The 72,089-nt window shown below is 37.1% G+C and overlaps 1 protein-coding gene across 1 annotated transcript; it reads left to right on the top strand.

The window, feature by feature from the left end:
• The first annotated feature begins 30,472 nt into the window (after positions 1-30,472).
• Positions 30,473-63,581, top strand: Trim36 (tripartite motif containing 36). The gene is made up of 9 exons (XM_027941098.3): positions 30,473-30,573; positions 37,966-38,291; positions 41,016-41,162; positions 45,756-45,851; positions 48,644-48,897; positions 49,138-49,262; positions 52,151-52,441; positions 60,094-60,391; positions 61,542-63,581. The coding sequence occupies exons 1-9, from the start codon at positions 30,543-30,545 to the stop codon at positions 61,891-61,893; spliced, it is 1,920 nt and encodes a 639-aa protein (XP_027796899.1). The 5' UTR covers positions 30,473-30,542; the 3' UTR covers positions 61,894-63,581.
• Positions 63,582-72,089: the final 8,508 nt, after the last annotated feature.

The following is a 72,089-nucleotide window of genomic DNA, read 5'->3' as shown; positions in this document are numbered from 1 at the left end:
AAATTCCTCAATAGGACACCCATAGCACAACAGTTAATAACTAGAATCAACAAATGGGACTTAATCAAACTAAAAAGTTTTTTCTCAGCAAAAGAAACAATAAGAGAGGTAAATAGGGAGCCTACACCCTGGGAACAAATCTTTACTCCTCACACTTCAGATAGAGCCCTAATATCCAGAGTATACAAAGAACTCAAAAAATTAGACAATAAGAGAACAAACAACCCAATCAACAAATGGGCCAAGGACCTGAACAGACACTTCTCAGAGGAGGACATACAGTCAATCAACAAGTACATGAAAAAATGTTCAACATCTCTAGCTGTCAGAGAAATGCAAATCAAAACTACCCTAAGATACCATCTCACTCCAGTAAGATTGGCAGCCATTAAGAAGTCAAACAACAACAAGTGCTGGCGAGGATGTGGGGAAAAGGGTACACTTGTACATTGCTGGTGGGACTGCAGATCGGTGCAGCCAATTTGGAAAGCAGTATGGAGATTTCTTGGAAAGTTGGGAATGGAGCCACCATTTGACCCAGCTATTCCCCTTCTTGGTCTATTCCCTAAAGACCTAAAAAGGGCATGCTACAGGGACACTGCTACATCGATGTTCATAGCAGCACAGTTCACAATAGCAAGACTGTGGAACCAACCTAGATGCCCTTCAATAGACGAATGGATAAAAAAAATGTGGCATTTATACACAATGGAGTATTACTCTGCATTAAAAAATGACAAAATCATAGAATTTACAGGGAAATGGATGGCATTAGAGCAGATTATGCTAAGTGAAGCTAGCCAATTCCTAAAAAATAAATGCCAAATGTCTTCTTTGATATAAGGAGAGTAACTAAGAACAGAGTAGGGACGAAGAGCAGGAGAAGAAGATTAACATTTAACAGGGATGAGAGGTGGGAGGGAAAGGGAGAGAGAAGGGAAATTGCATGGTAATGGAAGGAGACCCTCAGGGTTATACAGTGGAGGAGGTAGAGAGAGAGGAGGGGAGGGGAGGGGACAGGTGGGGAGGGGGGAGGGTGGAGGACGGGAAAGGCAGCAGAGCACAACAGACACTAGTATGGCAATTTGTAAATCAATGGATGTGTAACTGATGTGATTCTGCAATCTGGGTATGGGGTAAAGGTGGGAGTTCATAACCCACTTGAATCAAAGTGTGGAATATGATATGTCAAGAAATTTGTAATGTTTTGAACAACCCACAATAAAAAATTAAAAAAAAAAAAAAAGTGGTTAGAGGGGCTGGGATTGTAGCTCAGTGGTAGAGCACTGGCCTAGTATGTGTGAGGTACTGGGTTTGATTCTCAGCACCACATAAACTAAAGGTCCATTGACAACAATTTTTTTTTAAGTGGATAGAGGGGGATGCAGGAAAGAATACTTGAAGTGGCCAAAATCTCCTCATACATGATAAAAAGTCCTAAGTCCACAGATCTAAGAATCTCAAGCTCCAAATGCAAGAAACATATTGATTAAAACCAGTGGTAAAGAGAAAAATCTTAAAAACCAGAGGAAAAATACCTTAGGTATATAACAAAAATAAAAGTATGACAGCAGATTTCTTACAAGTGAGAAAATAGGTGTAGCATCTTTAAGAAATAAATTGTCAGCCTAGAGTTCTATACTCAATGAAAATATCTTTTTTAAAAAAGACCATAGAATTAGAAGAAGAGGAAAAGGGAGACTAAGTATGGCAAAATGTGAAAAGTTCTGAGGTCTGGGTTAATGGAAAATCATTATGCTATTATTGTTTGAAAACTTTGATACTACAGAGTTTTAAAAATGCTAATTTGAGTGTCTCAGACTGCAAGCTCATCATTCCCAGTTATACCACTTCCTTGGCTTTTTATTTGTTTTTGAACTCTTAGGGGAATTTTTAAAACTTATTTTAGTATTTATTTTTTAGTTGTAGCTGAACACAACACCTTTATTTTATTTATTTAACTTTATGTGGTGCTGAGGATCGAACCCAGGGCCTCACACGTGCTGGGCAAGCGTTCTACCGCTGAGCCACAACCCCAGCCCCAGGGGAATTTTTTAAAAATTTCTTTCCACATCTTTATTGGTGCATTATAGTTGTACATAATGACGGGATTTCTTGTTACATATTCATACATGCATGCAATGTAACTATATAATTTGGCCAATACCATTCCCTAGTATTTTCCCCTTCCTTCTACCTTCAGGCTTCTTTGGCTTTTATGCGAGGCTATGTCCCAATTCTGTTACCTAGCTGGCTCCAGAAGGTATTTAAATTTGTATGACATTTAATAGAGCTTGAAATGACTATTTCTAAACACTGAAATTTACATTTCATTATAATAACTAGTAGTCCTATAAAACATTTTGATTGCAAGGACTTAACCCTAAAGCTTTTTGTTTTTATTCAGAAGGTTATGGTGGATACAGGCTTGCTTTTTGTTGTTTGCTTGCTTTTTTAAGTTTCCATGGATCATTGTGATGATAAACCAGGTTTAGAAATCACTATATTAAATAACTCATAAAATTCTTTCTAAAATGAAGGGTATAAGTCTTAAGATGACAGATTAATTGTACTGTTAAGCAATGGTTTGGGGAAGTGTATTTAGCTAAATTTTTAGTAAAATATTTTTTGGGGGGGCGGTTCATCAGTAGTAGGAAGAGTGAAGAATAAAAAGAATAAAGACCAAGCAGCTGTTTACCTTGTACTTTAGGCCTAGCCTTAGTAGGTCATGCTCAACACCAAAGGAAGATTTTTTTTTGGAAACAATTATGAAGTAAGTTATTATTTTGAAAATGTATTTTATCTCTGTCTCTCATAGATGAAAGTTTTAAAAGTAAAGATTTCTAAAAGACCTATTAAATGTAAGTAGATAAATGAGTTTCGAGAAGCATTACTTTTTAAGTCTTTATGAACGAGATTGTACTATCCACTTGGAGAGGAAATAGTACAGAAAAATAGAGCCCCACACCAAATCATTCCCTCTCTCATTAGTACAATATGCATATACCAACATAACTTTAGAGTCTAAATGAGTTCAGAGAGCTCAGTCCAATTTATTAAAATGAGGTTTTATGTAAGTCATTAGAGATTGCAGACTAGGTTATAACTGTTGAATGTTTAATACTGATTGTATTTATGGAAGATAATAATGCTTCTATGCTTATAAATATATAATAGCATAATGGAAGCCCTCCATTAAATGTTACTAGTCTCTATAGCATGTACCTGGAATGTGCTTTGTCCCAGAATTCTATGATATGGTGGGAGGAAAGAAAGTGAAGAGGGGCATCAAAGAAGATACTTGAACACCTGGAACAAATGTCTTTTCCTCCACTTCCTTTGTATTTTGTAATGCTGCAACTCATCTCAGTTGTTTCACTATTATCTGAAAAGGGGACAGAAATTATCTACTGAGGAAACTATTGAAAAAATCTAACTTATGGGCAATATTTTATCTCAAAGACTGATTTTCTTATTAACATTCTAGGTAATTAAGCAACTTGGATTTAAACTTCAGGACACCTAAAGTCATTAACCTTTCCCCCTTAAACACACCCTATAAGATCACAAGTTCAAGGCCTGCCTCACCAACTAAGCAAGGCTCTAAAGCAACTTAGGGAGACCCTGTCTTAAAATAAAAAACAGCAGGAGATGTGGCTCAGTGATTAAGCACTCCTAGGTTCAATCCCATGTATCAAAAAAAAAAAAGTGGAAGGGGGTGGAGCTGAGATGTGACTCAGTGGTAAAATGCCTCTGGGTTCAATCGTTATTACCACCCCGCCCACCCCTGCAAGAAAAAAAAAAAAAAAAACACTACCTGCCTCAACCAATTGAGGCCAAGTGAGATACTAGCCCATTTTCAAGTCTTACTTCCACCCTGTTGCTCCCTGACTGTGTACTTATTACAGTACTTATCACATTGTACCATAATTCTCTATTTACTGTCTGCTTTACCAAAAGAATGGAAATGCTTAGAATATATGACAGTATATGGCTTGTTAAACCTCTCGTGGGGAAAGAAAAAAAAAAGTGCCAGGAAGTATCTCCCAGATCTGGTTCACAGAAAAAAATGCCTCAGCCTTACTGTCAAAGGATCTAAGAAAATGCCTTTGAGCTCTATTATCTCAATTCACTAACCAGTCCTAACAATGTATAATCAGTTCTATCAATGTAAACAAAAATTTAGGGCTATCCCCATTCTCCTGGGAGTGCCAACATATTTTACAGTCCAGAAAATCTTGCAAGTTTCCTTTCTCCATTCTCGCCTCAGAGAGACAGGAGTAAGCCAAATTACTTGGACTGTGATTTTGGCTGTCCGTGTGTACCAAAGTCCTTTCATGATCTCACAAAAACTGGGCCACTGAATATAAGATTTATGCCCTAACAAGAAAACTGGCTTTGGAGTTGTACCACTACTGGTACCAAGTAACTCTTCAAAAGAGCCCTTGAGTCTGTAAGAAAACAGACACACCAGAGTCCCTACAGAACTAAGACACATTTTCCCAAGCCAGGATTCACCTGCAAATCAGGCTTAGATTTTTACCTAGAACTAAACAACCATTTCCTGTCTTTGAGCCGCCTTCCTCTGAGCTCCCTCAACGTTGGCACACTTTGCTTCTCTATATTGAAATTGCCTATTGATAATATTTGCCCTGCCAAACTGCACCATGTAGTTCCTGAGCATCAGGGAACTGAATCATTTTCTGTTTTAGATTCCCAATGCTTACATGGTAGGTGCTAGCTAACATCTGTTGCATTGAACAGAACTGAATTCTTCTAAGAGATTTCTCTGCCCAACCTCTCAAGGCACTGGAGAAGTAAACAATCAAGACTCCACACCCAGCAATGACCCTGTTCTGGTGACCTTTATCAAGCCATTCCCTATGCTGGATCTAATTACTATGTATCACAGGAATCATAAAATTTCCACTCAGATCAGCAGAAACAATAAAAAACAATGTGTACCATTCTATAAAGTGTCCAGAGCTCTTCAGAAGAGAGGAAGGAATGTTCAAGCTTTCTATAAAAAGGGGGACAGTATATCAGACAGCTGAGCAGAATCTCACAAATAGGATAGGACTTTACTACATTGCTCATGCTTGCTTTTTTAAAAAAGTAAACTTTTTACATGAGAACAGTTTTAGATTTACAGGAAAAAAAAAATGCAGAGTTCCCAAATACCCTGGGCCCAGTTTCTTCATTATTAACATCTAATATTAGTGTGGGACATTTACTATAAGTAATGAACTCATATTGATACATCATGATTAACTATATTCATATTTCCTCAGGGTTTTTCCTGGTATTCTTTTTCTGTTCCAGGACTGCATCTAGGATACTAGCTGCTTTCAGTCATCATGTTTCCTCTTGGCTAGGAGAGTTTTTGAGATTTTCCTTGTTTGGATGCCTTGGACAGTTTTAAAGAGTACTGGTCAGGTATTTTGTAGAATGCACATCAACTGGGATTTGTCTGCTGTTTTTCTCATGGTTAGATTGCAGTTATGGGTTTGAAGGAAGACAATGACAGAAGTAAAAGGGCATTTTCTTCCTTTCTGCTTACTAAAAGTCCTGTGTCAATCCCACCCCGTGCTCCCCTCCATTGCCCCCAAAGCTCTTATTATGTCAGTAGGGCCTGCTAGGATCCAGGACAGAAGGCGTTATTGCAGTGTATATTATGGAAAGTCATGCTTACCCTGTCGGATATCACTAGCAGCAACGCAATCCTCAGAAAAACTTTCCTGAAGGGCTGACCTTAGACTCTCAGGCCAGAGGTTCTCCGTGGCTTTTGATAGTGAGCTGAGCTGACAGGCACCCCAACCAAAGGCAACAAGCCTCTGGCATGGAAGACCCAGCAATCCTGCTAACTAAAGTGGTAGAAGACAATCCTTTCTAAGTGATGCAAGACTGGAGTGTGGAGTAACAGGGACATTAATATGACCACAGTCAAAAGCACCTGGCAAAGAAATACACTCAGGTGCAGCAGAGTGGCAAAGCCTTGAAAAGTAAAGGCAGAAAATTTAAGGATATACAGGGGAAAACAGGTGGTGTCTAAGAACCTGGACTCTGACTTGGCTCTGCCACTGCTTTATCCAGTTACTGAGTCAGTCACTTCACTGTTTGGGCCTCAGGTGACTAGCTCTGAATAGTGGGTATAATAGTACCTTTGCCTTGTAGAGTTTTATGAGGATCAAAGAGATAATAAGGAAGCACTGACAGGCTGCCTCATGCCAGTGCTCAATACATATTAGTTGTTATCACGATTATATTAAGATTGGAGTAGAGCTAATCTCCAAGGCATGATAGAGTTAAAACCCTAAGATTCAGAAGTTTCTAGATAAACTAGCTGGGGGAAAGAATTCAGATCTCTTGAAAAAATTCAGGAAATTCATTTTATTTTATTTATTTATTTATTTTTTTTTTTAACAAAGCTCAATTTATTTTTATTTATTTTTTTTTTTTCAAAGAGAGAGTGAGAGAGATAGAGGTAGGGAGAATTTTTTAATATTTATTTTTTAGTATTTGGCAGACACAACATCTTTGTTTGTATGTGGTGCTGAGGATCGAACCCGGGCCGCACGCATGCCAGGTGAGCGCGCTACCGCTTGAGCCACATCCCAGCCCCTCAGGAAATTCATTTTAAAAAACAAAACACAATCAAACAAAAAACTTCAATTACAACCCCCCACACACCTGCTGACACACGGACTCAGTCACTGGGAGAAGGCAGATGCTTGGCATTTCTTGGATGGCTGAGTCATACTTCCTCATGTCCCCTCCCACACAATTTCAATTTATAATCATATTTACAGGGCAATTAAACAGGGATAAGTATGCTGCACTGTCGAGGGACATGAAACAGATCCAAGCCAACTTGGCCCTTCTTGAAACAGTGTACTTGGATTCAAACTGTAGAGCCAGCCAGCTAATGATTTGCCACTGCAAACAAGCTTCTACATTTACTTTCATCCTGGAAAGGATTAGACCAATTCAGGTATATTAAAGTGCTTGTAATCTGTGAAGTAATTTTAATTGATAAACACGGTAGGTTCTGTTAAAATCTCTGGCCAGGTCTGGGACTGAAGAAGGTGGTAAGAAATGCAGTGATTTTTTTCCCTCTTCATATATCTTCTGCAAATTTGATAAAAATAGTAAAGAGGACTAACTGAGCCCTCAATTTGTGCTGGTTACAGTTCTATGATCTTTACATGTATTAACTCATTTAATCCTTGTAATGACTCTGAGTCGATACTGTTATTATGCCCCTTGTTAAAAATGTAAATAACTGGGGTGCAAAAAAAGTTAAGTGAATTGTTAAAAATCAAACAGCTAAATGTAGCTATTTCAGCTGGGACTTGGATTTGGTTGTATGTAACATCAAACTCAACATGGCTTAAACAACTTATAGTTTAATTTTCTCTTGAATAAAAGAAGGAGGGAGGTAGGAATCAAGAGTTAGAGTGGCAGCTCCACCAGTTACACTCAGACTCATGTCTTTCTTCTCTCATCTTCTTACTGCATGATGTCCAATTTTAGGTTCTCCTCAGTAGCCCAAGACCCTGTGCCAAATAGCAGAACTGTATGTCAGTTGAAAGAAAAGAAAGAGGGAAAAAGAGGGCCTCTTGGCTTTTCCACAAGTCCCACCTTAGAACTTCCCATAACATCTCATTAACTACCCCTTCTGCAAAGAAGGCTGGAATATACATTTTTAAAAGTTGGGCACATTTGTCAAGGTTCTGTACCAAAGGAGGAGGATCCATGCACCATAAAACACTGCTTCTCAGACTATAACTGTGCTTTTGGTTGGCAGATGAAGAGAAAGCAATATTATTGTCTTTACTTCCCACTTGGAGTAGTCACTTTGAAAATACAAACAAGGTAGGGCACACAATTTAAAAAATTAGAACTTTCCCTTGTCCACAATTTACTCATAATTGATTAAATTCTGTAATTTCATAGAACTTAAATGGTCACTTTAGAGTCTTACAACCAAGATTAAAGGAAAGAAGTAATATAGCCAGATGTAGTGGTGAATTCCTATAATCCCAGCAACGCATGAGGCTGAGGCAAGACGATCTCAAGTTGTAGGCCAACCTCAGCAATTTAGGAAGAACTTATATCTCAAAATAGAAAATAAAAAAGGATTGAGGATGAGCTCAGTGATAAGTGCCCCTGGTTTCAATCCCTATTACTGCAAAATAAATGTATTTGTGTAAAATAATTTTCCCCCATATTTTTATTCTGAAATTTTAATCTGAAGCGTACCACCCCTGCAGACATTAGTCTCAGATTTCTCTTTCAAAGAGTAATTGTCCAGTTTTCATTTGTCTTTCTAAGGGAGAAAAAGGAAAATAATATTTGAATTATATATTTAGAGAATTTCCAAATTGAGTTATACTAAATTATGGCTAAAACCTTTCTTTGACCTCAGTTTCTTCAGTTGTAAAGTACATATATTCATTTGTTCATTCATTAATTGAATAAATACTTATTTGGAACTTTATAGATATCAGATATTTTATATTTGATAGTCATTTTTGTTTTACTGTTAACAACATAATGGGGTAATGTAAATAAAAGTTTGTTACTTCTATAAGTATTTTTATGGTTAAATAGAAAGTATTTCTTTTCATACAAGTAAACCAAACTGGTCTTGATGGTATATTGAAAAAAGAAATTTAAAATTTCTCTTGAAATTATATGACATAAATATTTCAACAAAATATTTTTACCCAGAAAAAGTATATTTTATATTATGAATCTTTACATATTAGAAGATAAATATTAACAATTTTCTTTTTTAAGAGTTAACATACTGTGAAGTGCCTTTCTGAAACACAAAGTTCTCCCCTAGCGAGCTGATGCAACTCTAGAATAAATATATTTGCAGAAAACAGTTTTCTCATTTATACTATTATAGCCATATCGCTTCTCTAAGGAAATATAAATATTGCTACTATGTGCATAAATGTATTAGGAAGAAAATCATAGTAGAAGAGTTGCCTATGATGGAAAATGTAATAAAAATGTTTCCCCTGATAGAATTAAAAACTATGCATGTCACTGTAAATGAAGAGAGAGAACTTCAGAATCAAGAGTTTGGGGCTATGGCTGGGGTGCTGTTGATTATTCTTAGTTTGTTACTAATTCTGATTACCTTCAGGCACTAGGGTAGTCACACAAATAATTGAATGCACCTTTCATTTGCAGAGTTCACAGTTCACAGTGACTGTGGGAAGAACTCAGAGCACCTGGATACTGTAATACCCCAGCCAGAGACCTATGACCTGGTGTCGGCATTGGGGGAATGGGTCCCATAAATGGTTGGTGTTCTTAAAATACAGTATGTTCGCTTCAATTCACAAAAATCAAACCCCCCATTTCAAATGTGGATTCCAAAAAAGAAGCAAATATTGTAAAGCTGAGTTCATGAGGAAAGCTTCAAGAACAAAGTCTTGTAGAAAGGGAATAAATATAGCAGTTATTTTTTAAAAAGCAGACACAGGTTAATACAATTTTCAACATGTCTTTCCTTTGTGTCCTTCATATTATTCAGAAAAGGGTTATTTAAAAAAAAAAAACATACCATAGCTCTTTATCTTGCCTTGGCTGACCCACTTATAGTTTGTAAACAGGTGAAAATGTGCCTGGCCAAAAGCTTGTCCTTCCTGTTCCTCAAAGTCAGTATTATTTTTATGGTATGATGCTTACAGACTCCCTTTCTTAGCACTTTTTCTGCTTTGTGAATTTCTTCCCAAATATTTTCCCTTCCCATAATGAAAGAAAAGTCCCCAAGCCCTACCAAATACTTGGTTTAATCAATGAATCATTAGCCTGTATTGATGGTGTTCTTAATTTTCACTTAATGGCAAGATGAACCATGTGCCCTTTGTTGGGGAGCTCTGCCACAAGAAGAAGGAATTTTTAAAAGTATGTCTCGGAAGTAAAATAGAAAAAATAGTCATGCTTAATAATGTTTGCGCCAGCTAATGAATTCCATATTTAATAAGTAGACAGTAGCCAGTCTTTTACTAATCAATACTTCCTAGTATATCCCATCTCCTTACTTAATGCCCCACTAAAAGTATTACTAGATCTGAATCTGAGATACTGTAAATTATCCCTCTTCCCTCCTCTCCATAGCATCCTTCCACCAACACTTACAAAGCAAACAATATTCTAAAATAAGTAAAGAACAACTGTAAGTGGGTTCCTAAAATCAGCCCATCTGTCTGATTCCCAGCACTTGTAGGTAACTTCCTTTATCTCTGGTTTAGAACTCTCAAAGCAACAATGCCAAAATACTTCAGAATGATTTTTTTAAAAAAATTATGCTTATCTATGAAGCAGCAGAAGTAAGAAGTAGACCAAGTAAGACTGTAGACCTTTGTTCCAGGAAGATGACTGAAGTTCTGCTGGAAGATTCTTCAGTCTTGTGGAGTGAACTTTTGTGGCAGTAACACAACCAGGCCTGATGAGAAAAGCAGATCAAAGAAACTAAAAGTGGAGTCTATGGTTCAATTATTTATGATGATACTGCAGCTGTATTGATCAGAGGCAGTTTTCTCTCTTGCCTTCCAGAAGCTGTCTACCCAGAGAATTGTGCTCCAGTCTGCAAATGCAGGTGGTAGCAGAGAGGTGTGAGTAGCTAACCAGGACCTTAGTTACAAGAAGACGGGTTACCCAATATAGTTCTACCATATCTAATGACAAACAAACTGAAGATCTCTCCACATATCTCATTTCCTAAGAAAGAAATGGTATATCATTTCACCTTGTACCCTGCAGGAAAAAAAGGTTCTGCCCTACCTGCCAAGATCATATTACCTCAGCATCAAAAAGCTCAATACAAAATGGAAGCTTTCAAAACACAGCATGGGGGCTGGGGTTGTGGCTCAGTGGTAGAGTGCTTGCCTGGCATGCATAGGCACTGGGTTTGGTCCTCAGCACTGCGTAAAAATGAAGATATTGTGTCCACCCAAAACTAAAAAAAGAAAAGCCCACAGCTTGATATTAAAAGGACAGTAAGATTTTGCAAATTTTATTTATTGTATTCCCTGCTGAACCTCTACTGCCAGGCACACAGTAGGTGGTCAGCCATGTTTAATTAACTATTTATTTAATGAACTATAAAGAAATGTTGTTGGAATATTGAGACTTTAGGCACTAAAGGCCTAAATCCTTGTCTCACAGCTTGTCTTAGGAGGCCACTGGCTTAGCTACAAGTAAACCAAACTGGTCTTGATGGTACATTGAAAAAAAGAAATTTAAAATTTTTCTTGAAATTATGACATAAATAATTTTTTATCCAGAAAAAAGGCATATTTTCCATTATGAATCTTTACATATTACAAGACAAAGGATAGCTGTCCTAGCCTTCCTACTAGGCAAAGTCCTACTTGCCAGAGGAATAACTTACTCCTGCAGGCTGAGGATGAATATAGGATAAGTGTACACAATTTCCACTTTGCCATTTCAGAAACCTCTAAGGCAAGGATTGATCCTTTGCATTGATACAAACAGTCCCAAGGAATTTGCTATCCTCTTTGAGCCAAAGATTGGGATAAACCTCTGAAGAAAGGGAAGTATTAGAAGATACACTGTCCTTTTCATCTCAAGGGAAGGGGGTTTTGAAAACTTTGTTCTTAATGCTACTGAGGTGATTAGCATTCCATTATTCTATTTGGAAGGTGAGGTTGAGGGGAGTTCCTGTTCTGAAGTAGAAGAAAAAAAAAATGTTGGTAGCTGACCAAACTGATTTATTCCAATAGGGAATTCTAAGAATTTACCCCAAATGATTTTTGGAAAACCACCTAGGGAAAGGCATATTGTGACATATTTCTATTGTAGACAACTTTGGCTAATGTACTGCCTTTCTTCCTAATAAAAAGCACCTTATGGAGTTAAATAAACAACCACATTATAGAAAGAGGAAAACATAGGTGTTCCTGGTGTTCTGATAGAATTTAAATTGAGTTAAGAGTCCAAGAAATAATCAGTTTCCAACAAAAGCCTATAATGGCATAAATTTTGGATCTTGAATCAAGATGACCATCAAAGTTCATGCTAATATCTCTGCCTCTCCCACTAAAATTTCAACAATTGATGGATATTTAATTTTTAAATCCATAGCAGTACTAGAAATGCAAATGGAAACACTGGTTGGGACAGAAATTTTACAAGGAATCCCTAAAATATGTGAGGCAGATGAAATAATATCAACAGATATTAATATATAAAAATAATAGATATAAATTAATATATTTTAGCTGGATATTAATAATACCCACCTAAAAGTGGTGGTGCTGACTCAGAAAGGGTACAGACAGAAAACAGCAAGAGCCCTGGGCTGCCAGAAAGTGGTCTCTAGACATTGAAGCAAAAATGCTCCATCCATCAGATTGAGGAATGTGTTATAGAATTAAAAACCAAGAAGGATATAAACCAGGTGAAATTACCACTGGAAAAATTATCAGTATAACACATTCTGTTTTTAGATTAAAAATGGAAACCATACAATCATGTAAATAGATGTTCCAAAAAGACATTTGATAAAATTCAGTATAATAAAAGTTTCGTTCACATACTAGGCTTACAAAGAAACTTCCTAGCCCCAAAAAATAAATGAATATATATTTAAATATATAATTTTTTTAAATGGTATATAATTTTACCCCATGTTCAGCAAAGAACCATTTCCATTAAAGTCAGAAATAAAACAAAAATGGCTACTATGGCTTCTGCTATCCAACATTATATCAGAAGTTCTAGCAAGTAAAATATGGCAAAACATGTCTGCAAATATTGGCAAAGAGGAGGAAAAAATGGTCTATATGTAAATTCAGATTATATAATTGTCTTTTTTAAGAATTTCCAGCAGAATCAACTAAAAACCACTAGAAATAGTAAGATTCCAACAAGAGGACCACAAACCAGATCAGCAGGCAAAATCCAGAGCTTTTCTAACCACTAGCACTTTCCATAAAGCTACATACTCAAAAAAATATCCTAGTTAAGTTATAAATACTAATACTTAAGACCTTCCTTAAGGGTTATTATTATAACAGATGACCTGAATAAAAAGATATACAATGCTATGTTATTGGATAACAAGACACCACAGAGCAAACATCTATCTTCTTTTGTTTAAATCAATAAGTCTAAGATATTTAATTAATATCTCCCTTTCAGAAAAAAGTTTGCTGATTCCCACACTATACCACAAAAAGTCTCAATGTTTTAAAAAATATTGAAATCATCCAAAAGATGGTCTTTGTTTAAACGACTGGGTTAAAAATCAACACAAAAAATATAAGAAATCTAAAGAATTTGGAAAAATTTGGAAATTAAACAATGGACTTGTAAATAATCCATGTGTAAAGGAAAGATCACAAAGAAAAACTAGAAAATATTTCTAACTGAATAAAAACAAAAGCAAAACCTATAAAAGTTTATGGAATATAGCTTAGCTACATTCATATTACAATATGTAATAATAGAGAATGAATGCTTTTACCCCAAGTTTTGGAATAAGGCAAGGATCTTGCCACATTCACTCAATATTGTACTAAATGTTCTAACCAGAGCAATAAGGCAAGGAAAATAAATTAAAAGCACCCAGATTAGCAAGGAAAAAACTTAATTTTTCTTTAATCACAGATGATATAATAATCTACATATTATTTACTCCCAATAATATTTAAAAGAATAAAATAACTAGCAATACATAAATAAAAGAAGTGTAATATCTGAACACTAAAAGCTATAGGTCATTGCTGAAAGACAGTAAATAAAATCTCAATAAATGGAGATATTCTAATATTTAAAATCAGATTATGAGATTGCATAACTCCACAATTTAATTATAAACACAAAACTATACACTTTCAACTGATTAACTTTATGATAGTAAATTATATACCTCAGTGAAACTGTTAAAGAACAAAGAAATATCTTTTAGCTTTTAAAAATGTTTTTATTAGTGCATTGTAGTTATACATTATAGTAGAGTTCATTTTGGCATAATCATACATGAATGGAATATAGTTTGCTCCATTTCGGTCTCTTGTACTTCCTTGTTCTCTCCTATACTTCCTCCTCCTATTTCCCTTCCTCTACTGGTCTTCTTTCTAGTTATTTATTGTTTTTTTCAATTGGTGCTTTACAGATATAAAGGTGAAATTCATTGTGATATATTAATATATGTACACAGCGTAATTTGGTTGATTTCATTCCAAAACTCCTCCATTTTCTTGTCCCTCCTCCCTTTTCCTCAAGCCGCTTCCTCTTCTTCACAGGTTTTCCCTCTATTTTTGTGGCATCTACCTCCCTCTTTTTCCCTCTTTCTCTATCTTCTGCATTTGAAAGAGAACATTTGACCCTGGACTTTCTGAGTCTGGCTTATTTTACTCAACATGGTAGTTCCACTCATTTACCAGGAAATGCCATTATTTCATTCTTCTTTAAGGCTATATTTACTACATTTTCTTTATATATTCATCTGTTTACAGGCATCTTGGCTAGCTTCATAACTTGGCTATTGTGAATTATGCAGTTATAAACATTAATGTTATTGTATAACTACAGTATGCTGATTTTAGCTCTTTTGAATAGATATCAAGGAATGGGATAGCTGGGTCATATGGTAATTCCATTCCTAGTCTCTTGAGGAGTCTCCTTATTGCTTTCCAAAATGGTTGTACTAATGTTCCTTTCCACCAACAATACATGACTGTATTTTCTCCCCACATCTTCGTCAGCATTTATTATTATTTATATTCTTGGTGATTGCCATTGTATCTAGAGTGAGATAAAATCTTGATGTAGTTTCAACTTGCATTTCTATGATTGACAGGGATAGTGAACATTTTTCATATGTATTTTGGCCATTAAATAATTTTTATAGGTACTAGAATGTATTTATATTTTGAAATAAAAACTGCAGTAAGTGTGAGGGTTTATGAAAACTAAAATGTTTTAAGATTTCTTGTTTTAATCTCTTTAAAAAGTTAAACATTGATCAACATAGATTTTAACTTTAAAATCTTCACAATACAATGTCTTCATTTGATGAAATTTTCTTCATTTGATGGAAATTGTCAAGGAGCAGATTTTCCACAGCAAGGAACCCTTTAATATTTTGGTCTGCTCAGTGTGAAAAATTCACACATCACATAATCCCTCTATTAACTATCTTCCTCTTAAGTGGGAAGTTCCCTATGAAGCAGCATCTGTCATGTTAATTTCATTGTTTTTTGAGGAATATGAATTAACTTTGGGTGAAGTAAAATAATCTATATGATATTAATTTTTGTTCTTAGAAGAAAGTGAAATTAAAAAGCAACTTTTATTGAATAGCTATTGACTGACCCTATGTCTTTGAAATCCATGCAAAGAATTTCAGGATAGATTTCAATGTGGTCTTCATTTTGTATGCCTGTCTTTATTTATTTATTTTTTCGTACCAGGGATTGAACCCAGGGGGGATTAACCACTGAGTCACATCCCCAGTCCTTTTTATATTTTATTCAGAAACAGTGTCTCACTAAATTTCTTAGAGCCTCGCTAAGTTGCTTAGGCTAGCTTTGAACTTGTGATCCTCCTGCCTTAGCCTCCTGATTTTTGCTGGGATTACAGGTATGAGCCACTATGCCCAGCTACCTATCATCTTTGAAAAGTCTCTAATGCTGTATGGTGTTCTTCACACACTGATGACAAGATACCACCTGGTATCTGAGTAAATGCTCAGGACCAAACCTGTATTGTAACTTCTGGACACTGGCATGGACAATTTTACTGGCAATTTTCTGACATTGCAGCAGTTGATTCTAAAACATTTTTGGCCTGGTGGAAGAATTTAGGCAACTGAAAAGGATATTTTGCTGGAGTATTTCCTAGAAGCAAGTGATTAGGTAGATAGCCCTTTTATAGCATCTTCTTCAGAGAGGAGAGTGGCAGCTAGTGCTGCCAGGTGGCAAAGGGAACTTCAAATCAGATATCTTAGCATTAAGAGCAGGAAGTGGTTAGGACTAGTCAAAACCAGTCATTTTACAGAAGAGAACACTGAAACTCACAAAATTGAATGGACTTCACCCAAGGTGCAGCAGAAACTAAGTTTCCTATCCAATGTCTGTCTCCCCTTCTTCCTCACTAACCTAACTATTGATGTTGTTTCAGAGTGACAATATTCCCAGAGTACAATAATTACCCTCCCAGCCTTCCTTACAGCCAGGGGTAGACATATGACCCAGTTCTTATATTGAGGAGATGTAAGATAAGGTTGGATGTGGTTTGGGGGGAGTTTTTTAAGGGGAAACACTTGTTCTGTGTGACCTTGTGTCTCTCCCTTCCTCCTGCACGTAATATAAACATAAGAATAGCTGCTCAGATCTAACACAGTGTCTTTAATGATTCATTCTGGTTGTGAAAAACCTTTGCTTTTGAGCAATACCTCTTTCTGATAACCCATCAAGTATTGCTAATATTGGAAAGAAATCCATTTCATGGATGCTACAGATTGTTTATGAATTCTGCTGTTTTCCTTATGGAAGCAAGAGCACAAAAATTGAGAAGGACAAGAAAGATCTAAGCTCTAGTCCAAGAAACACTGCAATTGTGTCTTACCTTCCACAGGGCCCTAACTGTGAACATCCAGCACACTAACTCTTGTTGCTTGCTCTAAGAGGCTGTCAGCTCACAGAAGGGAGTAGCACTCTGAAGAAGCAAAGTTCTGGTAGAGCATTTGAGCAACATTACTGGAGCATTAAGGAGAAGGGTACTAAAGGGGTGAGGGGGTAGGAGGGGAGGAGAGGAAAGAGTATCTGGGCCAGAGAGGGGAAATTTTAAAAATTACCAAAAGAAGAAGCAAAACAAACAAACAAAAAAACACCTATGATTTATTGAGCCTAGGAAACTCACAGGTGCCTGTAAAATAGGTCGTTTCCACACACTACCCTGCTTTCTGATGCCCAGCCCAGGGCAAACTCTGCCAACCTGCTTAAGAAAAGTGGTTTCACTCTTGTAGTAAATCTTGCTCTTGTCTAATCTAATTATCGCTGGCAGTTTTTTCCTTTTAATTAAAACTCAAGCCCTTATCCTTTTCTCCTTTTCAAGAAAGAAAAGAGACTGCCCAGAGCAGAGTAATAGACTAGGGTTACTGTGTTTAGCCTTTTCTTTTCAGGAGAGGCAAAGATTGGCAGGTATGGTCTAAGAGGACATTTCAGCTGTAGTCATCTAGGTAGCTGCTATTATAAACAGAAGTATAAAATATAAGAAACTGCTTTTTAACTTAATCAACAAAATGATTGGAAAAGTGAGTGGACAGTAACTGAAGGTGAGAGCGTCTAGGAGCTTTGCTGTCATGATTGTGTGTGTGTGTGTGTGTGTGTGTGTGTGTGTGGCTGTCGTCAAGAGAAAGTCGAGTATCAAGAGGATATGGAGATACTATCGACCTTACACACTTAGAGTGTTTAAAAATACAATCCTTGTATTTGTTCTCATCTCAGAAGCCCTGGGCTTGGTCTTTGTTACCTATTGGATTTCAGGAAGGTTGACTTGAGATGCGGTGTTGCCATTTCCTGAGCTTTTTTTTTTTTTTTTTTCCGGAGCCAGAAGCCAGTTCCTTTGTTGTGTCTCCTCTGCCATTCATTCTTCTCTGCCCTCGCACCTCCAGACAGTGTGATGGAGATGTTTCCTGATCTTTTCGCTGGGAGCCCAGGACCATCAGCTTCCCTGGCATTCGATAAAGGACCGCTTTTAAAAGCCAGTGAATGTCGGGGGCTGGGTGCGCGCCACGCCGGGAGCCGACCCGCTTTGTGAGCGCGTTTGTTTGTCTCCACCGCGGTAGGACCGCTGGCGCTAGGCGCGGGCCGCGACCCCCAGAAGGCGGGGCCTCTGCGCGTCCGGCTCCGCCTGGAGAGGGTTTCATAGTCGTCGCCGCCCTCATTTGTTCGGTTAGATCGCGCTGCCCCGACGCTTCACCTACAGCCTAGTACACCAGACAAGGCAGCCCTGGAGTCCGCTATAGCCTACATCCCACCCGACCCCTCTTCGGACTCTCGTCCTCCGCTTCTTCACTTTTCCTCATTAAAAGCATACTGGAGGAGCGCTTGGCAAAATTCAAAGTAAAAACAGAGAAAGGAGAGGGAAGAGAAAAAATTCGATGAACCCGTTTTGGTTCTCCAGAGTTTGTGAAGGGTCGTAACCATGTCGGAGTCGGGGGAGATAAATGAATTTGGCTACATCATGGAATTGCTAGCCAAAGGCAAGGTGAGTGCTCGGGGGGCGCGCGGTGTCATGCCACGGGTCCTTACTCTGGGTACTGCCCGGCCTGGAGCCTGATCCGTTTTAGCGTCTGGGGAGGACGGGGGCTAGATCCCATGGTTCACGCCCGCAGCCCGGGCGTCCCAGCTGCTGCAGAATGCAAAGTAGCAGCCTTTTCTTTATTGAGAGGCGTCTCTGAAATGAGCTGTGGGATACTTTAGAGCGCGTTAGGAGCCAGCTGGGCAACAGCCCACTGTGCGAAGATATGGGGACGATGACCACACGTTGGTCAAGGGGACTCTCCCTTATGCACCTAGGGCTGCCCAAGCGTGGTGAGTTCGAGTGGGTGACCTAGCCTGACCAGGCGCGGAGGCGGAGGGAGGGTCCGAATAGGCCGGGAAGGCGGGGTCGGGCTGAGCTCTCCGACTGTTGTTGTGGAGGATAAATAGCAGCCAGCAACACAGTTTTCCCTTCCATTGCGTTTTCGGCGCTTTTTCCAGGTCTTTAGGCACTGCCCCAGGCAGGGAACATTTCAAACCGCCTTCTTTAGTGGGGAGAAGGGATGCTGGAGGAACCAGATGTCAGCCCCGCACCTGTCCTGAAGCCTTTTGGGGGCCCTGGCTGGCGCGGTGGGTGGCGCTCCACGACCACGCCCTCACCTCCGCCGGGAGGAGCCTGCCGTGGGTAGAGAACCTTGCGAGAAACCCGGTCTGGGCAGTATGCGAAAAACTGCCCAGAGAGGCTTCTAAGTCGTTTGCAAACTGTACGCGTCGGGAAATACCGAGGCAGCACCGCTCACTACCCACCCGACTCCGGTGACGAGAAGGTGGTAAATGGCGTTTGCTTTTGCCTTTTATGCCTGAGCTTCGAGAAAAGAGCAGAACCCAACTCCTTGCGCGTAGTCATCAGAAACGAGAGAGATGATTCTGTAGTCCTGGTCTGAGCCCTTGAAACTTCAGTTCCACACCCCATCAACTCCAACAGCCATTATAGAGCAGGGAGTAGTTTTACTTTCAGACCAGATAGTCCTGTGGTCTGATGGTCCTAAAGAGTCCCAGGTGAACTAACTCCTCCCTGACTTCTATTCTTCAACAACTGAATACAATCATCTGAAGTAGAATACTCGTTAACATTTCAAAGGTGTGGGGAGAGTGCTTCAGGGCGCCGCTTCTATTTAGAGACCGGGCAGAAGTACAAATGGAGGATCCTTGTTCTACTTCTTTTCCATCCTGAACCTCAATCTGTGTGTGCATGGGAACACCCTGGCCCGTCACAAATAACCTTTTGACCATCTCCAGACCTAGAATGTGCACGGCAGCCCCCTCCTCCCTCTAGGGAATGGACCCAGGGGAAAGAAGTACAGAAGAAAGGGTTGGCTCCTAGCGAAGAGGAGCACAGCCAGAGGAAGGCCAGAACGTGACCCTCTGGAGAGCAGGATGCACAGACGAACCCTGGCTGCCCAGTTCTAAGTGCTGATGCCTGACAGGAACATCTGCTTGGGAGTCACGGGTTGGAGGATGCCTTTTTTTTTTTTTTTTTTTTTTTTTTAATCTCAAACAAACCACTCTTGATGAGATGGGGAATAGGATGATAAATTGGTGAATTTAGGTTTGTGTTCAGGCAGTCTTCAAAAGAAGCCAGAATTGTAGTAGTTGGTTAACTCCATATAATTGCATCCAACTAATCAATTGCATCCAAACCCAGAAATTCTGAGAGAATATTTCTGAGGTGGGCCTAGGGATGGGCATGTTGACAACACCCTGGGTGACTATGAAGCCGCTGAGCTTACCATAAACATTAAATGGAGAGGTAGGGTGAAGCATTTATGAATCTTGAAACTTTAGAATAAATTGAGGTACACAAAAACAGAAACAGACCCCTCAGAATAGCAATGTGTTCATCACAATATGCTCTTTGTAATGAAAACACAAAATAACTTTCTAGTTTCCTGCACTGGATTCCTCTGCCTCTCACTCTTGACTAATTAGAGCTTCTCCAGGCTTTAGCAGTGAGCCTGCATGAACATTCTCGCCTGACTTCCATAGGTGGAGAGGCCAGGTGTCCCTTGGACATCTTACAGGTTTTCCCAGTAAGAGCACTGGAGGGATCAAGAGTTGACTCCTAACCATCTCCATTTAAAACCCCCTATTTTGTGTATGATTATATAGACTTTGGACACCTAATATTAGCCATGAAATAACAAACCTTTGAGACTCACTTGCTTTATTTTCCTCTGGGGAGTTATATTTCACTTTGTAGTTCAGGTTTCTAATGTAATGAATAATGTGAAGCTGGTCTAATTATGAAAGTAAAAAGAGATCAGAGGCCTGTAGACTGCCAGTGTTCTCCTGAGTCTCTCAAATTTGAGACCAGTGCCTGACATCAGCATAATTTCCTTTACTTTCCCTCCAGATGTTGTTTAATCCTCGTAGGACTTCTCAAACTGTACATAGATTAATTTAAAATACATGGCTTTAAAATCTTACAAAATTAATACTTGCTTCTAGCAAAGTATCCTAACTTTTCAGAGGCTTTACAAGAGGAAACACTGGAGATTCATTCCCACTTCCAATCCCCTGCCCAGTGGCAGATATTTATGTGACTATTTCAAATAAATTAGTTTATTATGAATTCACTGATATGGGAGGTGAGCCTTTCCTCTTTGGGTAACCTAAAACCCACACACTAAACTTGATCAGCTGATTTTACTCTTATTGTGATATGCTTACTTTAATATTTAAAGTACACAGTAATCTCTATCATTGCAATCTTTCAGCTCATCAAACTATATAGGCACACAGTAGCAAATACTTATTTTTCAAGAGTTTTAAAAATCAGCATAAATGCATTTCCTTGTATTTCACTATCAGTGAAACTTTTACCATTTCTGAAATCTGTTTCTTTTGCAACTCATCTCTTTGGACTAAAGAAGAGCTTTTCAAATCTGTGGTCAATATCCAAGATTACTCAGGCAGTATTTTCAAACTGCTTTGATCTCTTCAAAGATTTGCCTCATTAATTTTGTATCATCTTCATATACCTCTTCTCTTAGACTATCATGCATTATTTCAGATTCAAATAATGAAAATTTGATGATGAAGAATAAAGCAATTTAAGTTTAATATACCTCTTTATATTTCCAGTATTTATCATATTTATCAGTACATATAAATGTCCAAAAGTACTTCTTGTCTCCTATAGTTTAATAGTTACTGTTTGGACACATTCAAGGATTAGAATAGTGTGAACAAAATTAAGGGGTTTTGGAAAGCTCACATTTAATTTTGTTAGAGAAATACATGGTGAATTATTAACTTTGAACATCTTTGAGGCACATAAAGTTTAATAATTTTTATAAACACAATATTGACTCTAGAACAAGAAGACACTTATACTCTGAAAGAATTAGGTTTAGGATATTCGTAAATCCAGAATAATGTAAAGTCTTAAACATCTCCTGGGACCAAAACAAAAATACCACCAAATGAGCTGTGTCAGAAGGCTGAGTTGATGATAGGCGCTCACACAACTGAAATTTAAACTGGGGTGATAATGGTAAGATTGTCTCCACTGTAAAGTATTCTCCAAAATATTTTTTTAATACATTGGGATTGAGTGAAATGTGGAGGGTAGGGAAGAAGATTTAGAGTTTTGCAATATAATTTGAAAATAGCTAATTTCATGACTATCATAATTTTTCTCTTTTTAAACTACATTGTTCTAAAAAGTTTTGAGGAAAAAGGGATCTCCTAAACTACACTGTAAAAGAATGAGCCAGATATTTTGTGAAATTATAAATTACATCTTTTATACATACCTATGGGCAATGCAATAAGTAATATCCAGTTTTCATCCTGGGTGTTTGATATCTAGCCTTGCAATTGTGAGCATATTACTTAATCTCTGGGTAGAGGTGGGGAGGATTGGTGGTTGTTACCTGTATCTCTGAAGAAAATTATACCTATTTCCACAGGATTATTACAAGGATTAATGAATATGTTATATGACCTTCCTATTATTGTTATTGGCACATACTAGGCCCTTAGTAAATAAAGGTTGTTACCATTAGCTATTATGATAACAGGGTTATATCTTGATATAACTTATATCCAAATTGCATGATCATTATTAGCAAGTGGAGGTAGAATTTCCAGATAAAATACAGAATATAAAGTAAAATTTGTATTTAATATCAACAACAAATAATTTTACTACTACAGATATGTTTCATGCAATTTCTGGGATATACTAAAAAATTTTATAACATCTGAAATTCTAGTTATACCATGTGCTTTATTTTTATTTGCTGACTCTACAACTCTGAGGAGGGATGATAAGATTTGGTGAAAGACAACCTTAAAATATTACCAATGTTGTTCACCTCAAGTTCATCAAGAGACCCCTTTGCCTACCAGTTATGCAGCAAGTACACACACTCTCATGATTATCAGAAAAAAGTCTGCAAGAGCAGCATTGTTTCTCCCATTTTCCCAATTTCAAATCGGTGGTCTGGTGCTACTGTTTAGTAGCTAAATGCCTACTGGATTTTGTCTTAAATAAAAGCTTAAATGGTCAGAGAGACGACTTACAAAATGTCAGACATCAGTGATATGAAATAAACAGTATGTAATTGTGTTAGCAGGAAGACCCTTAAGTGCTAAAGGGGTTACATTAAGAGACAATCAATGTAAACCAGATTAATGAAGGAGGCTCTAGAATCGTAGCTTGAAAGATGAGTGGAATTTGGTCAGGCAGTGGAAATCTGAACTTCCTGGCTCTCTGGACTCCTCTCCCCTGATTTTGTTCCCATAGAAACACTTTATGACCGGTTAGTTGGCATGTCAGAGGTTTGGGTCAACAATTGATAGACAGTGCCATTCATTGTGCCTTCACCTCTAACTTCCTAATTCCCAGCAGTATGAACAGTCTGTGTGCCAATCTACTACAACCCTGTGATTTACTTAATTTCTATTTTCCTTATTTCCCTTAAGAATCCCAAGGACAGCATTGCCCGTACAGGAAGTCATCTGTAAATAGCTAAGAGTCTATTGCCCTCTAGGCATGCAGAGAGGAGTCTCAGGTTGGGCAGGAGAAGCTCTCTTGATTTTATACCAGTGTTGCGGAATAACTAGGGATTCCTAACAGGGGCAAGGTGTAGGGGTCTTCTTACTTTGCTTCTCTTTCTTGCAGGTTATATTAACAGAACAGTACCCTGATTGTCTGATCTCAGACCAAACAGTTAATATGGGAAGAGACTAGGTCAGTTTAGTGAGTAGTATATAGCCTACAAGGTAACAAGTATGTATTTTAAATAACTGAGCCTCTGTTTTACCAAAAACTAAGTGGTGTGTTTATGTTCTAGGCCTAGAGGCCTAGAGGGGCTTGTTGACTTTTTGGACTTCATGAAGAAGGTAGATAGATGTGAGACAGCTCACACTCCTGTGATGGAAGAGCGAATAAGTAACACCAACAAGTAAAAAGACATCACAGTAAATTCAAAAGTTGAAAGTCTGTGGACTTGGTGAGTGATAGGAATGGGTTAGACTACCTTCTCATGAATTTTGATCCAGATTTAAATTATGATCTATTGGGGTAAAAGGTGCTAGAATACTCCTAACTGGGAAGGGGTAGTTGCCAGGGGATAGCCATTTCTCTGTAAAAGCCTTTGAAATCTTCAACATCTACAGAAATCATGGTATTCCCAGCCATCTATCCTTTATCAGACTTATGTTATTGCAAGTTTACCATCCCTCCTAAAAACTCTGCCACCAACATACATAGGTATATAGGTATACACATACATATGTATCCCTCTCCTCCTTACATTCTGAAACCAAGCTGCTTGTGGTCCAGCACTATAGCTAATTCTGCCTCTGTCTGATTGGAATCACAAGGACAGCATTGCCCATATTGGAAATCATCTGTAAATATCTGAGTCTGTGGCCCTCTAGGCACGCAGAGAGGAGGCTCAGGTTGGGCAGGGGAATTAGACAGGAGGATGAGAAAGAACAGAATGTGAGAAGAAAAAAAGTATGATTTGAAGCCTGACTAGAGGTAAAAAGGAAAAAAGAAAGGATGTTCACACACGCACACAGGATTTTAACTGAGGAACTGGGAAAGGTCTTGGTGCCTGTATGTGGGAAGCTAGATTGTATGGCAGTAGAGAGAGAAGTTGATGGAAGCATGGTAGACTGTCAAGCAGGATAGAAACCCTGAGGGAACTGGGAAGTGGAGGTTTTAAATGGTTGTTTTCACATTTGCTGTCATCTTACCAATATATTCCTTCACTTTTTTTTTTTGGCTTTAAAAAGTATATAGATTAGCTGGGTTGGGTGGCTCAGTGGTAGAGCGCTTGCCTAGCATGTGTGAGGCACTGGGTTCAATCCTCGGCACTACATATAAATAAAATTTAAAAATTCATCAACAAATAATAAAAATATTTTTAAAAACCTTTTAAAAAAGTATACAGATTAGGGACTGGGGCTGTAGCTCAATGATAGAGCACTTTCCTTGCATGTGTGAGGTACTGGGTTTGATCCTTAACACTACATTAAAAAAATAAATACAACTACAACTAAAATTTTTTTTTAAAAAAGTATATAGATTAAATACAAAGGATTTTTTATATAAAATGTTTTAGAAGCAAGCCATGCACATATTAATGCAAATACAAAAGTAAGCCCTGCACTTCTGACTCCATTCCCTTACTTCTCTGCAATAATATGAATATTTCTTGTGCTTTAGAGACACTTATTTTTATTTAGCTGCCTGTACAAACATATATACCTGCCTGAATGTTTTTGTCAAGAGCAGCAGCATACAGAATTCATATGACTTTACATTTTTAAAACACTGTATTTTAGGCATTCTTTATCATTGGTACATTCATTTTATCTCCTGTATAGTATTTTATGGTGTGAATGCTGATTACTATAAGTCCCCAAATAAGATCTTTGTATGCATATTTATGTGTACACATGCAAGTATTACAATAGGAACATTCTTAGATAATAACTTTTGTCAAAAAGAGTTATTAACAATTTTTGCAAAATTTCCCTTCAAATAAGCTGTACCATCTATACTATCACAAAAAGTTTGAAAGTGCCTAGTTCCCCACATTGTGGCAAGTTGTTTTTTTTTTTAAGTTGTTCATGGACCTTTATTTATACATGATGCTGAGAATTGAACCCAATGCCTCACGCATGCTAGGCAAGTGCTCTTCCACTGAGCTACAACACCAGCCCTTGGCAAGTGTTTTAACATAATTTTTGGAACTTGTAAATTAGGTGAAAATGGTTCAGTGAAGTTTGATTTGCATAATGGAAGGCCTTTAAAATTTATTTTCACCAAGTATTGTCTAAAGTTTATCTTTAAATATTTTACATGAAATCATCCAATCTCTTTTACCTTTAAAATTAAATTAAAATTACCTTTAAATTTTTGGACCCACAACACTATTCAGGTGTTCTGATGTGAAACTACAGCTGATGGGGATTTATTTAACCCAAGAGTCAGTATTAGAAAGTCTTATTATTTAACTGGTTGAGCCTTAAAAAAAAAAAATCTATGTAGGCACTCAAATGACATAGGCATTTGCTGTTTTCCTCATTTCCTTGTTGAATAAGACTCTTGGGAACCTGAGGGAAGGAAGAAGCCCTCTGGGGTCTAACACCTTCCGATATGTATCTGAATCAGAATAACCCAGTCATTAAGTGGTCAGGCGCTTATCCTCTCTACCCGTCACCTGTAAACTGAGGATGTTCCATTAAAGATAATTGCAATAGCTCCTTGCTGTTCTCAATTCTACACTCCTGCCGTCATTTAGCTGCAGGGTTGGAGAAGAGGCTACCACTGCTGACTCAGCTGTGGGAAGATGGTAGAACTTGCGACAGCAGAAACGCTCCCAAAGAGGAAATTAAAGTGGGAAGGCATTTCAAAATCTAAATATGCGTCTCTATAGATCTGTAGTCCCTTCACTCAGTTTAGGACTCTATATGATATTGAAAGAGATAAGGGAAGCTGGAAAAGCAATGGTGTGATCTAGTAATATACTTTGCAAATAACCTAGGTTAACTGATTCTCCGTGCGAGCTGGAAACATTTCAGAGGAAACGTGCCTGAATCTTGGCAGGTGAAATTAACTCCGCTAAGTCTCTCCGTGCATATGCAGCTCAGGACCCTCTGCCCTCGGTTCTCAGGGGAGAAAAACAAGGGGTGCTGCGGGGTTGTGGGCACTCCCTTGCCCCTATCCCTTCAACTCAATTCTTGGCCAGCACCCTGCAACGGAACTCCCTACCCTGAGGGCTGGACCCTTGCCACTGGGTAGGAACATGTGGTGCGTGACGAGACCACGCCCAGGTGAGAAGCGGCAGGAAGCCGAAGCCAGTGTTCATTGATCACTAGGGGAACTTGAAGTTCCACCCAAAACCAATCAAGTCGCGAAAAGAGGGTTCGTAGACCTGCGGTGGGTGGGGGTTGCGGAATACTCAAAACGGGCCTTGCAGCTGGTGGTAGGAGTGGGAGGTAAATCGCTCTGGTCACCTCCGGAGCGCGGCTCCGCGGTGCCCTCGCCCCCTCCTCAGAGCTCAGAGCCAGGAGATGTTGCTCTTTCGTGGTGTCTCCAACCGCGCTTTGGGAAAGCAAAATGAAGCGCAGAGGGGCCGCGCCAGGCGGGTGGCGAGGGATGCAGCCGGTTGCATCCTGCTGCAGCCCCACAGGACTGCAACACCCGGGCCCCGCCCCGGCCCCGCCCTCGGCTCCACCGCCCTCACTTCCGCCCCTCGCAGCTTCCTACCCAGGCAGGGGGCAATGAGTCACGGCCTGGGTGGGAGTGAGGGGCTAAGGAGCCGGAGAGGTGAAGGCGGAGTGCGCCCCGAACCCACGCGGAGCCCCACCCACCGCAGGCCCGGACCCTCACACCTGCCCCGGCGCTCCGAAGGCCTGCCGCCCCGCCCTCTTTGTGCGGAGGGCGTTGTTGCCTGGGCGACGGCCCCGGCCCCGCCCCCGAGGCGCCCCGCCCTGGTCTCCGCGCGGCGGTCGGCCCAGCTGCAGTCCGGGAGCCGCCGCCGCCGGCAGTGGGGCGGGTTTCCCGGGGCCGTCGCTGGGAGCAAAGCTGAGTCTCCCGCGCCTGTGCTTTCGCTTGCCCGCCCCTGCTTGTTCCTCGCCTCGTCGGTCCGCTGGCCGGATCCGGCTGACCAGCTTGCCCTCCGGCTCTTAACCGAGGCACCACTGCCGCCGCGGGGACCCGCCCACCAGACCCTGCTCGGGGCCGCCAGCCAGCCTGTTTAGACTCTGCGGTTGATGACACCTGGCAGAAGGCTACCATGGAGGGGGATGCTTCAGACTCTCTGGTGAGTGAGGGCCTAGGGGCTGCCTCCTCTCGCCCTGGTGGCGGCGCGCGGGGACCCCCGGGGCTTTTTCTGCCCTCCACCCTGAGCCGGGAGTGAGTCTCTCCTCCCGGAGCAGCCTGGGCTGTCGTGTGGTGGCTCCGCTTCCTCATAGCCTGTCCCCACCAGGCACTGGTTTCACCACCCCCGCCCTTTATTAAACACGCTGGGAGGGAAGGACTGGTCATCCCCTGGGCCCCGAGGAGGGCGCGGGTCGGTGATTGCCCACCTGAGCACCTCGGGGAATCCGACTGGGCTCTTTAATGGGATCCAAGCTGGAGAATTCGCTTTAGCGAGGCAGGTGCGTGACCCATCCTCCTTTGTCTGGGAGCGTCTTAGGGCTCCCGCGGACTCTGGCCAGGTGCTGCCGCAGTGAGCGAAGGCTGTTTGGCTTTGCCGGCTCGCGGGGTGGGGCCTGCCAGAACCCTGGCAGCCGTCGAGGTACTAGAGTTTTTGTTTGGAGATTCGTATGTACACTTATTCCGAAGTTTTCCAATGAACCCTTTTGAAGAGCGAATGAGCCTCCACATTACATTTCTTTTTAGATTGTTTCTCCTTCAATAAACAAAAAATGGACAATTAATTTTTCTTTTGTGTAAGAATTATTTTATTGTGATTATAAAGCTAAATTCAAGACAGTGAATGCTTCATGTACAAGAAAAATGGTTAGATCTTCTCCCAATGAGAGGTAGACCTTAATTAAGGGTATTGTTTTATACACAAATGGGGTGTGAAAATCAATTTTGGACATTCAGTACAATATTTTCCTTTGAATTATTGTCGAACTCTTTGTGAAATGAGATAAACTGAATGTTCTGTATCTTTGGTGTGAATTGTAGGTGTGGTATCTCATTTCCAGATTTATTAAAATCCTGACAAATGGGCCTTTATTAAATATTTGACTGATGCAGCAAGAGAACTACAATGAAAGTGATAAAAGCATTTGTCTCTCGTGTTAATAAATCATTAAGGATTGTTAAAATTCTTTGTGACATTTTAAGGGAAATAGTTTAGCATACATTTTTGTTTAAGATAAATTATACTACATGCATATGTAGTATGCCAAAATACACTCTACCATCATGTATATCTAAAAAGAACAAAAAAAAGATGTTAAAAAGGATGGGTGTATTAATTACATTTTAACTCTGTGTATTTCTACTAGTTGAAATCATTGTAAGGTTAAGAGTTGAAATGAGGTTGAGTCCTTTAATGTTGGACATCATTAAAATTGCAGAGATGCTGACTATAGATTCATAACATTTAAAATTCAGGTTACATGAGAAAACACATAGGCCAAGGAAGGGAAAGCAATATGAAGTAATTCAACTTTTTAGTTATAAGAATCTAAAATGTTTCTCATTTAAAATAAAGAAAGGAGGCTGCTTCATAGTGAAATAGGGAGCGGGAGCATGGGAGGAATAGACGAACTCTAGAGAGGGCAGAGGTTGGAGGGGAAGGGAGGGGGCATGGGATAATTAATGATGGTGGAATGTGATGATCATAACTATCCAAAGTACATGTTTGAACACACGAATTGGTATGAATATACTATGTATACAACCAGAGATATGAAAAAATGTGCTGTATATATAATAAGAATTGTAATGCATTCTACTGTCATATAAATAAAAAAATTTACAAAAAAAAAAAAAAAGAAATAACGTCTATAGTATTGAAATACTTTTAATGGTGCCTTTTAATCCTCTACATCCTTTTAGTATTTATTAAGTGCTTTTATGGTAACGGCTTTGATATATAGCATGAAAGCATCAAGCATTTTAACTGCATTACAGCATATTAAAAATGGTGAAAAAATTGCTGATAATTCCACTTGTAAATAGATTTCAACTAGGATTCTGTGAACATATAGGCTAGCCTAGTTTTTATCAGCTTTTGTTATTTGCCACTCTCAAAACAATGTACCAAGTAAGAATACAATCTGTTCTTAGTGTTATATTTAAACTTCTTTTTTTTTTTTTTTAAAGGAGAGAGAGAGAGAGAGAGAGAGAATCTTTTTTGTAGATGGACACAACACAATGCCTTTATTTTTATGTGGTGCTGAGAATCGAACCCAGGTCCCACCTGTGCTAATCGAGCGCTCTACCACTGAGCCACAATCCCAGCCCACATTTAAACTTCTTTATTGAAGTAATTTTTTAAGAATATTACCGAGTTCCTAAATCATTGAGTTATTCATGATGATTTGAATGACTTTTTATTTTTTGATAGACTATTATGGTCTCCTGATATTTTATGCCAACTTCTTTTATACTTATATTTCTTTTTGTCTCGTGTCTGATCAGTTTTGCTTTTTCCAGTACTGGGGATTAAGCTTAGGCTGTGGCATGTGTTAGGCAAGTGCTCTACTGTGAGCTACATACCTTGGCCTTTTTATATTTTTATTTTGAAACAGGGTCTTACTACATTTCCCAGGCCAGACTTGAACTTGAACTTCTCCTGCCTCAGCCTCCTTAGTAGGTGGGATTACAGGTGCCTGCCCCCCTTGATTCTGATTTTTGAGCTATGGATATTGGAGGACAGTTGATGGCATAAAATTGGGTAGTCTGAGGGAGCTTCAGATTTTTAAAAATCTCTTAACTTTTTAAAGCATATGCTTTTCTACAAGAGCTATAAGCATGATAAAATGCTGCCTTCTGTGAGCTTTTGACTCTTGATTTTGTTTTATTTTAAGGTGTCTATTAAGAATATCGAAAGAGAGCTCATTTGCCCAGCATGCAAGGAGTTGTTTACCCACCCACTGATTCTCCCTTGTCAACATAGTATCTGTCATAAATGTGTAAAAGAACTCTTATTGACTCTTGATGATTCATTCAATGAAGTGGGATCAGACAACTCCAATCAGAGCAGTCCTCGACTTCGGCTTTCCTCCCCTAGCATGGATAAAATTGACAGAATTAGCAGACCAGGTATGTGGCAGAACCTTGGTTGGGGTTGGGGTGGGGTACTTTCATGTTTAGGAATAACTGTGGAAAGAAAATTGTTTTTATCATTTTAAATGTTAACTTTTTCCAGGTGGATAAACTAAAACTATAATTATAAGAGATTACTCCCAGTTAAAATATGAAAATGAATTCTTGTTTTTTGATATGCCCTTAAAGCATATATTGGATATTGAACCCTATCTTTGTGATAAACCTCTTATTAACTGTGTCTATATTTAGGGGATATTCTGACCCTATAGTGTCTTTGATATGATAAAACATTGGATTAGTGATATACTTACCAGAGAAATATCCATATGTGTAATACCCAAATAAATACTGCAGAATTAGAAATGGAACTACATAAAGGCAAGTCCTAGAAAACTTTATTTATAGACAAATTATTTGATATCATTTGAGAATTTTCTTTAACCATTCTTAATCCATTTTAAAAATAAGAATTTTGAACATCACAAACAGCAGAATTCTGTAATAATGTATAAAGTAGATCTGATTTAATATAGAGCACATATACTATTACTTTTATCATATTACCAACATGTAAATTGTTTCCTGTTGATGTAGTGTTACTTTTTCTTAGGTAGCTATTACAGGATTAACTTATTACAAAGTAACTTAAAAATCACTGGAGTTGCTGAAATTCTTTTTTGTGGGGGGCGGGTACTGGGGATTGAACTCAGGGGTATTCTACCACTGAGCCACATCCCCAGCTTTATTTTGTATTTTATTTAGAGACAGGGTCTCACTGAGTTCCTTAGTGCCTTGCTTTTGCTGAGACTGGCTTTAAACTCATATTCCTTCTGTCTCAGCCCCCTAAGCTAGGATTTTGACTGGGATTACAGGCATGTGCCATTGTACCCGGCTAATGCTGAAATTCTTAGTACACAAAATTCTTGGTACTGAGGTCTGAGGTGGGTAAAAAATATGTTCTTGGTAGTATTTAAATGGCCATAAATTTCAGATCTCAGAGCTTCAGCTCTGTCCAGTTTGAGCTTTGAGATTTTTAAATTTAATCCTTCTGTCAGTTTCTTTCTCTTATAGTATTAGGAGTAACTTTTTAATGATGTAAACTTTTTTCTTTTCCCCAGAGAAGGATGTCTTTCTCTAAGTCGCATATGTTAAAATTTTAGGTCACAAGCATAATAAACACAGAACAATTTTTCACTTTACCTTTTTGGTATAGAAATATTGTATAAATATAAATATCATATATATATATATATATATATATATATATATATATATATATATATATATAGTAAAATATTGTATTGTACAATACAATATAGATGCATTTTCCTATTAGCTTAACCATTATAGGAAAACCAGCAGCCAGTTGATTCTAGACCTTCCTGTTGGAGACAGTGGGCCGTGGCTAGGATTAGAATGCTTGCCTTGTCAAAGAGGGCAGAAGCTGCTTGGCACCAAATGAATTTGTGGAATTGAGGGCACCAGTTGTCAGATTTACTATTTTGTCACAAACCTGGTAATGGTTTTTAAGTGAAAACATTGGCAGTTAATTCAAATTATTTAAGAATATTGTGCCAGCTCAACATAGTGCAGGACTGCTAAAACATGTCTTTGGCTCTGACTCCTCCAGCTTTTGTAGGTCATCAATGTATGCAGTCTTTATTTTAAATAATGTATGGGTGACCAATATCTGCTAGTATTGTAGAGGGGGATTCTGCTTCGAGCAGTGTGCTGAGCAAGTTCTGTCAACTGCCCGATTTCTCTAGCACTGAAGTTCTTTGCCTTATTGAATACCAGCTATATTCATTCAGTCAACAAATACTTTGAGTGCTCACTGGTTACCAGGTAAGACTAAATGCTGAAGAGGTAAATAAAATAGACCTATATTATGAAAAAGTGTACAAAGGTTCATAAAGGATACCAGATTTAGAGTATAATTCTTTGTCAAGCACTCATACTGAGTAATTGAATAGATAAACTAGAGGACCCAAAGGGCGAGAATGCCTCAAATATGATAATCATTCCTGAAAGTTTGTATCGATGAATATAAATTTTAGGATTGTCCTCCACATGATCACATGATCATTAGGTTTAAACTAATAGAACTCATTCTATTACAGATGTAATGTTACTTATCTTCTGTTTGGACATTTGCCTGTAGTATTTTTTTGGACAGATTTATGGATTCATGGTTCAGTAATATCACTGCCCATCTTTTTTTCTGACAGGGTTTTTCTTTGTTTTTATCAGTTATACATACTTGAGAAGGAAAACAGAAACATTATTCACAGGTATCAGAAGGGGAAGAATAGAATTCTAAAAGTTACTTTTGCCGTTGGTTTAATAAAGAATTAGATTTGTGCTGTCCCATGTAGTAGCCATTAGCAACATGCAACTGTTGAGTGATTGAAATGTGGTTAGTCTGAAGTGAGATGTGCTGTAAGTATAAAATGAATTTTAAAGACTTAGGGTAAAAAAACATTAAAATATTTATATTGATTACATTTTGAAATGACAGTACTTTGAATATAGTGAGTTAAATAACATGTTATCAAAATTAATTACACTTGTTTCTTAATTTTTTTATGTGGCAACTGAAAAATTTAAAATCACATATATTTTAACTTTGGCTCCTGTATTTCATTTGGATAATGTTGCCTTAGACGTTTGATAGAGCTTTTTAGATAAAAGAGTTCCTTAAAAGGAGAGTAAAATTTATGTGTATAACATAATTGCATATTTTATAAAAAGAGCTATATTGTCTCATGCTTCTGATCATATATGTACAAGTTTTCTCTTTTTTAATTTTCCTGAAATAAAAAATGGAAAAAATATATTCAGTGCTAATAATGTTTATTTACAGAAAAAGATACCCAGTTTTAGTAATATTTGGGTCAGTAAAAGACAAACTTGAGAATTTGATTTACCTTTTTTTCTAACAGTTACCAGAAATAGGATTGTTTAAAAACATAAATGTATAGAACAAAGTATAGGTCCCTTAAGCACTGCACCAACAATGATGAATTCTGAATTCCAATAACTTGAATGTTTAAATACCATGTGTACTGGGAAAAACACATTTTTACTGTTAATTCAATAATTGTATTATGTACAGGACACAGTTACTGCTTTATCTTTTGTTAACAAGTTGTGAATCTTCTCTTTGAAATTAAATTCTAAATCCAGCTTTCTGTTCATTGTTCACAGCTTCACAACGGAGATCTTTGGGGTGGAGAGGTAGAAAATGCTTTATTGCTTTTGTGGCCAAAGGCAGTATAGTGTTAAATTTAGATTATGTTATCTTGTGTATATATAAGGTTATTTAACATCAGTGGTCAAGTCTTCAAAATTATGTAGAAAATGAACAAATTGTGCTGAAACGACTTAAAGGTCAACATGACTAAAATTTCAAGCAAGTTCTGATGTTTTGAAGGGGGGAACACTGATTATTAGTGCTTGCATTTTGTCAGTATGCATGCAACACCTTTTTGAAGAAAATGATAAGTATTCCTTTTGCTTGTTCTTTTAAAAAATATATGGCACCTGAAAATTTCTTACATTTACTTAGTGGAACAAAGCTTAATATAGGAACATTGGGGAGACTAAATAAGCCAGTACTTTCTCATGTATTGGAAATTTTGATTACTTTGTTGATTATTTTTGCAGTTAATAACAATTGTTGCTTTTTTATGAATATGATGTCTTTTTATGTTTAAAGTATTGGCACCAGAGTTTTAACACCTGAGGTCTTAACCACTTGAGGTAGATAATGTACCCTCCTTTTTTTAGGCTTTCTGAAGTATTCTGTGTGAAAGATGGACCAACCTATCAAAAAAAAAATTTTTTTTTTTTTTTTTTTAAACTCTAGTTGACCTTTAAAGTAAAACGGACTACTTTTCTTGTGTAATGCTGGTGGTACCCTCTTGCTCTTTGGAGAATAAGAAAGACCTGAAATGTTATCCCTTTTCTGTTTTTCTTGCCTTCTTTTGCATCTGTTGTAAAGTTTTATAGCCATTCTTCAGTGAGGATTTAGTAAGTCTAAGACCATTTTAAATGTTGAAAATTAGTAACTAGAAGGAGAGAAATAGTTTTCCTAAAATAATTTTTTTCTTTGTTTTTTATTTTTGTTTTGGTACTAGGGATTGAACCTAGGGGAACTTTATCACTGAGCTCTATATCCCCAGTCCTTTATTTAATTTTGAGACAGGATCTCACTAAATTGCTGGGGGTTTTGCTAAGTTGCTGAGGCTGGCCTCAAACTTGTGATCCTCCTGCCTCTGCCTCCTTACTTGCTGGGATTATAGGTCACCACTGTACCTAGCTTAAAATAAGTTTATTTCTTATTACCTTTTTGATTCAGAAGGTAGCTGAGAAAAATAGTTTTTGCAAGTTGAAGAATTCTAATATAATATTCAAAGAGTAAAGGTAATCATGGACATCAGATGGTCAGTATATGCCAAAAGAAACATTAATGTGGCAGTGTAAGGTATCAGCTCATTGCCAGACACCAGAAGCCCAACATGAATGCCTGGTGTGGGGAGTGGTAGTATACCAGTTGTTGGCTAGGTGTAATAGTGGGGAAGTTATATGCAGCCAGACTGTGGAAGAGGATGGTAACTAGCAGAAGTTTGGAACTTTTATTAATTGACTCTTTTTCTTTTGAAATACTTTATTTTCTCTTTGGTATTTAAATGGTAAAATATATGACTGAAAGTTGACTGTTTGGGAGAACTTGCTATAAATCAGTTTGCTTACATTTAATCAGTCTTTGAAGTGAAGATATATATACAAGGAAAAGAATAAATTTTGCAAATTGATAGTATTAATATAATTTGCAAAAATTGACTATTGCTTGGCCTCCAATACTTCCTTCCCATTGCAAGCCATCATTAGTTTTCTTTTTCATTATATCATGCAATAAAGCAATATTGTAGTAGTGAGAATTGTCATTGTTTGGTTTCTTGATTTGGAAATCAAGAACATATCTTTTTATGATAATGGAAATGTTCAGATTTGCACCATGCAATCTGGTAGCCGCTAGCCCCTAGTGCTCTTGCATATTCAAGCTGCAACTTGTGCAGCCAGATAACTGAATTTTAAATTTTATTTAACTGAATTTAGATATCCACATTGGTTAATTACTATATAGCTATAGAAAGTTGAAAGTTGACTGTATGACATTGTATTCTTAGTTCCACTGTTTTAATTTTTTCATTAGGTTTACCTCCCCAGAATACCCTTGAATCTGTCCTGTTTAATTTTTTGCCCTAAACATATATTGCTTTTATCAAAACAGTGGTAGAAGTATAGGACAGATGAAATAAAATGTAAGTTTTGCAGCATTCATGAGAAAAAATTGAGAGCTTTCAAGATCTATATAGAAAAATAGCCAACATTTCTATTCAAATAAGTTAGGTTAAAAATACTCATGCCTTGATTTAACATTTTACCTGATTTAAGAAGTTCAATGTGATGCTTTACCCTTTCTTTTTGACTGCAAAAGTAAGTTAACAGGTATACAGAAAAGGGATGAAACATCTTTTTTGAAATTTCTAAACACGAAGACCAAAAATCTGAGTATCACCAGTAGTGTACATGTTAAAGCATGATTTTATTGTCATGATTTAATTTTGTTTTATCTCATTAATTGATCACAACCTTCATAAAACCAATAATAGCCTTCTTGTAAAAATAAAAATATTGACTATTGAGATAATTTATCCATTCATTTAAATTCCCATCACTTTGCTCATGTGTGGAAGCATGCAATTAATTGTGAATTTACATTTGTTAAAACTTGACCACTGCACTATACCTCTTCCAGAGTTGTTCAGTTTGTTTTTTAATTAAATGAAATTTTCATCAGCATGTGTTTTAAAAACAGCTTTGCTGCTTATTTCATTATATGCCTGCTGTGGTGTGAAACATCCTGGACTGAATTGCATGTTCTTAAAATTATTATAAGAAAATATATTTGGGTGGAAATTTCAAATTTTTATGAGATATAAAATGCATATGTTTTCATATGCATTAAAGTTAAAATATCATTAGAGATATTAAAATATTCTGCATGTTTGTTTTATAAGTAGATTTGGGGGGCCTAATGCCATTTTAGCATGGTAGTAAGTCACTTCAAATAAGTATTATTGTGGGCTGATTGTTATATTTTACCTATAGTGCTCTCATGCCAGGCATCAAGAGAGTGAGCATAATCATGTGCAAAGGCAGTATTAATGTAGACATTAAATACGATAGACTGAGTTTAACCATTCATTTTCGGTATTAGATACATTGTAGTGTATAAAAGGATGCTGTAAATTATGAAGTTTATGTTTATATTAAGTGAGTTATTTTGTGGTCAATCAAGCTTACATACTTTAAAGAATAGGCTTTTAAATGAGAGGAAGGAATGTGGTGTGCATGCACTGATGTTCAGTGGACAACTGGATTTATGGGACCTAATTGGCGGTGAGAATTGTCATTGTTTGGTTTCTTGATTTTTTAAAAAATCAGGATGATAATATTAAACAAAATATGTTGTTTTATATTATAAAATTATTTGTAATATAACCCTTATATTTATAACAAATAAGTAATTTAATGATTCTTTGTTTCAGGTTATAAGAAGATAATAAATGGTTGGTTCCTCTTAAAGTTACTAAATTCTAGGTCTATGAATGAGTTTTTTACTCTTCTATAGATTGCACTCACTTAACCTAATGATATTGCCTAATGACTTTTTCTAGATAAAACAATACTACAGTGGGAAACCTTCTATTGTAGTGGTTCCTAAATTTTTGTGATCCATATATTCCTTTGAGAATAAAATAAAATTAGATTGTTCATATAAAATATGTATAAATAAATAGATGGGTGGAAAATTTTGTGCATGGTATCAAAGAGTTTGTGGATCTGCCTGGAGATTTTCCATGGGCCTTAGCTTAAAGACCTGTGCTCTTTTTTGCATCCACCCATTTCCTCTCAGCTAAGACTGTGTTCATTTAAATGCCTTTGGATATAGTATATAAAAGTAACTATATAAATGTCAATTATGTAATTTCAAAAGATCCTCCTCCCATGTAGTATTGTATTATATGTTTTATCTTTATACCTGTATTTGTTTTAATATGGGTTTTATATGGGATTTACTGTATTTTCTTTTTCTCTTTGATCTGATAGCTATTTAAAAAGTTGAGCTTGTATTTTGCATATCAAATAAAAATAGTTTTTATAAAAGAATGCAAATCAACTCAAATGGAACCGTTTGGGGTATTATGCTTTTGGAATAGATTTGTAGATACATCTTTCTAAAACGTGACTCCTCTTTTCTTCATTTCAATCATTTTGCTACTGATTTAACTAAACAAGGATTCACTAATTATACAGGCTGGAAGCGCAATTCATTGACCCCTAAGACAACTACTTTCCCTTGCCCTGGCTGTGAACATAATGTGGATCTTGGAGAACGAGGAATCAATGGTCTGTTTCGAAATTTCACTTTGGAAACTATTGTCGAGAGATACCGGCAGGCAGCTAGGGCAGCCACAGCCATTATGTGTGACCTTTGTAAACCACCACCTCAAGAATCCACCAAAAGTTGCATGGATTGTAGTGCAAGCTACTGCAATGAATGCTTCAAAATTTATCATCCTTGGGGAACTGTAAAAGCTCAGCATGAGTATGTGGGTCCCACCACTAACTTTAGACCCAAGGTAAGTTAGAATGTTATAAAATATTTAATGTTATAAATTTAATGTTATAAAAATATTATGAGGACTGGGATTGTGGCGCAGTGGTCAAGCACTTGCCTGGCATGTGTGAGGCCTTGGGTTCCATCCTCAGCACCACATATAAATAAATGAAGTAAAAAAGCCATTGGCAACCAAAAAATATTAAAGAAAAAAAAGGTTGAGTCTGGAACTTGACAGAAAGAAAGTAACATTAAAAGGAATAGTACAAGAATCTAAGACCCAGTCCACTTATTTGGAGTTATGTAGTATGGGGCTAAAAATCTCCCTCTTAGAAGGCCAACCTTTAGATAAACTTGGGTTTCATTCTATTAGAATCCAGTGTAATCCAATACAATAAGTGAATCTTCATACTGATAACTCTGAGTAATAGGGGAAAGATATCTCTCTGATTGGAATGTTTTAGAAAGCTTTTATGCTTTAGTGTGATAAACTCAAAATTGCCCATAAGTTTTGGTTTGGAAACACATTTTTTTTTTTCTGATATTGGTAGTTAGCTTAAATTGTACTATGAGTAAAGGGCAATTGCAGCTTGATATTCTCAATATTCTGAAATTTAAAATATCTCAGGTAGAATATGCATTGTCTTAAACATTCTGGATAATTTGTTTAATAATGCTCACAAGAACCTTGTGATTTATCGTATGTTCTGCTATGTGACTATGTGACTGAAAAGCAGAATGGTTTTTGGATATCTTCATTTTCTGATTTATATAGATTTAAAAAAAACTTTAATTTGATTTTTTTTTTGGGGGGGGGGGTACCTGGGATTGAACTCAGGGACACTCTACCACTGAGCCATATCCCCAGCCCTATTTTGTATTTTATTTAGAGACATGGTCTCACTGAGTTGCTTAGTGTCTTGCTTTTGCTGAGGCTGGCATTGAATTTGTGATCCTCCTGCCTCAGCTTTTTAAGCTGCTGGGATTACAGGCGTGTGCCACCACACCCAGCTATAATTGATTGTTTTAAAAAATTTCTTACAGCATAGTAACTTGTAAGAATATGAAAGTATAATTCCATTCTTAAGTGTAAGGCCTTCAATTTGTGTTAAAAAAGGGAAAAATCTCCAAAGTTATATGGAAACTATGAATTGTTTCTTTTTTTTTTTTTTAAGAGAGGGAGAGAATTTTTTAATATTTATTGTTTAGTTCTCGGCGGACACAACATCTTTGTTTGTATGTGGTGCTGAGGATCGAACCCGGGCCACACGCATGCCAGGCGAGCGCACTACCACTTGAGCCACATCCCCAACCCCTGAACTGTTTCTTAAATAGTGTAGGACTGGTAGAGTAAAGCAATAACAATCTACGCTTCCACATTTTGAATGACTCTTCTCAAACTTTCTCATTTGGCAATAGATTTATTAAATAGCTTTTTGTGTTCTTTATCTCATTTTAAACACTCAAGGTCATTGATTTTTAAAGATTTTTCAGTTCAACCTGGTGTTTTAATATTTCTTTTAAAAGATTAATTAAATCAGTTAATCTATTCTATCATAAAAGGACCTATGATTATTAAATTAATTGTATTTAGCTTGAGTTTTTGTGAGTTAAGGATTTCATTGTTTTGAGCATAAACTACATTTACCATATGCTGAAAGATTGATAAGAACCAGAGAAATATAAGTAAAGTTATATTGAAAAAAAGTATTTTTTCCCTTAGTAAGTGTATAATTTAATATAGTATAATTCTAAAAGGGGATGCATTGTGCTATAGAATATTTGCATTTAACTTTCAGGGTTTTTTCCCATATTTTTAGTTATAAATGGACACAATACCTTTATTTTATATGTGGTGCTGAGGATTGAACCCAGTGCCCCACATATGCTAGCTACCACTGAGCCACAACCCCAGTCCCAACTTTCAGGGTTTTTTTTTTATCATTTCTTATAGAAAGCCAAACTTTGTATTTTACTTCATGTGTAATGATTTTTGAGAATGTAGGAATTTGAATATTCTGAAAAGTTTTGAGATATTTTCTACTGTTTTTTTCTCCTGAATCTATATCAGTATTAACGTTTTCCATATTGTACTTTTTTTTTTTAACTTGTAAGTTATCGGACCAATTTTCGTTTGCTAAAATCCAGTCTGTTGGAACCATAAACAACTTTTTAATTTCATTTACATACTAAAAATACCCCCTTGTTTGAAATGAAAACAATTATTTTACATAAAATTTCAAAAGTATAATGATAAATTACAAAATAAATAAAAATGTAGAAATGTGTAGAAAACACAGTTGGTCAGTGTGATTGTAATTGGTTTATAAAAGCTAACACATTGGAAGATTACATCATAATGTGTTCCAAGATTCTCTTAGCAACAGACTTTTTGTAGGAGTGGTCAGGCTATAGATTCTCATAAGTTGTTCTGGTGTCTTATAGAAATATCCATCAAGGTCATTAAGAATTGCCTCGTCTGTGTGGTTGGAGGGCCTTTTAAGCTTGGTTAATCTTTCTGCTAGGAGTGAAACTTTCATTTTCTTATCACCACATTTAAGAGAAAAAAAATCTCTATATTTAAACTGAAAAATGGTAATTTAAATACAGAAATTTTTTATTTTTTAATATTTTTATTCAGTAAGTGAATATTTACTGATTTTATAACACAAATGTTTATATTTTGGGACTTCATTAGATTACTGAAACCTAGATGCTTAATCATAGTTTATTCCTTACTCAATAGATTTTAATGTGCCCAGAACATGAAACGGAGAGAATAAACATGTACTGTGAATTATGTAGGAGGCCAGTTTGTCATCTCTGTAAGTTGGGTGGTAATCATTCCAACCACCGTGTAACCACTATGAGCACTGCCTACAAAACCTTAAAGGTAGGACTTGTTTGTTGTTTTGGAACTGAATTTTGATTCTTTGTAACTTTACCTTAAGCCTTTAAGTTTTTATTTATGAAATTATGGCTTGCAAAGTGAGCCATTTTACAGAAATGAGTTAACAATGTAAAGTATTACTTAATAATCTACTGATTGAATTACTTCCTATTAACTTTATACATGAACCTTATAAAAACTTGTAAAGTTTGATTAGTAACAAAGTAAGCAGTGGTGTAGCCTCCTTTTTTATTTCTTTTTTTCTGTTAAGCAATATATTAAAGAGGAATTAATTCATCTATGAAACTACCACTCATTTTAATTATCACCTGTTTTTTTTTAATATCATTATTATTATTTTTTTAATGTGGTGCTGAGGATCAAACCCAGGGCCTCACGTGAGGCAAGCACTCTACCACTGAGCTACAGCCTCAGCCCCTTATCGCCTGTTTTTAACACTATGTATATATATTTTTTGGTCTATATCTAATTGCATATATACACAGTTTTATACTTTGTGTTTTATACCTATATCACACTTAGTATTCCCTCTGTTGTCTTTGAACTTGTAGAAAACAAGTATACTTATTTTAATTCTTCTTGTCTACTAATTCTCTCACCTTTGTTATGTCTAGGTTTGTTTTAATTGATTTTTCTCATTATTCTTCATATTTCCCTTTGATTACCTAGTAATTTTTATTGGCTGCCATGTATTGTAAATTTTACCTTGGTGTTGGATCTTTCTGTATTCTTAAAATAGTCCTTGCGTGTGTGTGTGTGTGTGTGTGTGTGTGTGTGTGTATGGTGGGGGGATGCTGGGGGTGGCCTAGAACATGCTAGTCAAGTGCTTTACCACTGAGCTACATTCCCAGCCTCAAATATTCTTGAATTCTTATTGGGTATGTGATTAAGTTACTTGGAAACTTGCTGTTAAACCTTGTTAGGCAGGACAGAATGGCATTTCGTTCGAAGGCTAATTTTACATGGTTATAGAGGGTAAAACACTTTGGTTACCCTTTCTGATGGCCTATAATTTTGAAGGTTTTTAAGTTTAACTATTTTGTCTGGGTGGTGGGGAACAAGCACTACTCCCAGCCTTATGTGAGTTCCTGGAATTGTTCCCTCTTTGATCCTTTGGGTCATATTTTCCTTGTCCCCTGGTAATATCTTCATACATGAGTTGATAGATACTGTTTTGTACATTTCTTTACAGCTATCTCTTCTTCAGTATTAAGCCTTACAGACATGGGCTTCCTGTACTTCCAGCTCCATCTACATTCATGGGAGTCCCTGGTCCCCTTTTGAGTTCTCTTCTGTACTAGGCCTTAGAAACCTCCAGAAAGTAAGCTAGGGCAATTGTGGGCTCGTCTTTGTGACCATCTTTCAAGGAAAGGTTTTTCTTTGTTTTTGTCCAGTGTATTGAGCGCTGTTTTATATTTTGTTAGGTTGTTTCAAGTGGTAGAGTAAATCCATTTTTTGTCACTTTGCCTCCATAGCTTTCCCCACATATTACTATCTGTAATTAAATTTAACACCTTTTTAAAGGTTTCAATTTCTTGTTTTAACCTTACACAAGCTGTTCAAATTTTTTTCTATTACCTGGAATCAGTCTTTAATAATAGCATACACTTAAGCTATTATGTTAGAGCAAACTGTGTTTCTCCTCTGTTTTCTGGTCAGAGGTGGGTTTTCTAAACTTTTCACACAGAGTTTGAAATTAAAGAACACAGAGGCTCATTTCAGTTTTCTCATTACAGAGAGTTGGTTGGCTCATCTTTACTTTACTCTCTCTACAGCTATATCTGCAATAGGTAATGGACATTTTACAGAAGAATGTTTCCTGAGGAATTTTTGCTAGTTTTGTTTCCCATTGATTTATTTCCTTTCATTTCTAAAGGAGGAGTTTAAGAATCTTGTTCCTGTACTACCATCTCTTCTGGTTTTGATTTTAGAGAAGTTATTAACAAAGAGGACCTAGAAAAGTAAAAAATGCAAACATCCTTGCAAATAGTCCTCATTGAATCAGGAAGTAAATAATACTGCATTTGTGTTTTAGGGTATTTTATTTATACTGTTTTTGTGAAATTTGTGGTGAATAGTATTGTTTTCTGAAATAGCTTTGGCACTTGACTAATTGTATCATTGTATACTCTTTCTTCCTACCATTTTGTTTTGAACCTTTTCAGAGGTAGAGCAAAGCCATCATCTTTAAAATTGTAGAGCTGAGAGCAGGGACCATCCTAGTTATGTATCGTTTCTACATAAAGATATTCATTGTGAGTATTGAATGACTTCCCCTTCCTCTCGTCCTTCTTTGTTTCTTGTCTCTAATGTTTCTATAGTACCTTTCATTAAGGACGTGATTCAAAGAGGAAAAGAGTGGCTCTCAAACTTTTGGGAGTGTTAGCCTCACCTGGGGCACCTGGTTACAACTACAGAGGCCAACTCTGTACACTTCAAGGGCCTTAGGCCTCTATGTTCTTTAATCGTGCTCAGGAGACTCAGATTTGAACCACTGTTCAGAGGAAAGCTTCTGAGAAATTGTGAGTCCTAGAGAAATTAGCCTCCGACCAATTCCTGGAGAACTGGAATGTGGAGTTGTTAAAAATTACTTCCACTCTTGGGTAAGCTTCCTGCCTTGCCATTTTACATTTTACTTTTGTTGTCAATGTCTGATTCTTTGTTTGGAGGCCTATGAATAAATGATATATAACATACTGATTCTTGGTTTAATACAGTCTGCCTAGGTCTGAGGGCATTAAAAAAGAGTAAGGCTATCTCAGAGAAAGGATGTAATTGGCTGTAGACTTTTTCTAAGCCTTAAAACTCAGTGGGTGTGAATGATGGTGCTCTGAGACTGTGTTTCTGAATTTTATCATCTATTCTTGTCTGGTCCTTACATCTTTGGAAGAATCAACATTTGTTAGCCCAATTAACTTATCTTAGTCTTCTTGTAATTTAGGCTGTCTTAGAACTTAGCCTCACTTGGATTTACATGACCAAATTCAGCTCTTTGCCATTAAAGTTGAAGAAAAAAATGAGTACCATCCACCAGTACTTAGTACTTCTGGTCCCAGCCTGGGCCCAACAGGGACAGTATTAGAAGAACTGCTATTTGACTTGCAGCTTGGTGCTGGAGAAATGCCCCTCAGCCCATGGAATAGTGATTGGTGTCCTATGCAGTAAGGGGGTTTCTAGTTCAGTTATTGATTGTATGATGTGCTTTTATGAGCTTTTGTTTCCTCATCTGTAAAATCCTGGGTTAAAACATAAGAATTTATGTATTTTCTTAAATCCAATAATTTCTGGTCTCGTTCTTTCTTTAATGGCCAGAAATCTTGTTCCTTTGCTTAACAGGTCAGGTCCTCCTTCTCTCCAGTGAGCCATTAAGGACACTCACTGTGTCTAATTCCTCTGAAATAGAGATATGGGTCCTGCAGAACTCGTCACTTTTATTTTTGTATACGTTCTCTTTCCTTGTTATGTGGTCTAAGGAAAAAAAAAAGAGGAAGATGCTGGGGTAGGAGACTCACTTCTTCAATTGCTAAAAGTGATCTGTCCCTCTTCCTTTCTTGCCTACTCTTCCCATTTCAGATCATCAGCAGTGACTGAGACACTGAATTGCTCAAATCCTGTCAGGCCAGCAGCTTGTGAGATGTTTCCTGGTTGTACTTATTGTTTTTCAGACTTCGAAAACTTTACCCAACTTTTTATGCTCTGGTGCTTTCAGGGCTTTTTTTTTTTTTTAAAAGATATACTTAAGATATAATGCATAGTATCTTTTTTAGGCTAGACTAGGGAACACACCAAAATCTATGGTGTTATTTCTATGGAAAGTGATAGACTCCCTTGTAACTAATTATTCAGTAAACTTTGGGAATTGACTATTTTAAAAATAAATCTGTATTTTCATTATTGTGTAATTATTTAATGAATATGTAGGCTGGGTTAGGCTAGGAAGATTACTTTGAATTGTTATTTATTGCTTTTTCCATTATGGATGGGTGGGTGTGAGTAAATTATTAAATCTGATGGAAAACAAGACTGAATTTCTGCCCTTCCATTTACTTAGAGACCTTAGGAGGAAGAGTTCTGGGATTGCTAATGAAACAACAAAAATGTACTATTTGTATATTTAGAACTTTTAAAATTATGTTTAGAATTTTTGAATAAGTATCACTTTTATTTTTTCCAACTTGATTTTTTTTTTTTTTTTTTGTGGTGATACTAGGGATACTCTGCTTTTGAGCTACATGCTACATCCTAGCCATTTTTATTTTGAGACAAGGTTCTGCTACATTGTCCAGGCTGGCCTTGAACTTGTGATCCTTCTGTCTCAGCCTACTGAGCAGTTGAGATTAGAGGTGTGTGCCACCATGTTTGCTTCCAACCTGATTTTAATCTTCCCCGTATCATTGGGCCTCTTTGCTTAAAGGCTAGTAACTATTTACCTTGGGTTCATAAGGATTACCACCAGATGACTGATTTTACCATCTGTTCATCATAGAGGATGAATACTGTTTAATTTTTAAAAATTCTGCAATGCCTTTGGTAAGCTTGTTTTTGTACATTTATGTTATGAATATGTTTCAACAGGAAAAACTTTCAAAGGATATTGATTACCTTATTGGTAAGGAGGGTCAGGTGAAGAGTCAAATTTCTGAACTAAACTTGTTAATGAAGGAGACAGAGGTAAGTGACAGACTGGTTTGCATAGTTTTCATTTATTCATCTAGGCATTCATTTATTTGTTCATGAATTCCTGACAGTGTTATGTGAACTGGGAACACATAAAAGTTGTATTAGATCTCATTCCCACTTTTCTGGGACTAGCAAAACAAATGTAATTATAATTTATAATGTTACATAATCAGTGCTATGGTAGTGAGTGAGTGATATTGGAACAGAGGAAAGAATGATTGTGGGACACATAATAAGGTATTTAAAAAAATGATAATAATGGAAATATGATAGCTTTTACAATTATCTGTATTTTAATAAACTTACAGATAGCATTTGGAAAATGTAGTATGCTACATTGCATGGCTATATATTTTATATTGCATGGATAGGATCATTTGTTTAAAATTGCAGGTGTTCCTGAGTACATGCTCTGCATTTGTTTATGGAAAGATAGTATTTTGGTGTTTGTGGCTCCATAGTTTGTGATAGCTAGAAAGTGAAGATTGCCCAAATACCTGTTTCAGTAGTGAAGTACAAATAGCAATATGAGCAAAGGATCCAATAACCACACACAACAGTGTAGAGCAATCTAGCTATAATATTGAAAGGAAGATGCCAGATGCAAAGGAGTATATACTCTATGATGACATTTATAAAAAGTACCCCAATGGTGAGACCAGACCACAAGTTTAAAATTCAGGGTAGTCATCAATGATAGGGGAGAGTTAATGTGTGTGGAGGTTTCAAGGATAACTTCTAGGATGCCAGTGATATTCTTTAATATGGATGTGATGTTAGTTGCATGGTGGTGTTTGTAAAGATTCATCTATCTTCATATTTTTTTGTAAATCTGTTTTTATATTAGGTTTCATTAATAAATAAGAAAAAGTTATAGTGAATTTAAAATATAGTTGAAGAGGGTAGGACTGGATTATTTTAAAATTCTGAATATTCTTCATTGGCTTTGATGTATACCTGTTTCTCTTCTCTATTTTAAACAAAGCTCAGAACCACTACTCCTGATCACTTTAAAAGTTATAATTGCTGGGTGTGGTGGTGCACACCTGTAATCCCAGTGGCTCAGGAGGCTGAGACAGGAGGATCTCAAGTTCAAAGCCAGCCTCAGCAAAAGTGAGGCACTAAGCAACTCAGTGAGACCCTATCTCTAAATGAAAAAGAAAATAGTGATGGGGATGTAGCTCAGTGGTCAAGTACCCTGAGTTCAATCCTGGATGCAAAAACAAAACAAAACAAGTTATAATTAAAAATACCCTGCTAGTATGGGACTGTTACTTCTCAGAAATTTGTTTTTTTTATCTTTGGTCATTTTGCCTTGTAGATTCTTTCAGTCATGCTGCCCTTCTTGTCAAAGTAAAGGGAAACCCAGTATTTGTTTTGGGGTTTATCAGTAGATAGAAAATCGAGGAACTTAAGCATCAGGTGTTCATGTTGTACTGATTTCTTAAGATCCTGGGGAAATGGGTGAATGTTTTTCTATTTTTGGCTTATCAGTAAGAATCTTCTGCAATAGAGAATTTGTCTCTGTTCTTGACTTTTACTCAGTGATCATGTTGGCACTGTCTTTGTATCTACAATTATACTTGGCTGGAAAAAAGTCTTAATCTTTGTATAATTGTATTTCTGAGTTTAATGTTGTGATATGTCATGGAAATTCTATCAAACTGTCACTATTTTCTGCACCTTCACTTTTTTAGTAAGTGTAACTTCTGGGGTTAAGGAAACAGAGGAAATCTGGAAAAAATTTTGTTCTATTATAATTGTTGGCCAGAAGCCACTTGAAAGCACACAGTGCACTGTTACCATAGATCACTAGCTTTTAAGAATGTTCTGATAGACTTCTTTTGGTTGGTTCTATTATTATAAGTGATCTGCTGTTCACTTTCAAAATTCTGTTGAGCTTTTGAATTCACAAATGTTTTAATAAACACTACAGATGGGATCTTTTTATGACAAAGTACATAAAACTATGTATACAATGATAAGAATGTTTAGAGTGTGTTACGTTGTAGTATGCATTTTATGTAAATAATTTAGCTTTTTGTAATCTTCACAAAAAACAAAAAAAAAAAAATTATTTTGGTGGGGCAGGGGAGAGGCTCTGGGCATTGATCCCAGGGTCTAGTACATGGTAGGCACATGCTTTAACACTGAGCTGTAACCCCAGCCAGGCTCACAGTTTTCAAAAGAGAAAAACTCATGCATAGAGAAGTTAAATAATTTATATAAGGTCACATAGCTGTCAGGATTTAAATTATTTTTAAATTAATTTGAAGAGGAGACTTACGTTTTAGTTTTGTGGCTGTGATTTAACTTTAAGAAAATTAGAGTATTATAGAAAGGGTTAAAAAAATCTCTGAGTGAATTCAAAACTCTAGAAGTGTGTTTTCTTACATATTAACATATTTAGTTAAATCAGTTCATTTCTGCTTCAGATTTCTTCCTTTATATGTAACTGAAAATTATGTAAATTTATGTAAAAAAATAAATTGTCTATTGCTGGACTTCGGAGGGAAAAAGCCTAATGAAGTACAATATTATAAAATTACAAAGTAAGTGTAAACAAAATTTGTCAGTTGTTCTTTGCTAAGTATATTTGATGCCAAACTATTGTTTTGAAAATTTCAGAAATTTTTTTTCTTTGTAATATCTGGATTTGTTCTGTTGAATTTTGATAATTTCTTCATCATAGATAAATATGATTATGTAGGACTTTGTGAGAAGACATTTGGGTTTTGCTGATGAAGTAATGGTGTAAGTAATGCTTGTTTGTTTTATAATAGTGCAATGGAGAGAGGGCTAAAGAAGAAGCAATTACACATTTTGAAAAGCTGTTTGAAATTCTAGAAGAGAGGAAATCATCTGTTCTGAGAGCAATTGATGCATCTAAGAAACTAAGATTGGACAAATTTCAGACTCAAGTGGAAGAATATCAAGGACTTCTAGAGAACAATGGGCTTGTGGGCTATGCTCAGGAAGTGCTTAAGGAGACCGATCAGTCTTGCTTTGTACAGACAGCGAAGCAGCTCCACCTAAGGTATTTTCTTTTTCTGGTACTTTAGAATCTCTTTAGTAATGTCACTCAATGCCACTGTGTATTTCCACTTTAGCTCCAGAGTGATTCAAATGCTGTGTTAATGTGAAGTAATGCCTTTCTTCATTCTTAGCATGAGTGTTGAGTGAAGTGTAAGTTTTCTTTTGTTCATCACATTGCAGATATTTAGTCTGATTTGCCTTTTTAAAGAATCATATTTATATAAGATGTATCTGTCTGCAGAATACATAAAGCTACAGAATCTTTGAAGAGCTTTAGACCCGCAGCTCAGACATCTTTTGAAGACTATGTTGTTAACACATCTAAACAAACAGAACTTCTTGGAGAATTGTCATTTTTCTCTAGTGGTAAGTCTTAGCAAAGGCAAAACATAATTTTAGTCTGAATTTACACTGTAAAGAAAAACACAGTTCTTGCCAGTGTATGCCTCTAATCTCAGTCACTTGGAGGGCTGAGACAGGAGGATTGCAAGTTGAAGACCAGCCTGTGCAACTCAGAAAGACCTTTTATCAAGATGAAATTTAAAAAGGGCAGAGTGTAGTTCAATGGTAGAGTGCTTGCCTATCTTGTACAAGTCCTGGGTTCAGTCCTCAGTACTACAAAAACAACAAAACCCCCCACAATTTTCTTTATTTTGACATTAAAAAAGCAACATCTCAGTTGCCCAGGATTATTAAGTCCTGAAGTTATATCCCATTTATGTTTTTATGCATAAAAATATATTCTATTAGCTAATATGTTTTTAAATATTGGATAAATGACATCATGTTAAGTATCCCTTTTTTAAGTTGCTTTTTAAAAAATTAAGTTTAACTTATTAACACATGGAATTTCTGGTTCAAAGTTGTATATGTTTATAATATTTAATCAGTAAATAAATCATTTCCCTACTGAGAGACTATTTGTTTCTACTTTTTCTCTATTATAAGTGATGCTGCGTTGAATGTCTATGTGTCAGGCTTTTTTGGTACACATATGTGAGTTTCTCAAGGGCAGAAACCTAGAAATGGAATCTGGCATTTAGGTGTTTATATTGCTGTGTTGTTTTTGCCGGGTCTGCCATAACACAGGGCCACAGATTAAGTGGCTTAAACAGCAGCACTTGGCTAAATGTCTAACTCCAAGGTGTTGGTAGGGTTGGTTTCTCCTTGGCTTATGGATGGTCATCATCTCTCTGTGTCTTCACTTGGTCCTCCCTCTGTACAGGTCTGGGTCCTAATTTTTCCTTTTAAGGGACACCAGGGCCCAGTATAATGACCACATTTTAATTTAATTTCCTTTTTAAAGACCTAATCTCCGAATGCAAAAAAAATTTTAAAGACCTAATCTCTGAACGCAATCACATTCTAAGACCTGTACTCCATTCTGAGGGTTAGGACTTTTAGCCTTTGAATTTGGCAGGAACACAGTTTAACCCATATTACTCGCTTAGTTTTTGTTTTGCTACCTTCTCAGGAAGATCTTCCTTTTTTTTTTTTTTCCTTCCCACATCTTGTTTCTTTCCTGTCCCTCAGCTTCTAGTGATGGTGAATGATCACAGTCCTTAAAAAGTTTTAGTCTATTTGCTCTGCAGGTATAGATTTGTGGATTTGTACATTCAAAGGAAATTTGATTGTTAGATTACCGTTATCTCCTTGCTTTTTGAAGGCTATACTGAATCTGATATTGTTTATTATGAGTATCTTATTTTTCCAAATGGATATTTATTATTTCAAATGCTGATTCTACTTCATCCACTGTACTCCCTGCTTCTAAACTCTATACCTAAATTGTTTTTATGAGTTCAAGATCTTTCCTTTCCTCTGGATCCAAAAACTAACTAAAAGGATGAGGTTGCATGTGGATAATCTTGGATTATCCCCAGTGTATAACAAAGGCCCACTTAAAGGATGGTTGAGAATGAATAGTAATCACCCAGCTTCCTGTTAATGCATGTTCCCTTAATTTTTCCCTATGTACACATTTGTTTTTTACAAGCTATGCTTCTAGAAAAGAAATGAAAGGCTATGGATATTTATGCTATTCTGTAACTTGTTTCTTTTTTAAACTTTGGAATGTATTTTAGATAATTATTCCATATCTAATTGTGGCTGTATAATGTTCAGGTGTATAAATGCACCCTTCACAGACATATTTATATGCTGCTTGTATGTAGCTGGGGAATAAAGAGAAGAAACTCTGTTTTTCATTTCATATCCTCCTCTTGTTAACAAGTTGTGTGTGTGTGTGTGTATGTAGTGTATATAAGTGCATGCATGTGTAACTTTTATTGCATATTGTTCTTTTTTCTTCCAAGTTTATAAATTTAGTCTTAGAATTATACTTATACACAAATATTTAACTGTAATATTTTAATCATTGCATTTTTAGTGAAATATTAGAAACCTGTTTCCTGAAGTAAATGTTAATATACCTATACAATGAAATATTTTAGAGCAAAAGTATGGATAAAAAACCATACAAAATTGTGATTATCTTTGAATTTCCTAAATTTTTTTGTTTGTTTTCTTTAATTTTTAGTTTTCTTGGTATGTATCGTATTTGTACTAAGAAAAATTAAATTGCTTTGCAGTTCTACAGAAGAGGATATGAAAGGAAATTACATAATGTCCATTGAGAATTTGTTTGAAATAGTCAGCACTTAGATTTCAAAATATTAGAATAATCGTTCATGGGAGAATGTATTGAAAAATGTCAAGTCCAAAGCTGTTATTTAGTATAGGGAAGGCATATAGTTAAAATATTTAGTTTATCAGAATTAATAATGATAATAAATGACTGAATCAGTAATTCAGTTTTAATTCTTGTCTTTTAAATTTTTCTCATTTTAGTTATAAATACACATACTTTCATATATATATATATATTTTTTTTTTTTTTTCTTACACATAGTATTAAAAAATTAGAAAATTCTTAGACAAGCTGGGGCTGGTGGCACACACCTGTAATTCCAGCTATTTGGGAAACAGGCAAGATGATTAGAAGATTTTAGACCAGCCTGGGAAAATTCTTGAGACCCTTTCTCAAAAATTAAAAATAAAAACGTCTGGGAATGCCGCTCAGTGATGATAGAGAGCTTGCAAGGTCCTGGGTTCAGTCCTCTGGTAGCATAGAAAAAAAAAAATGCTTGGATGGTACAGAAGTCCTTATCCAGTGCAACATTTTTACTGGGGAAAAATACAGGTTTGGAAATATCAGTATTTTAACATTGTTTTCTATTTCATAATTCTTTCAGGCATAGATGTGCCTGAAATCAATGAAGACCAGAGCAAAGTTTATAACAATGCCTTGATAAATTGGCACCACCCAGAAAAGGACAAAGCTGACAGCTATGTTCTTGAGTATCGGAAGATTAATAAAGATGAAGAAATGATGCCGTGGAATGAGATAGAAGTGTGTGGCACAAGTAAAGTTGTCTCTGATCTTGAGGAAAACTGTCACTATGCTTTCAGAGTGAGAGCTTACAAGGGTTCCATCTGTAGTCCCTGTAGCAGAGAACTGATTCTTCATACTCCTCCAGCTCCAGGTATTGGGAAATCTGAGAATTTTAAAAGGGCAGACTTGGATGAGACCTTGATTGTATCAACTAGTCAGTGTCTCTACCTAGATAGACCTACATTGAAACCACCTTTTGCTTTTAAAAGACTATAGACAAGCTGGGCTTCGTGGTGCACACCTTTAATCCCAATGGCTTGGAAGGCTGAAGCAAGAGGATTGTTGAGTTCACAATTTAGTGAGGCCCTAAGCAACTCAGTGAGACCCTATCTCTAAATAAAATATTTTAAAAGGGCTGGGGATGTGGCTCAGTAGTTAAGAGATCCTGTGCTCAATCTCCAGTACCAAACCAAAAAAAAAAAAAGGACTCCAGACAATTAGATTCTATACCCAGCTAGGATTTAGAAATGAACTGAGTAGTTGAATTTCACCTTTTCACCTGGTTAGGCTGAGAACAGGATTAGATTTTGACTGATGTCAGTCAGAGAAAAACATGAAAGGAAGACATTTGAGTTAGCAGGGCTAAATTGAGGCTAAAATAGCATCAGTGCTACTTTAAAATCTTAAAATAGTCTAATTCTATTTTTGAGTCAGTTTATGAAAAGCTTTACCATGTAGGATCTAGGTACATATTTTTCAAATTTATTGGTATAGTATCCTGAAACTGAATTTCAGTTTAATCTAATTCAGAGTTGCCTAGGTTTTCTAACTCAGTGTGATTCTCAGCACATAGGGGTGGGAGGCATATATTAGAACCACATGGATAGCTTTGTCCCCATACTCAAAGCTCCTTGTCTCCAGCTACTGTTCCTCACTACTCCAAGTTAAAATCCACTGATACTACTTATAGAGTAAAGATTTTCATGAATTAAAATGATTTACAGGCTAGTTGATGTTCATAAAGTGTGTCCATGGACGAGAGATTTTACTACTGAAGTTGCACTGAGTTTGGCTAGCAGGAAAACATTTTGCCCTGTAAGTCTCTGCCTTAGAGATTCTTCACTTGGTTTTTAGAATTCATTGCCCCTTGCCCATATTTGGTGGCTTATATACTTATATTTTTTGCACTCAGTCTTTCCTTTTTTAGACCAAAATAGAGAGGATAGCAGTGCAATATACATGCATCTTGTGACTTTAAAAAAAAAATTAGAATACATATACATAGGATTGGCTTAATTTTTTTCATTAATTTTAATAAAATCTGATAGTTTTAGTCTGAATTTGCAAGTATTAAGTAAATATTTTAGGGTTATGCTATTTCCTCTTTCTTTTCTAGTGTTTTAACTAAATCTAGAAGAAAAAGAATCTTGGACATAGTTGCTGTATTCAGTGATGTAGTTGGGCGGGGGGGAGGAGGAAAGGAATTGGTAAGGGTCATTGTATTTTCCTCCAAGAAAAGCCACATGAATAAGGTGACCCTTTAAATTTATTGTGCAAACCTGGGGGCTTTGTAGATAGGAAGCAGGAATAATTATGCTAGGACACTAGGCATTACCAGAAAGACTGGTTTGCCTGTATTTAGGGAATGATTTCAGCTTGCTGGCAGTAATTTTTAAAAATTGTGGTATAACAGAAAATTTACCATTTCAGTCATCTTTCTAAATGTACAGTTCACACTGAGTACATTCACAACATTGTGCAACTATCACACCTCATATCATCCCAAACTGAAAGTCTGTACTCACTGAATGATAACACCCTGTTGCCCCTCCTCCTGGAGTTGGTAATCTTACTGTCCATCTATGAATTTGCCTGTTTTCAGTACATCATATAAGTGGAACTGCGCAATATTTGTCCGTTCACATCTGGGTTATTTCGGGTTTCATTCATGTTATTGCAGGTATCAGAATTTCCTTCCTTTTTAAGGCTTGATAATATTCTGTAGTATATGTCCACCACATTTTTCCCCATTCATTGTTTGATGGACATTTGTGTTGTTTCTACATTGGTTATCATCCAGTATTATGCTTAATAGATTTAAGTTGACAAGAGATTATGAGAGTTATATTTTCACCATTCTGTAGGTCAGAAAATTAAATTTTAGGTCAAATGTAGCTAAATGTTTGAGCAGGGTTGCAAACCTAGGTCTCTCTGAACCCAAAGTTTTTTCTTTCTTCTTCTTTTTTTAATAGAAACTACATTTCTTATGTTTGCCATATTGATTCAGTAAGGAAAAGGCCTTATTAAAATAGCAAAAAATTTCCAAATTTTAAAATTTGGAATAGATATTTAAGAAAATTAGTAGATTTTTAAAAATTAGAGCTTTATAGCTATTACATAGTAGTTGCGATCATCCTGACAAACTCATACATGCATGGATATCAGTTTCAGTTCACAATCCTCCCCTTCTCTCTCTCCTGCTTTTCCTTCCCCTCCTCCCTCCCCTCTCCCATTCTTGTTCCTCTTTCTAGTAGATTCCTTTTGTTCATCTATTAATTTACATTTGATCGGTTCTTTGTTATCCTATCCTTCTTTTCCCCCTTCCCTTTATTTTACTGCAACTTTCACATATGAGAGAAACATTAAACCTTTGAGTTTCTGACGTTGGCTAATTTCACTTATCCATCCATTTATCAACACATGTCATAATTTCATTCTTTTTTTATAGCCAAGTAGACTCCATTGTATTATATGTACCAATTTCTTAATCCATTCATCTATTGACTGGGTTGATTCCATAACTTAGCTATTGTGAATTGTGCTGCTATAAACATTGGGTTGGCTGTATTGTAGTTAGCCAATTTTCGATCTTTGGGGAAAATACCAAGGAGTGGGATAGCTGGGTCATGTGGTGATTCCATCTCCAGTTTTTTGAGGAATCTCCATACTGCTTTCCAGAGGGTGGTACTTAGTCTGCAGTCCCACAGACAATGTACAAGTGTGCCTTGCCAGTATTTATTATTTTTGTATTCTTGATCATTGTCATTCTGACTGGACTGAGATGAAATCTTAGTGTAGTTTTGATTTGCATTTCCCTGATTGCTAGAAATTGTTGAACATTTTTCCATATATTTGTTGGCAATTTGTACTTATTCTTTTGAGAAGTTTCTGTTTAGTTGTTTTGCCCATTTGTTGATTGGGTTATTTTTAATTTTTTTCATTTTTTTTGGTGTTAAAGTTTTTTGAGTTCTTTAATAGTCTGGATATTAATCTCCAGTTGAAGGAGCAGCTGGCGAAGGAGCTCTCCTCATGCTCTTAATCATTTCCTTTGCTGTGCAGAAGATTTTTCGTTTGACATCCTACTTAATCGAATTATTGGTTTTATTTCTTGTGCTTTAGGGATCTTGTTAAGGAAGTTGGTGCCAACACCTGTATGATAGAGTGTTGACCTACGTTTTCTTGCAGCAGTTGTAAAGTTTTTTGTGTAATTTGATCCATTCCAATTTGAGTTTTGTACAGGGTGAGAGAGATGGGTCTAGTTTCATTTTTCTATACATAGATATACAGTTTTCCCAGCATCATTTGTTAAAAGGCTGTCTTTTCTCCAAGATATATTTTTGGCATCTTTGTCAAATATCAGATAGCTGTAGGTTTGTGATTTGTCTTTGTGTCTTTATTCTGTTCCACTGGTCTTTGTGTCTATTTTGATGACAATACCATACTGTTTTTGTTACTACAGCTCTGTAGAACAATTTCAGATCAGGTATTGTGATATCTCCTCCTTCACTTTTCTTGCTTAGTTTTGCTTTGGCTATTCTAGATTTCTTATTCTTCCAAATGAATTTAAGAATTGTTTTTTTTTTCTAATTCTGTGAAGAATGTCATTGGTATTTTGATGGGGATTGCATTGAATCTGTATATTGCTTTTGGTAGTATGGCCATTTTGACAATGTTGATTCTGCCTTTGTAGAACATGGATGTCTTTCCATCTTCTAAGGTCTTCTTCTATTTCTTTCTTCAGTGGTCTATTTTTTTTTAGGTTATTGTGAATAGGGTCGTTTTTTCTGATTTCTTCTTGGCCCAATTACTGTTGGTTTAAGTATGTTGATTTTGTATCCTGCTACTTTGCTAAATTCATTTATGAGCTCTAGAAGTCTTTTGGTGTTTTTTGTTTTTTTTTTTTTTTTTTGTTGTTGTTGTTTTTCTAGATATAGGATCATATTGTTGGCAACAGAGATAGATTGACTTTTTTTCCAGTTTGTATCCCTTTGATTTCCTTTTCTTGCCTGATGGCTCTGGCTGTTTCAAGGACTATATTGAATAGGAGTGGTGAGAGTGGAAAGCTTTGTCTTGTTCCTGAATTTAGAGGAATTGTTTTAGCTTTTCTCCACTTTGTATGATGTTGGCTTTGAATTCGTCATAAATGGCCTCTATGATATAAAAGTAAGTGCTTGTGAATTCTTATTCTTATCGTGAAAAGTTTTTATTTCCCCCTAGAATTTGAAACTGGGTTTTTCTGGCTATGGTAACTTTGACTGGCAGTTGTTTCTTTTAGGGCTTGAAATGTCTCATTCCATCCCCTTCTTGATTTTGGTGTCTGAATCAAAAAATCAGAAGTGAGAGCCTTATTGGTTTTTCATTTGACTTGGTCTGTTTGGGGTCTTTGAGCCTCCTGTATGTGGATGACTATGTCATTTCTTATATGGGAAAAGTTTTCTATAACTATCTTTTGAATGTTTGAAATTGCATAATGCCTTTGGTTTGTATCTTCATGTTTCCTTCTGTCCCAGTGATTCTCAGGTTTGGTTTTTTGGTGTTCTTTCAGAGTTCTTATATATTTCTGGTCATGTTCTATATTTTTCCCTTTATTGCATTCCTGTGTACTCGAGATCATATAACCTGTCTTAAAGGCTTGCAATTCTGTCTTCAAGGGCTGAGGTTCTATTTTCTACACAGTCTAATCTGTTAGTGGTGCCTTCAGTTGAGTTTTTAATTTGACTTGTCTTTCATTTCTAGGAATTCTGCTGCATTTCTTTTCATTGTTTCTATTCCTTTATTAAACCTGTAATTGCTCTCTTAATTCCTTCCCTAGATCGTCTAGTTCATTGAACACTTTAATAATTTGTTTTTCATGATCTTTTTGTGAACTTTAGTTCACCTCACTATCAGTGGTATCCTTTGTTGGGAAATTGTGGATTTGGGGGGAATTTTTGCCTATTTTCTCATGTTTTCCGAGGTCTTGGACTTGCACATCAGTTGAGGTGGATTCCCCTACCTGTTCTCTTGTATGTTTGTCCTTTTGTGTGTAATTATCTCATTTGATCTGGGACTTCTGTTTTTGATTTATGAGTAGATCCCAAGGTTTGGGACCTGAGGTTCCTCTCTGACTGTTCCTCTGAGTCCCTGTTGGTGGTTAGGGGCTTTTATCATCTTACTTCTTTAAATTGGAGTAATGTCAGAGAATGTTTAGTTCAGCATCAGAGAGTCCAACCTGTGAACCCTTACTGTCCCTGTAGGTTCCCAGCACCTTGCAGAATTGGATGAAATAAATAATAGTAACAACTATTGCAAACAGTACAGAGTATGAAAGTGAAATAATCAGGGCCTACTATAGGTTTAATAACTTTGAACGGGCAGTTGTTTTCTTTTAATGTTGAAATTATTCATTTAATGACCACCAATAAACAGGAATAATGGGTTCAGGAATTGTGAACAATAAAAACAATAACCATGAACTAGATCTGGCTTTAAAGCAGAGTCAATTATATAATTCACAGCAGTAATATAATTGTATCAGCATTTCTGGTATAAGGGCATGAGTTATAAAGCAGTTAGTCCTGAAATATGGTAAAAATAAAGCTAATTAGGGAGAAAGAATGTGACAGAAAGTTATAAAACAGTTTATAGTTCCAAAAAGTGAGTTAGAGAGATGCAGAAGAGATGTAGCAGGTGATTTTTGATATAGAGGAAAGAAAACAAATACAAGTACTGGGAGAGAGCACAATAGAATTTGGCCATTAGCAGGAGAAGAGAGAAAGAGAAACAAGAGAAATAAGCAAATGAAAATAATCCAAAACCAAAAAACCTGAACCTTCAAAAGACAATGCTGGGAAAAAATAATTACATTAAGAAATACTAAAAATGAGAGAAAAATAAACTAGTAAGAGTATGTATATATGTCTCTGAACGTGTCAGTACAACAGGAATTTACATGCGCGCATGCACACACAGAAAGAATAAAAATAAATTTAAAAAAATCAAAATTTAAAGAAAAATTAAGAAAGAACAAAGGAACCTGCCACTGAAGTGGTCAAAATAGTTGACCATATTGGATGGTCACTGTCTATGCCCAACAGTCTTTCTTTCCAATTCTTGGGTTGTACTGATAAAGCAAGGGGTAGAGGTTATTAACCCCTTCCTGTTTTTGGGTTGCTCTCGAGTTGCCAGTTGGAGTGGCCTAAGATTGAAACTGTTTGATATGATTCAACTTTCCTTCTCACCAGAATAAGATGGGAGGGGTTGGGAAGTACTTTCAGTGGGAGTTTTGTTCATTTGAACCAGTTTTTGTGGACTGCCAGTATAGTGTTCTGCATCATTCTGTGAGGGGGAGCTCCAGTTTGTGATACTGACATCTGAACAGGTCTCAATTGCTTTATTGGGTGGTGCCTTCCTTGCAAAGACTAGAATGACCTGCCCCTAGGACTAGACAGTAGCCAGTTTCTTATATAGGTCTGGTTTTCAGGACCCTCCCAAGAAATCCATTTGTGGGGCAGGGGGGCTGATCCTCCACTCACTGCTGCCCAGGTGCAAGCCTTTCTGGAATTAGTCCCTGAGCGTATTCACCCCATATGCTCATATTCCCAGTCTGCTTTAGTTGGTCATGTGAGCTGCTTCACATGGAGGCGGTATGGCAAGGAGAAGCAGATCTGGCTCCTTCCCCTTTGCCCTTATGACTTTAATCCCCCGCCCATTATGTCCCATCAGGCCCAGTCTAGGTCAGTCAATAGACACCCACTGGGATCTTGTGGCTGTTTGTTGTTGTTTCTCCTGATCTCCTGCCCTGTAGTCATCATTGTGGCAACATCACCCCAAGATGACTCCTGCTTCTTGAGTGGCCAGTTGAGATACGGAGTGTGCTTTTCAAGCACTAGCGTGCAGTGCAGTTTCTGGATCAGCTAAGAGTAGGCAGCATTTTTAATCTCAGACCTTTCTGTACCTAAACTGTGTCATGTCCCTATTTCCCCAACTCAATTGGGGCTAATCCACACTGGCAATGCCCATGTGGCAGTCAGGCGTGCTCTTTGTTCTTCATTTATTGTACCCATACTTCTGAGTCTGTAAGCCACTTTGTCCAATATTGAATTTTAGTGAAATCCCTCTTTCAACCACCTCTCTGCACACCTGCTTGCTTTGCACTACTCTGCCATCTTCCAGGCCTCATGAGTAGATGTTTATGAAAATGCAGTGCCTCTTAAGGATAAAAGAACAGATCCAGTAAGTGCAAATATCTATGATAGACTTGATGCCTCTTTTCCAAAGAGGTGCATTCATAATTTTCACATACATGAAAATACTTTCTCCTGCTTTTGAGATTTCTGAAGATTTTCAGATATAGAGAATGTATTGGAAATTGTTGGTAAGTTGGGGTTTTGGGGTGACATAGTTGTCTGGGTGGCATGACACTTTTCCCATTTCTTTTCAGTCATCTCTGTTTTCAAAACTTATTGAATTCAACCTTAAATCATAGAAATGCTAATAAATAGTTTGCAGGCTAGTTTTACATTAACTTTAAGCTTTCTTTAGTTTTCAGTTTCCTGTTTGATGAAAAATGTGGCTATAATAACGAACACCTCCTGCTGAACTTGAAGAGAGACCGGGTAGAGAGTAGAGCTGGATTTAATATTCTGCTGGCCGCGGAACGTATCCAAGTGGGTTATTACACAAGCTTAGACTATATCATTGGAGACATTGGAATTACAAAAGGAAAACACTTTTGGGCCTTCCGTGTGGAGCCATATTCATACTTGGTGAAAGTGGGAGTCGCTTCCAGTGATAAACTACAAGAATGGCTCCATTCTCCCCGGGATGCAGTTAGTCCAAGGTAGATCTTTTATTGATTTAGAATGTGATAATGTTTTTGAAAGTAACTATCCTTTAAGGCAAGATAAGCCTGAAAATAGACTTGGGTTTATCTCTTCTACTTGGAGTATATATTTCTTAGATTCAGGTACTTTGGTTGTGGTTGGGTGGCTGGCTTAGGAAAAGAGTTAGGTTATCTCTCATTGAATAATGAGAGCAGCAGTAAATTTTTGATGCTCCAAGGATATAATCTTGTTTTAGATGCTTTGATTATGATATCACCTCACAGTTTTAAATTTTGAAAGTCTCATACATACCTTAATACATTTTATGATAAATATTACCCACATATATAGAGAAATGCCTCTAATTGCCATACTTCATAGTTGATACAAGTTGTTCTTTGATTATGGGACCCAGTTTCTTTAAGCTTTCCCATATGTCCTTAACAAAATTGGGTCATGTTATAGACATGTTTTATAGCTAAGAATTCTGATTTCTTAAGTGATTGAATAATGGAGATTGAATGGTTTAGTTTCTTTTGGATGGGATAAAATTGTTGTTGCAGTGTGATCTCAAATATATGAGATGCTAGCTATATAGGTAAAAAAAATGGAAGGATCTCAGGAGGCTGAGGCAGGAGGTTAAGCTCCCCTGGGCTCAATCCTTGGTACATAAATAAATAAATAGATAGATAGATAGAAAAATAGATAGATAGATAGAAGAAGGGATCATATACCAACATTTTTTTCTATTTTTATTGTTTTATAATTGGGGGAAGATTTTTTGATGTAGAAAATTTAATTAGGAAATAGAGTTCTCAAGGAGAATGACACATGCTTTTTTTTTCCCCTATGTTAGTTTGAAGTGCCCATTTATTCCATGGCCTGGTAATTCCTTGGATTAGGGCATACATCTTGCCTTTGTGTTTTCTTATATATGACTGTGCCATGGATATTTAATCTTTGACCATTTGCTTCACTCCCCTCCCCCTTATTTGTTAAATAATTTTTAGTTCTCACTTGTGTGTACATATAGGTAAAATGTATGATGTTTATGACATGGATTTGGGGGTTGATTATGCTTTTATATATTTTGTGAAAATGTTTTGAAGATACTTGAAGACTTAATGGATAAAGGTACAGATACTGTGTTTGTGTATTATGTTTTAGATATGAGCAAGACAGTGGGCATGACAGCGGAAGTGAAGATGCCTGTTTTGATTCTTCACAACCTTTTACATTAGTTACTTTAGGCATGAAGAAATTTTTTATACCCAAGTCACCTACTTCTAATGAACCTGAAAATAGAGTTCTTCCTATGCCAACAAGTATAGGGATTTTCCTGGACTATGATAAAGGCAGAGTGAGCTTCTATGATATGGATCATATGAAGTGCCTTTACGAGCGCCAGGTGGACTGTTCTCATACGATGTATCCAGCATTCGCATTAATGGGCAGTGGAGGAATTCAGCTTGAAGAACCCATCACAGCAAAGTACCTGGACTACCATGAGGACATGTAGTTGAAACATCCAGTGTGACTGGGATGGAAAATGTTAAAAAGCAATGCCTTGATGTTAGCCTTTGTAACTAATTAGACACCACCCAAGACTTGGTCACACATTTGTTTGTAGTGCCTGAATCTTCTTAAAAGACGGAAAACCTAAACAGTCTCGTGTCTTCCATGTTACTTACTGTTCTGCCTTTCACAAACAACAGAGTGAAGGCATTCTTTCCTGGCTAATACTGAATGGTTAACTTTGCAACTGAATCATATTTCTCTTTATGTATAGGGAATCTAATTTATTTATATCAGCTGGTATTGCTAATACTTACATTCCTTTTTGGGGTGGTGGGGGAGGTGTACAACACTATTATGTTTTTTGTGTTTGCTGTTTCATTTTTATATCATGGTTATGTCTTAAGATAGTTTTAAATGGTTGTGGGTAGAAATGAGTAGTAAACAGTATGTCTTACATTTGATTTTAATAACAAAGTTATATATAGATAAAAAGGCCATAAAAATGGTAACATATTTAAGTGGAAAATTATATATTTCAAAGTGTATTAATTGTATGTAGCCTGGAAAATGAGCACTGCTGTTATTTTTTTCCTTAAGACCACAGTGTATTGATCAGGACATCTAAAAGAGTTCCTTTAGCTATAAATGCCCATTAACTGGCATGTGTAGTAAACATGGTGTCTGATAGAAAGCCATGAAATTTTTCACTCATATAATTTTTTTTCAGAAAAAAATTATCTTGAGTTTTTCCTCACTGTCTGAAAATATTTGTGTTTACATTAAATAATTACTTTTCAGAAATATTAGTTAAGATGGACTGATATTGCCGTCATGATTCTTTTGTCCCTCCTATTGTGTCTTGTGATTTTCATTTTTTGACACAACTATACATATCAGGTTTTTCTGGTTTGTTAACAAGTTTGAAAAGTTTATGATATGTTTTTAGTAGCATTGAATTATATTGCAAAATGTGGAGTACTAATTGTTCATTTGTATGGCATTTTCTATGGTTCATTGGTAACAAGGAACTAAACCCAAATTTAATTGTTAAGGAATACTAACTAAAATCATAATGACTATGTATACCCTTTTAAAATTTGCATTCTTTTAAATTGAAGAATTACATTTTCTCCCAATTAGATGTTAATTTTTGAAAGATGTTCTTTTAAATAGGTGATTTTTTATTTAAACTGCCTATTTTTTTTAAGTTAAAATGTTTAGAAACTAAGACTGCTAAATATTTAGCACAGATCACTTATGGAATGCTATTGACATATTTTAATGAAGTAACCAAAACTCCATGGGATCTATTTTTTATTTTTATTTTTTAGTGGAAATCTCTTATTCAGGCTAGTAGCACTGCGTAAGTTCCTGTCATCCCACCAAACTACATAGAAAATATAGTGGAGAATTTAATAGTCTTTGTTACTTTCCCATTATGAATAGCACTTTATCTCATAGGCTCAACTAAGAAAATATGCAGTGTTATGTGGATCACTGTGCAATGAAGCTGCTGAAGTTGTACGTGCAGTTAAGTTTGACACTCTTAAGCCTTGTGTAAGCACATATCACGTAGGCATTTTTAAATATAAAGCTTTAACAGGAATAAGAAAGCTGTTTCAAACATTGTATAGTTATATGTAAATTGTTCAACAGAATTTCATTTTTAATAAAAATTTAAAAAGTCAAGTGTAATTATTCAGATTTGTACTTCAGGAATTATATGGAAAATTGAAACAAAATATTAAAACATGGATAGCTGCATGTAGTAACAGAGCTAAATTTTTGTATGAAATTATTTTGGATGGTGGTTTATTAGCTTTAATCCTCTTGTGGGAGGTGATCATGAGAAAAGATTAACATGAAATTAATGTATATCAATTGTTTAGTTGATCAAGTTCTCTAATATTTCTTTTCTGATTCATGGTAGATTAGGTTTTGCCTGGATGAGTGACCGTTTACTTCACATTTGTGCTCTTGAATTATGGGGCTCTGATAGTTGGGTTCAGTGGTAGATCATAAGTTGTTACAAATGCTTTTGATTGTTTTAATATTTTTAAAAAGTAAATTCAAGGCTTACCCCTATGATATTGTATAATAACTTAATTCTCATATCACAGTTCCTTTAAAAAAAATAGTAGGAGTCTCTACAATCTCTATCTCCTTTTTGGGATTAAACATAATCTGGACCTTTTAAATCTTTAGTCAGGTACTATAATCGGTTGGGTTCTGGGAGTATGTTCCATGTGGGAATGTTATCAAACTTACTGCTGTAGAAAATTGTGAGAATTACTGTCATAGGCAAGAATACTTTAAAGGAATTATGTTCTCCAATTTAAAGAAGAGTTTATCTAATATTTATGGAAACATTCTGACAAATTGGAGTTTTTCTTGGGATTATTTTGCTTTAAAAAATAAACTCAACAGAATTTAGTTTTTTTAAAACTTAGGTTTGGAACTATTTCATTCATTTTTATGAAACCCTTAATTCCTGCTTTCTGTAGACATTGAGCTATATGCTGGGTATAAAGAGAACAAGGCAGTTTATCTAGGTTCCTTCCTTCATGAAATTTAACTTCTAGCATGGAGAGAAGACCAAAATAAGGAAGGTCCTAGAGAATGCTTGACATGGGAGCTAACATTAGATTTGGTGATGAGGGAAGCCCTTCAAAGGAGAATGATAAAAGTTTAACACCAAATTGCTAAGAAGTGAGCCAGGACAAACTGAAGCAAAGAGCATTACCAGTAGAGTGGACAAGAACAAAAGCCTTTGGGATGGTGAATTCTTTAGCGTTCTAGCAGGTAATAGAATTCTCCCCAGATGGTTCAAATGAAAAGTTGTAGAAAGTATTGCTTAACTATATGGGCAATGAGCAGGCACTGGAAAGACTAGCCATAGCCTGTAGCCACTACTGCCTTTAAAGCCAAAAGGACAGGGGTGAAGTACTGCTACTGCTACTTAGATCTTAGTGGGAATTAGGGTCTTTTTCTTTTCCACAGTTTTTAATTGATGCCTTATAGTTGTACATAATGATGGGATTTTTGTTACATATTCATACATGCGCACAGTATAACGATATAGTTTGGCCAGTATTTGTCTCCATTAGTTTCTTCCTCCCCACTTCCCACCTCTTAGTCCCTTTTCTCTACTGATCTTTCTTTGATTTTCATGAGGTCCTTGACCACTGCCCTTCTTTACTTTTTTTCTCTCTAACTTCTGCATATGAGAGAAAACATGACCCTTGACCTTCTGGGTTTGGCTTATTTCTCTTAATATGGTCTCAAGTTCTATCCATTTTCCTGCAAATGGCATAATTGCATTTTTCTTTTTGGCTGAATAAAATTCCTTTGTGAATATATGCCACATTGTGTATCCATTCATCCATTGATGGACACCTAGGCTACTTCCACAGTTTGGCTACCGTGAATTGTGCCGCTATAAACATGGATATGCAGGGGCTGGGGTTATGGCTCAGTGATAGAGTGCTCGCCTCGCACGTGCCAAGGCCCTGGGTTCAATCCTCAGCACCACATAAAGTTTTAAAAAATCATGGATATGCATGTATCACTGAAGTATGATACACTGTAGTATGAGTGACTAATTCTTTAGAATAAATACTGAGGAGTGGTATAACTGGGTCATATGATAGTTCCATTCCTGGATTAAAAAAGGATATTTATGATCTGAAGTGTCAGAACATATGCAAATAAAAGGAACTGACTTGAAAACTCAGAAAGCTGTGCAACTTTTCCTTTAGCCTTCTGTATTTTTTCCTTTTTAAATATTTTTTTGATTGTAGATGACACAGTGTCTTTATTGCTGAGAGCCATAGCCAAGTAGGAATGACGCATGGCATTTTGGGTTGAAAGGTGACCCTGCTCAGGGATTAGGGTGGCTCCAGGTTTAGGGTGGATCCTGCTGGGAATAGGGCGGCTCCAGGATTAGGGCGGATCCCTGCTGGGAATAGGCTGTATCCTGCTGCCTCAGGCGCCCACTCCTTTGGAGTTCCCGTTGAGTTCTCGCTGGGTTCTGAGAGAATTGGTGGAGGCAGGGTTTTTCGGGAAGTGTGAGTAGAGTGTTGGTGAGAGTTCGGGAATAAAGAGTTGCTGTTTGAATCTACAAGGCTTGTGTGGTGGCTCGGTTATTTTGTGCCCAGCCAGACTGCGGCATTTGGTGGCCCGTACGGGAACACCTGAAGCTTGGAGGTAAGTGAAATTGCTCGCCCCTGAAGGAGAGGGAAAGAATGGGTGACCATTTCAAAAAACAATGTGTTCTTGTTTTGATTTATTTTGTTTTTATTTCAAGTTGCCTGTTGTTTTTATTTCAAGTTGAACTTTCTCAGGCAAACTGGGGAAAATGGTTGACTCAAGGTTTGAAGTTGTTCACCCCTGAGGAAGAGAAATTGTTAGAGGAAGGAGGCACCCAAGTAAGACCAAGAACAGTTAGGGCATATATTGATACAATACAAAAATGTAGCCCATGGCTGCTTTTTTTTTTTTTTTTCTTTTTTTATTTTATTTTATTGTTGGTTGTTCAAAACATTACATAGTTCTTGATATATTTCACACTTTGCTTCAAGTGGGTTATGAACTCCCATTTTTAGCCCATATACAGATTGCAGAATCACATCAAATACAAATCCATTGATTTACATATTGCCATACTAGTGACTGTCATGTTCTGCTACCTTTCCTATCCTCTACTATCCCCCCTCCCCTCCCCTCCCCTCCCCTCTTCTCTCTCTACCCCCTCTACTGTCCTTCATTTCTCCCCCTTGTATTATTTTTCCCTTTCCCCTCATTTCCTCTTGTATGTTCTTTTGTATAACCCTGAGGGTCTCCTTCCATTTCCATGCAATTTCCCTTTTCTCTCCCTTTCCCTCCCACCTCTCATTTCTGTTTAATGTTAATCTTCTTCTCATGCTCTTCGTCCCTGGCTTTTTAAAGACGAGTTATTAAGTATATCAATGGGACCATCATGGTATCCTGTAGAAGGATTTTTCTTCAACAAGAAAGAGATGGCTAGTTCTGTTTACTACATTTGTCTAAGATCTTGGTTTTTACAGACATCTGATTAATTTACAAAGCTAAAGTGTTATCAACCACTAAATATAAAATCAAGTACTCTTACTTAAGTTACATAAGGTAATATATTTAAACATTATGTGTGTTTTCATAAATTGGTAAATGAAAAAAAACAAAAGTTTAATATTGCTTTGTGTCTATGTCTTTGCTGAAACAAGGTTACTAAGAGTTAAGATTCGAGAAGATGGCGGCGAGGGGAGTGCATTGCCCCCGTGTGCCGCGTCACTGTGTGGGAGTATGACGAGTCAGGACGGCTAAAGGCTATCTTGTTAGGAATTTCCAGCAATAGTGGGGTGCTCCGGAACCTGGAGGAAGGATTTTCATCGCACAAGGATCGGCTACGGGGACTCAAACGCGAGAGATTTGTGGCACGGAGGGTAACACTGCTTATTCAGCAAATCGCCCTGCGGCTAGAGTCTGCAGCGCGCGCTGGGAAACGAGGAGGAGATAGTGGCGCAGGGATACAGCGCTGCAGTTTCTGCCAGCCGTGCAAGCACCGTAATCAGTGCTGAATTCTGGGTTCGAGACGGGGGAAGGAAGCGGTCCATTTCAGTTCTCCACACCGGTCAGACCACAGAGGAGGCCAGCGGCCACCATCTTGGAGAGCTGACGTCACCATCCCTGTTTTCGACTGACGGCAGCTCATTCAGCCATAGAACAGGTAATTTTAGGCTGCCATTCGCCTGCGGCTTGCAGACAGATTACTCAGGCTCAGTGCCTGAGTGCTTCTTGGAGCCTGCTCTTATCAGAGCATACACCGAGCACGGAGCGGCCGAGTTCCGGCTCCCGGAACTGCTCTGGCCCAGGGCTAAGGAGCCCGCGGAAACTGCTTCTCAGTCCGGGTCCTGCTGAGGGCCGGTCAGGACTCACCCGTTGCTTTGGTTACCCGGCAAAGGGAACGAAATGCTGCCATTCGCATAGGATACCAACATGGCAGAGATCTGATGTCATCAGAAAGCGGCGGAGGAGAGAACATCATCAATACCAGCGGCGACAGAAACAGTTGGTCTCCTGGTAGGGAGGGTGAGGCACAGACACCCGAGTCTCTCTCGATTTGTCGTCGAGCCAGAGGGGAGGAGCCGGGCCGCCGCCCGCGCCCGGAGCAGGCCCAGCGGCTCGCCGGCGTGGTGATCACGTGACCCCAATTGGAGAGGGGGCGGAGTGGAGCCGCCACCCGCGCCCGCAAGGTGGGCAGACCCGCGACCCTGTGGTACACGGGCGTGGTACGAGGGGCAGGGCAGAGCCGCTGCCCGCGCCTGCAAGGTAGGCAGACCTGCGACAGACCGGCGGATCAGGCCCAGGAGCCTGCCGGCGTGGTACACACATCACCCCAATTGGAGTAGGGGCAGAGCAGAGTCGCCGCCCATGCCAGGAACAGGCCCAGCGACCGGCCGGCGTGGTAGTCACAACACCCCAATTGGAGTAGGGGCAGAGCAGAGCCGCCACCCGTGCCCGAAAGGTGGGCAGACCTGCGACCGACCAGCGGGACAGGCCCAGTGGCCTGCCGGTGCGACAGACACGTCATCCCATTTGGAGTAGGGGCCGAGCAGAGCCACCGCCCGCGCCTGCAGGGTAGGCAGACCTGCAACCGACTGGCGGATCAGGTCCCGTGGCCTGCCGGCGTGGTACACTCGTCACCCCAATTGGAGTAGGGGCAGAACAGAGCCGCCACCTGCTCCCGGAACAGGCCCAGTGACCTGCTGGCGTGGTAGTCACGACACTCCAATTGGAGTAAGGAGAGAGCAGAGCCGCCACCCGCGCCTGCAAGGTAGGCAGACCACCGCCCGACGCTGCAAGGGAGACTTTTCAACTATACAAGAGCAATATAAATATATAGGGGAAAAAAACATTTCAAAAACACAACAGTTTCACCAAGCAGAAAGAAACGCAAGCAGTATGAAAAGACAAGGAAAGAAAGGACCACAAGCAATGCAGGTCAACTCAACTTTAGAAGAGGTAATAGCTGCAGCAGATGGAATGTCAGATAAAGAATTCAGGATATACATGCTTCAGATGATCTGGAGTATCAAGGAAGACATTAGACAGCAAAATCAGACAATGAAAGATCACTTCGACAATGAATTACACAAACAAATCCAGGAAGCAAAGGATCAACTATACAGGGAGATAGAGGTTATAAAAAACAAACAAACAGAAATCCTAGAAATGCAGGAAGCAATAAACCAACTTAAAAACTCAATGGAGAATACTACCAGCAGAGTAGAACACTTAGAAGATAGAACATCAGACAATGAAGACAAAGTATTTCAACTGGAAAAGAACATAGACAGCTCAGCAAGACTGTTAAGAAACCATGAGCAGAACATCCAAGAAATATGGGATAACATTAAGAGACCAAACTTAAGAGTCATTGGGATACAGGAAGGTACAGAACTCCAAACCAAAGGAATGAGCAATCTATTCAATGAAATAATACGAGAAAACTTCCCAGACTTGAAGAATGAGACAGAATCCCAAATCCTAGAAGCCTACAGGACGCCGAATGTGCAAAATCATAAGAGATCCACACCTAGACACATTATAATGAAGATTCCCAACATACAGAATAAGGAGAGAATTTTAAAAGCTACAAGAGAAAGGAAGCAGACTACATTTAGGGGTAAGCCAATCAGGATAACAGCTGATCTTTCAACACAGACTCTGAAAGCTAGAAGATCCTGGAATAACATATTTCAAACACTGAAAGAAAATGGGTTCCAACCAGGAATTGTGTATCCAGCGAAATTAAGCTTCAGGATGGAAGATGAAATTAAAACCTTCCACGATAAACAAAAGGTTAAAGAATTTGCAGCTAGAAAATCATCTCTTCAAAACATCCTCGGCAAAACATTACAGGAAGAGGAAATGGAAAATAACAATGAAAACCAACAGTGGGAGGTAGGACAGTAAAGGGGGGGGAATAATCAAAGAGGAAAACAAACCATGTTTAGTAACAGAAATAAACAAATATGGCTGGAAGAACAACCCATATCTCAATAATAACCCTAAATGTTAATGGCTTAAACTCACCAATTAAGAGACACAGGCTAGTAGAATGGATCACAAAACAAGACCCAACAATATGCTGCCTACAGGAGATGCATTTGATAGGAAAAGACATACATAGGCTGAAGGTGAAAGGTTGGGAAAAATCATATCACTCATATGGACTTCGGAAACAAGCAGGAGTGTCCATACTCATATCAAATAAAATAGATTTCAAGCCAAAGTTAATCAAAAGGGATAAAGAGGGACACTACATACTGCTTAAGGGAACCATACACCAACAAGACATAACAATCATAAATATATATGCCCCAAACAATGGTGCAGCTATGTTCATCAAACAAACTCTTCTCAAGTTCAAGAGTCTAATAGACCACCATACAATAATCATGGGAGACTTCAACACACCTCTCTCGCCACTGGACAGATCTTCCAAACAAAAGAGGAAACTATAGAACTCAATAACACAATTAATAACCTAGACTTAATTGACATATATAGAATATACCACCCAACATCAAGCAGTTACACTTTTTTCTCAGCAGCACATGGATCCTTCTCAAAAATAGATCATATATTATGTCACAGGGCAACTCTTAGACAATATAAAGGAGTAGAGATAATACCATGCATCTTATCTGATCATAATGGAATGAAACTGAAAATCAACGATAAAAGAAGGAAGGAAAAAGCATACATCACTTGGAGAATGAACAATAGGTTACTGAATGATCAATGGGTTATAGAAGACATCAAGGAGGAAATTAAAAAATTCTTAGAGATAAATGAAAACAGACACAACATATCAGAATCTATGGGACACATTGAAAGCAGTTCTAAGAGGAAAATTCATTGCTTGGAGTTCATTCCTTAAAAAAAGAAAAAACCAACAAATAAATGATCTCATACTTCATCTCAAAATTCTAGAAAAAGAAGAGCAAAACAACAGCAAAAGAAGTAGAAGGCAAGAAATAATTAAAATCAGAGCTGAAATTAATGAAATCGAAACAAAAGAAACAATTGAAAAAATTGACAAAACTAAAAGTTGGTTCTTTGAAAAAATAAATAAAATCGACAGACCCTTAGCCATGCTAGCGAAGAGAAGAAGAGAGAGAACTCAAATTACTAGCATACGGGATGAAAAAGGCAATATCACAACAGACACTTCAGAAATACAGAAGATAATTAGAAATTATTTTGAATCCTTATACTCCAATAAATTAGAAGATAGTGAAGGCATAGATAAATTTCTTAAGTCATATGATCTGCCCAGATTGAGTCAGGAGGATATAGACAACCTAAACAGACCAATATCAATTGAGGAAATAGAAGAAACCATCAAAAGACTACCAACTAAGAAAAGCCCAGGACCGGATGGGTATACAGCAGAGTTTTACAAAACCTTTAAAGAGGAACTAATACCAATACTTTTCAAGCTATTTCAGGAAATAGAAAAAGAGGGAGAACTTCCAAATTCATTCTATGAAGCCAACATCACCCTGATACCTAAACCAGACAATGACACTTCAAAGAAAGAAAACTACAGACCAATATCTCTAATGAACCTAGATGCAAAAATCCTCAATAAAATTCTGGCGAATCGGATACAAAAACATATCAAAAAAATTGTGCACCATGATCAAGTAGGATTCATCCCTGGGATGCAAGGCTGGTTCAATATACGGAAATCAATAAATGTTATTCACCACATTAATAGACTTAAAAATAAGAACCATATGATCATCTCGATAGATGCGGAAAAAGCATTCGGCAAAGTACAGCATCCCTTTATGTTCAAAACTCTAGAAAAACTAGGGATAACAGGAACATACCTCAATATTGTAAAAGCAATTTATGCTAAGCCTCAGGCTAGCATCATTCTGAAGGGAGAAAAATTGAAGGCATTCCCTCTAAAATCTGGAACAAGACAGGGATGCCCTCTCTCTCCACTTCTGTTCAACATAGTTCTCGAAGCACTGGCCAGAGCAATTAGACGAAAGAAATTAAAGGCATAAAAATAGGAAAAGAAGAACTTAAATTATCACTATTTACAGGTGACATGATTCTATACCTAGCAGACCCAAAAGGGTCTACAAAGAAACTATT

Source organism: Marmota flaviventris, chromosome 5 (assembly GCF_047511675.1).
Source record: "Marmota flaviventris isolate mMarFla1 chromosome 5, mMarFla1.hap1, whole genome shotgun sequence".
Taxonomy (NCBI): Eukaryota; Metazoa; Chordata; class Mammalia; order Rodentia; family Sciuridae; genus Marmota; species Marmota flaviventris.
This window is presented reverse-complemented; position numbering and strand designations above follow the sequence as displayed.

Excerpts from the sequence above, each read along its gene's own strand:
- Trim36 (XM_027941098.3), top strand. The coding sequence starts at position 30,543 with ATGGATAAAATTGACAGAATTAGCAGACCAG. Across the intron at positions 45,852-48,643 it reads TGTTAATGAAGGAGACAGAG|TGCAATGGAGAGAGGGCTAA; the intron begins GTAAGTGACAGA and ends GTTTTATAATAG. Across the intron at positions 52,442-60,093 it reads TCATACTCCTCCAGCTCCAG|TTTTCAGTTTCCTGTTTGAT; the intron begins GTATTGGGAAAT and ends AGCTTTCTTTAG.